Raw genomic sequence first — 72,089 nt, 5'->3', positions numbered from 1 at the left:
ACCTTTCTCATATATTGTTCGTTTATAAATTAAATCAAATTACAATCATAAAGAAACTAAAAAGTGAGCAACTCTAAACTCACCAAAAACTGAGGTGATTACATCTGCTTCAAAATAGGACACAGATCCTGCTCCGCATATGACACTCATCTTGCTGTCCATGTAAGTACAAAACCTGTGGTATAAAGTCTAATTCGGTAGGTCACATTCGATAGGAAAAGATGTCGGGATCATATGTCTACGACCATTGGAACATATCCGGCGTCATATGTGTTGTTTATTCTTTAGTTTTCTATGTTGTGTTCATCTTCGCTAGCCAAGGGTTACGATCCACTCCCGCTTTCTCTCCGTAGCCAAGGGTTACGATCCATTCCCGCTTTCTCTCCGTGAGAGAAAGCGGGAGTGGATCGTAACCCTTGGCTAGCGAAGATGTGTTGTGTTATGTGTGCGTTTTTTTTGTCATTTTCATTTTTAGCCATGGCGTTGTCAGTTTGTTTTAGATTTATGAGTATGACTGTCCCTTTGGTATCTTTCGTCCCTCTTCTGTGAAACAGATATTGCATAACTGTCAACCAACTCGTAATGGCGTCCTTAAAATTTACAAAGTGAAAATTTCAACTTGAACCCTTGAGACTTTTGGTTCAAAAGCTTCCTAATAATTATAAAACTTGAAATTTATAATTTAAAACTTAGTTCACATGGGTTATATGATCTTTTTGATAGAATTCGATTTTAACCTTAATACAGAATTGTCATACATGTAGCTAAGATGATGTCCTATATTATTGGTGTACCTTATGTTGTAAAACAGCATACGTGACTGCTGGTGGACTATCAATCTCCAAGGATATCAACAGGTCAGTAGTCAGTACTTCGGCACATGCCAGTCATTCCTTCGGTTCTGACATGATAACAAACCTTTCTAACATTGTTTGTTTATATATTAAAATATCAGTTTCAACTCCCTCGGGCAACCTTGACTTTAGATACATTTGATTTTTTATGTTCTTTGTGTTCATATAGCTCTCTAGCTATTTGGTTTTGTACATTTTTTGCTGTTCGTTTTTCGGATGATATTATGACCTACAAATGTAGTGCTGATAAGGGGTCTAATATGAAAAATGACATGTTATAATTATCATATGTCATATCTAATTTTGGTGTTCTTTTCGCGGTCCGCGTTTAGTCTGAAATAATAAAAAATCTTTATAAAAAAAATAAACAATTCAGAAAAAATAAAAGTGTGAAGCGTCAAGTTTGAATTGCATAATCAAACCAATATAAGTAAACGAAAATATAAACTAATTGAGGAAAACAAAAACTCCAGGTTCTATATAATGTAAATATTTGTTCGCTTGTTTTCTTCTCATGGTCTCAGCAATATTTATATTATGTTAGCATATGAATCACACAGATAAACTTCCAATCTCTTACATAAATGAGTGCCTGAAACACTAAATTTGGTGTCTTTTGCGCAAGGAATCAAGTACAGTATCGTCATTTTATTTTATAATGATTTAACAATTTGTGCAAAGCAAACATATTTCTTCATAATTGCTTTTCAAAAAACAAATTTTATTTATTCTATCTAAATGCATCTCTAAAGATCATTAATTTAATTACAACTGTATTTGTTTATATTTGAATAGACAATACAATATTAAATATAACTCAACGGTATAAACATATGTCGGCTATACTAACTTCGCCCGTGTGCCTTGGTGCATGTCTAGTACATTTATAATTTTGTAATAGCATGAATTTTACCATTTACACAAACTCCGAAACAGCGGTTACGTCCTCTTTACTACGCTACGATAGTTTAGCGAAGCAACGTCACCACTTTTTTTGGAGTTTGGCATTTACCATCTAAATTGTCCATTTCTAGAATTAGAAATTACTCGAAACTAGCATAATTACTCCCTCAGTTTAACTTTAGATGAACTTTGCTGTTCTATTTTGGGTCTTTGCTTCAATACATACTGCAACTTCAAAATTATAAGGGAGACAGATTTTTATAAGTTCTTCCTGTTTCCGAAACTAGTATTTCTATTGTATAATTGAATTTAGAATACGTTCAAAAAATAAAATAGTGTTTAAACTAAAACTATTGCGACGTTTTTACATATAAGACTAATGCGACAGTTTAAGGTATGCAGTAACAAAGCACGCACATTCATTATTTCCCAATGACCCCACTTCATAATCTTGGGAGGATTACATTAATGAGATGGGCATTTTTGCTGTTAAAGTTAAAGATTCGCAATAAAACATGCACATATAAGTCTTTTTTTTTAATTTGCATAGGTATTCATGTATTTATACGTATTTAGCTTGCACATGTTTGGGTTTGGGCGTTCTGATAAGTGAAAATACAGAAAAGAGCTTCGGACGCAGACATTTGTTAAAACCTTGTAGTCTATATTTAATTTTCGATATTATATGTTTTAATTAATTCTAATGTTGGGATGCTACACCACTGTCCCGGGTTAAGGGGGGATTGGACACACATGTTTATCCACGCCAAATTATATGTGACTGTCCCAAGTTAAGATCCCGTAATTCAGCAGTTGCCCTTTTGTTCATGTATATCATATAAACTTTTCACTTTTTGTTTTAAACATAATTCAGGTATAGTCAGTTTTCGCTTTTGAATAGTTTAACCACTGTCAGGGCCATTGATAGCTTGCTATGCAATATAAAAAAGAAGATGTGGTATTATTGCCAATGAGATAACTATCCACAAAAGATCAAAACGACCCAAACATTAAAACAACTATAGGTAACCGTACGGCCTTCAATATTGGTTTTTCTTCATTGCTGAAGGCCGTATTATGACCTACAATTGCTACCTTCTACGTCATATTCATAATTGTCTCTGCAAAAGAGTCGTACTGTCAATCAACCCCACATCTTCTTATTTTAGTTATGTTTTTCAAATTTCTGAATCGTATTTCTAAGACGTGAATTTGATTGAAACAATGACATAAACAACCATGGCCTAACAACAAAAAATAAAAATGCTGCTAAGAGATATTAATGATAACACAAAACCACGATAACCTCTCGTATACAAGATCATCTCGATATAGCAACTGTGAATTACAATACTGTATAAAAACAGAACAGTTGTGCGCCACATGATAGATAGCAGAAATCACATCATTAATACTTTGGGATTACAAAACTACAAATAACCATGATAGACAAAAACGCAGTGTTATAATCCTTCATATTTGATGATTTTAATCGGTTTTATTGTAGCTGTATACGTCATTAACATTCTGGAGCGTCATCAGTTTTTGAACGGAAAGAAATACTTCTGATTATAGACTGGTTTTCTACATTGTAAGATATGGGTATTGTACAGTACTCATCACTAACAGATACAGGACAGGGAACCAGTCTTCATTGTCAAAACTTCAAAAAGAGGCAGAAGAAACCAACAGACCGGTAAATATTCAAAGATCGAAAATGGGCAATATCATGACCAAAATGAAAACAAACAGTGTACAACACAAATCTTAAAAACTGAGCAAAACAAACCCCATCATGTGCAAAACACGTACATAAGACTTTCTAAGAGCCATCATTGTTTAAAGAAATCATATAAAGGAAAGCGAACAATCTGGAATATCGTATCAGCTGGGAGATACTTATTCCATGTGCTTGCGCTGTTAGAATCGTACATCTTTTAAAAAAGTGTAGGAATCTAGATTTGGGTCAAACCTTAGTGTTCAAAATTCCATATATACCGAATGTACATTGTGTTTGAACTTTTAGTTATCCGAATGAATATGCCACGGTCAGTTTAAAAAAAAGGCTACGGTTTTAAAACTGTATGCGTCATATATGAAGATAACTACTAGTAATTTAAGTTCGGTTAAGGGATTTCAGATATATATTATATAGTTCCCCCTTTTCAAGATTTCACTGTAACGACTATTTAGTTTACGTGATATACTATTTCTTTAATTCTCAAGTGTGGGAGGTTTTGGGTTTGAACCCGGGCCAGACCGATACATAGACACTTTTAATGCCGATAATTCACTAAGCACACCACATTATGATTTATTATATAAGACCAGTCGGCTCGGAGTCAGAAGAATGTGTCCTGGTAGGGTGACAGGTCTTCCATCGGACTGTTACCTTGTGAACTAAAATGTAGCACGTTAAAAATCTGGCCCTTTGTGTCGGTTTAGTACAAAGCACTGTTCGTATTCATATACCATTCAAAATGTGATTGTCTAGAATATGCATTTAAATTGCCGCTGCACGATCAGCATACATTCATCATTATCATTATTGCCTTTATCATAATTTTCGGCACTGAAGATAAAATGAGAGAAATCGTAGATATATATACGAATACTGAAATATAATAATTATCTTGTTCCTAAAGAAATGGAGAACACCCTGCAAGTGCCCTACCTTGAATATGCTGTGCAACTTGGTTATCTGAATACAACTTTCTAATTTGTCTCGCCTCTAAAATAAAATTGATCTGCCCTATCTATCTACTTCGCAAAAAACAAGCAAGTTTTTTTTTTATTTGCAAAAAGATTTAAAAGAAAAGACGACTCGATGATGTACAAACATATTAAAACGTACGTCTGAGGATTAATGGGTATAATCCATTTTAAACCTCATATCAGCTACTTGTGTGCGTTATAATAGGCGGTTAACCTTTGAAAAGTTTGGTGATGTGCCATCTATAATTGTCGGTGTTGATCTATCGAAAGTATTTTTGGAAAGAATATAAATCTGAGAAATTTGTTTAAACCATCACTGCACTAAATGATTGTAAATCTTACAAACTATAGTAATTGCAATACAAATTTTCCATTCAGAATGATTCAAAAATCACAATCTTGTCCGTCTGCCAATGAGGCGCGGCGAGCCTCGAAGACACGTCTGCTTCTTTCATTAGAGAAGTTACGAAGAGTTATGCTATCATTCGGCATACATTTATTCAATCCGCCCTGCAAACAAAATATTGTCGGTTACGCAAGCGTGCCTGTACACGCTACTTGACAAAGGAAATAAACAGAAATCAATTATATTTTAATGCATTTTTTGTAGATAAAATCATTCATTTTGTCATAAATATGTTAATCTAAAATGGTTACCAACAAATGTCCATCACTCAATTTCTCTTTGACTTTTAGTTTTTGGCGAAACACAAATATATACAACACGAATTATAAAAAGTATTTTTTCAAAACTTGGTCAGAGATTAAATATTACCGATATTTGTTTATTTATTTTCCATGAACACTTTACGAAAAAGAGGCACTGTAAGCAAAGCTCGGAAAAAGTAATTCCGTTCTTGTATCAAACCAAGGAAAGTTTATTATTTGATTAATGAATCAATTAATTCATAATAATAATGATTTTAAGTAGTGAAATTTCAATGTTGAAATATCTATACCACTAAAGGAAGAGATCGAAATCATTGAGCCGCAATTCCTCTGAAACCATACAAAGTCGGAAATATGTGCAAAATGACGTTTACATACAGTGTATGGTACATTTGCCTTTGAAACCATTTTATTTCCAAAGAAAGGCCTTTTTTTTTTTTTTTTTTAGAAAATATCAAAACTTGGAGACCGTTATCGATCCGTGTCTTATACGCTTTCCCGCTTGTTAAATTGATGTACTGCCCATGAAATCTAAAAATTGATTGATTAAAGACTGGCCAAAATGTACCGCGATTTCGTGTGCATTTTTTTAATATCTTATATAAAAGAGCATGTCAATTAAACATAAATGTATTTATGGGTGGGTGCAGACCAGACGTGAAAACATCGCTTAATTTGAAAAATCAAAGCGCTGTAAGCACTGTAGGCAGTTAACCAAAAACCAAGGCAAACATAATTTTGAAAACTGTGGCAATGTTGCTTCTATTTTTTTTTAAAGATTTAAAAGAACAAACATTTAACATTCGTATGTAATTGTAAATTTATGTTCATTTAATGAATTAATCATTAAGGCAAATAATTCATATTTTATCAAGGTTTTCAATAGCAACGCACATGACCATGAATGGTCATGCGTCTTTCATGAGTAAGCAGTGGTACAAATTTGCAATGATTGCAGTTCTTCTAGTTGATAATCATAATTGTTCGTATTAGTTGACTGTTAGTAGTTCCAGTTGACTTTAGTACGAGCTTGTAAAAGTATGAATGGACTTACTAATCCCTGGAAAGAAAACTAAGTTTGTGTTGTACAGTACAAAAGTTATGAGACACAAATCAGACAAATGTTTACTACTACAGGGATCAACGGTGAGGTCTGACTGACCTGTCCATAGTAAATGTAAATGACTCCCACCTTCACCCCCCATGTCCATAATGCCTAAGTTTGGAATAAAATGACAGGTGTTAGGGTCTAGCAAAGTGATATTCATATGTGTCGCCTATGAGATTGACCTTGTATGTCATTCAATGTTTTTTGAAATGACAAACAGGAATGAATATGGTTTAGGCGTTGGTATCTCAATCTTTTACAAGTTCTCAAAACACACACAAGAGGGTGTGGGGTGACCCTAGGGACTACCCCTATTTTTCATTTGATTTTTTATATTGTCCCATACATGAATATATATGGTTTATGGATGGGGCCCCAAGTGACTTCCCCTATATTTCATTTGATTTGTTATATTGTCCAATACATAAATATATATGGTTGAGGGGTGGGGATCTCATCGGTTTCTAAGTTATCAAACAGGAGTGGGTAGGGTGACCATAAGGACTCTCCCGATATTTCCTTTGATAATTCTCATACATGAATATATATGGTTTAATTTAAAGGTGGGAGCTCGACTGTTTCCAATTTCTCAATCAGGAGGGGTAGGGTGACTGCAGGGACTCCCCCTATATTTCATTTAATTTAAAGTTGGGGATCCAATGTTTCAAAGTTCGTAAACATGAGGGATAGGGTGACCACAGGGACTTCCCCTATATTTCATTTGATTTGTTATATAGTCTTATACATAAGTATATATGGTCAAGGGGTGATGATCTGGATTTTTTTCCAAGTTCTCAAACAGAAGGGTGTACAGTGACCATAGGGACCCCTTATCATTCATTTGATTTGTAATATAATTGTCCCATACATAAATATATATTGTTTAAGATTGTGGATCTCGACCGTTATAAATTCTTCCACGACCTCCACCTATATTTCATATGATTTGTTATATTGTCCCATAGATGAATATATATGGTTAAGGGTGGGGGATCTTGCCTCCGACCAAGATTTGGTCATTTTGGTCTCTTGTGGATACTAGTAGTTGTCTCATTGGCAATCATAACACATCTTTTTTTTTATATAAGAAACTTCCAGCTATTTTACCTGACCTATCAAAATTGAGAAGAAAAATTACCCCTTGAAATAGCAGAAATATGTTTAACTTGAAAAACAATTAACATGCATTACCAACATTTATCACTGATAAAGAAAATTCATACTGTTACCAGGAACATATATACTGTTAGATAAACTGTTCCCAGCTGTCACATTGTATTGGATTTTGACATTAAAATTGGTGTACAAAATATTTTTTGCTTTTTCTTTCTTTTGGTTTTCAATTCTAGTGTTTATATCTATTTACCATGCATAGATGTATTTTGTCACCTGTCTGGATTTTTCTAGTTGAAAGCCAAAACCCGGGATTACCCGTATCCGCTTCCGGAATCGGATCCGATATTGTATTGTCGATTCGCGGCAACCATTTTATTTTCAATGTTGTTTTTGACAGATAGTGAGATACGATTTTGCTCGGATTTACACATTATTTATCGGCGATTTTCTGTATAAAGCTAAACATCGCTGTTATGAACAGTAATGATGAAAATAAGTTTGAGATCGTTTTGTAGGAAACTTTGGTAAAAATGTTTGCAAAGTTATTTTTTTTCTTTCAAGGTCCGTCGGGCGTAGCTAGTAACCAAGTAGAAAGTCCGACTGCAAAAGTGGAAGGTCGCAGACTTCGGACCACCGCTAATTTGAACCCCTGCGTTCAAATTGAAAAGATACGAAAATTTCGTCTTCTAATTCAAAATTGCCGCCAACATCGTGATCAGTTAACTACGTATTGACGACAAACAATATTCCTACGACTTTTGCAATTTGGGAAATCTTAACTACTTGTCTTTAGAGATTTTCGGCGAGTTGATATTTCATACATTTGTTCTTTGACATCTTAGCAAACAAGCTAGGGGGATAATAAACTACTTAATGATTCCTAATGTGCTCTACTTCCAATGTGCAACTTCAAAACTTTTGGGAAAATCGACGATCATTTAAGGTTTTTCTGGTTATATTTTTTGTAATCCAGGATGAAAAAGTATGAAAAAACTGTCCAATAAGTTATAAATAATATAGTAGCCAGCTAGATGATAACAATGGCACGTATTTCAGCATTTATTGGGTAGCACACAAAACCAGGGTGCTCGCATAAGGCAGCTTAACTGCATAAAAACTACATAATTATGTACTAGACAAATCTATTGTCAGTCTTTTATTTTAAGATAATGTTATATAATTTTCATATCAAACTAATTATAGAAAGGAATTATAAAATCTTAACTTTATATCATTTGCAACAAATCTCAACGAGCTTCTGTGTAATCTAAATTTGCTTTTGAAATTTAAATCTGTGAATTAGAGAAGGATCTACATCATGAAGATTAGTGTTTACTTCTTTCAAATTAAACGAAGCTGTGAATATTAAACTGAAATACAAATTCAATCTTTCTGCAAAAAAGTTACAGCTTTGTGGTCTTAAAACTTATATTGTACATACATGTATCCACACTGCATGCATTTAGTTTAATTCGCAATTCGCATTCGAAACGTTTTACATGTACGTCCGAACGTAAACTTTCAATAACACGCATTTATTATGTGAATTTGTGAATTGAATCAATTCGAATTAAAAAAAAACCAATAGTGTGTGAACGCGATTTATAGCGAATTCTATTCGCATTCGTTTGAACGAGGTATAATAAAAAAAAAAAGAACTCTTTGATATTTTGATATTCTTGGAGGGGGAAGGGGGGATCAGGAGGATTTGTTTTTGATCGTTTATTATTTTTTGTAAACTAAGAGGACAGACTATTCATTTTCTGCACTATTGAAGCAAGACTTTTCATTTTCATTAAAACACGGGACTGATCATTCATTTTCACAACTATATATATATTCTTGATATTCGAAAACATACAATTTTTAAATGATTTGTTTATTATAAATGATACATATAATATAGTCAAGTCATTATGTACCATTTAATTAGATTAATCCCCCTCTGCAGAAATGAATCTTTTAAATTCCCAACTGCATATATACATGTATTGATATGGTATTAAAGTTTAGTTATAACTAGGCATTTTTAAATGTATTGGCAAATGCCGCCCGCCTTGGGTACACAAAGACACGTCTTGATGGTCTTATAACATGTTATTGTCGTAGGAAATGTCTTATTCGAAAGATACGTTTTCAAGAGAGTCCTATAAGTTATGATATGTCATTACTTTTATTGTAAAATTAAGACGCCTCGCGACATGACTTATGATGGTTGGCTAAATAGTACAGATTTGTTCATCTCCACTTCATCTATTAATGTTTGAATCTCTTGCGACGTAATTGTTTTACCCAGGGCTCTCGGTCATAAAACTTTACTCAGTACTCCGAGTACAAAATAAGTGCTCGAAACACAAAATCCAGTATTTTGATTGGTTGATTCTTGAGTCTGAGTACAAAATTCATGCTCGAAAGTTTTATGACCGCAAGGCCTGATCTTAGTCATGATTTTGTATATATAACAACTATACACACGGCGTGACAGGCTAAAATGTGACTTTACCTTATAGAAATCAAAGTAGTAAACAAATATTGTGACGTAGGTCAATTATATCATAATCAATTATAATCATGAAAATAACTCTTACAATTATAATTACAGCAAAAGTCAATAGTTTGTCATTACCAATAGGTTAAGTGTAATTATGAGGATTACCAACTGCTTTACATCTAATTGCTGTTGTCATTACTCGGTCGATTACAGGTCAGATATACCAGTCGATGATGGGAGTTTTTAACGACCTTGACTAGCTATACAGCCCTCGCACGGTCGGGTACCAGCCGAACGCCTACTATGGGGTTATACATAAATCTATGAAACAAAACCAACATGATTTTTTTTTATATATTTCGTTTAGTATGACGTCAATTATCACTAAATCAGATAACATTTTGTCAAGTTAAGGGCCAGCTGAAGCACGCCTCCGGTGCGGGATTTTCTCGCAGAATTGAAGACCCTTTGTTTGCCTTCGGCTGTTTTCTGATCTTTGGTCGGATTGTTGTCTCTTTGACACATTCTCCATTTCAATTTTCAATTTTATGAAGAGTTTATATAAAATACAGAAATGTATTTGTTTTCTCTCTGTATTGTGTAACATTCATATATGTTGCCTGAAATTCAACTTTTATTTTTTTAACTGTTGAAAATATGGAGGATTTTTTTTACCCAAACATTATATTGGCTTCGCTGTATTTGTCAAACCCTCTAGAAATTTTAACCCTGAATGCTCTCAAAGTTAACTTCATACTTTAGGGAGCTACCATTTGATTTTTATGGGGGGCTAGGATGAAATTTGAAAAAAATAGGCAGGACAGGAGTTTTGAGTAAAAAAAAAGGCAGGATGAGACACTTGCCAAAAAAAAAAGTCAGGATGACAATTTATGTAAAAAATAGTCAGGATAAACTAAAAAAAAAAAGCAGGACCGAATAGAGTGAAAAATAAAAAGGCAGGACAGATATTACAACTTAAAAAAAAATGCAGGACAACATTTTTCATCCTAGCCCCCCCCATAAAAATCAAATGGTAGCTCCCTTAGCTGGCCCTTTTAACTTATTTGATACGAGCTTCACTGATAAGTTCCTGGTAGTCGAAAAGCGTACAAGATTATAATCGGAATATATTTTTTATGTGGTTTTTTTTTGTAGCTTAAAGGTAGGTTCAATAATTTCTAAATGGTTAACCTAAATCTCTTACATAGCATACATGAAAAGCGGTGATGTAACAATTATAACAGCCGTCTGCTCAATGATACCACCAGAAACAATTCATTTCAATTATTTTGCCAGAAAAATTGCAATTATCATTATATTTCAAATGTGATGCATAGCCATATGAACTGATGATATAACCAATTAATTTCCCTTGATGAAATAGTTTCACAAGTAGTCGAGAAATAACATGGTTCAATATGTCACAGGTGCATGCACACTACGTTTATCTGTACTCAAGAGAGTCGAGTTCGACATCATTGACATGTTGAATACGTTTATCTGTTCTCATGTTTTAGTTCATCTGATGACATTCTGCTCATTTTGTTTGTCAGCATTTATTTCTTTAATAAAGGACAAAGTACTAAATGACTTTTCATCATATGTGAAGTTGTTACGATCTTGCTTCAATGCCATTATTACGTAATGCCGATGAGACAAGTATATGGAACGCCATGACTGTCGTCTGATGTTAAATGTTTTATATGTTCGATGCTTTACGCATTATATTCAGTAGAACTTATATTATGTTCAGTATCTTTTATATTATGTTCAGTTTTTTTATATTATGTTCAGTATTTTTTATATTATGTTCAGTAGTTTTGACAGTATGTTAAGTAGACAGTCCTGGCATTTCATACAACTAAATGTAATAAATTTGCTTTATTATTATTTTAACTTCCCTACAAGTATGAAATGATGAGAGGCGAAACTTTCCACAAAGACGAGTAGTCCACGGAGAAGCCGCATCAACCAATCACATTAAAGTAAAAGCAAAACGTTTCAGATACCATTTAAGTCAGCTTAAGGAGGTAGGGAGATAACTCTTTAAATCAGTTTTGCGTTTTTAAAAGTCAAGTATCATCAATGTATTTTAAGCATTTACCTGACACAGATTAGAAATATTCTATGTTACCTAGAAGCTTAGAATATATTTATTAAAATGGTTAACACAAACGTACTGATGATTTTAAGAGTTATTTCCCTTAACCTAGGTCTACCTCCTTAAATTAATTCAGACAGGACGTGAGAAGCGGAGCACAGCCTAAATATTGAAACTCAAAGACTAACTTACAACACCATGGCAGGGAAAAAAATAGGAAAAATGTATGTCTAAACAAAGAACGTAATAAAATTTAACCAACAACAACTCTGTTACACAAAAGTAAACAATTCATTCCGAGCAGGGTTGCGTTCAATATCGTAGCGACTACGCAGTGCTACGTAGATTTTGACTATTAAACATGTAGCTATAGACTAGTTGTTACATAGATATTGATACGTAGCTGCTACGATATTGAACTTAACCCAGTAATCATATCTTTTCACTACTTCGACTAATTTGTTGAATGATTGTTGTTAAACATCCAGTGGCAAATATTTCAAACAAATTCAATATAGAGCTCCTGATTAAGACATTACAGTAATATCATGTACAAAATGTACTATTTTAAGCTTCATAGTAAGATCATTTTCAATAATAAAGACATTCTACAAAAGTAAATGAATAAACAAGAGAGAAGACCACACGTTTGATGGTCCATAAGCATCACACATTAAACAAAAATTACATCTTAATTTCTTCATCCGACACTGAAGTTTTGTATATGAGATATAAGCGAATATCAACACACTTGTTAAGTATAAGTAGACAGTTAAATATATAAATGCAGATAAATCGAGGAGATAAATTCATTGGCTTCGTGTACCATGCCAAATAGTATAAATCTCACAACTAATATATGATGATTGCGCTTATCGTTACGACACTACGATTCAGCAGTGAATGATCACTTTTCTCGCCTTTGTAGAAGAGAGCTGTTTAGCTGCTGTAGTAGGATAATTGTAGATTGATTATGAATAATTAATTACATTTTGAATATAGGATTTTTAATTTGTGAAAAGATAAACGATGGAGCTTATTATTATTTTGTTACCCTTTTTCGGATTGTCACTAAGGTAAGTTTTATCTATCCTGTTATATTAATTAAAAACCTTTTTGCTAATTATTTGATATACATTGTCATCTTTAAATTGTTTATATTCCAGTTTTCGTGAAGTTGAGCACTGTGACGAGAAAAAAAAAACTTTGCAAGTCAGAAACATTTCAGCGTAACTCACGATCAAGTTTTTATCATTCTTTGGTAAAAAGAGCTTCTGCAATAACTGTTATTTTTTTCAAAATTAAGATTTAGCTACATGAAAAATAAAATACCGTTTTTATTACGTGATCATTTTCGACTTTTTTTTTCTAAGTCAAACTGTTCACTGACTTAGTTCTCTTCTCAACACCTAGTTCGGTGTGTTCATTTTCGACTATAACTGCTATAACATGTAACCTCGCCACACACGTGTCTGTCCCAAGTCAGGAGCATGCAACTCAGTGGTTGTCGTTTGTTTCTATATATCATACTTTTTTCCGTGTATTGTTTTGTACATAAATCAGGTCTTTTTTTTTTCATTTGAATTATTTTTAATGTCATACTGGATCCGTTTAAAGCTTCTTTAGCAAAGGTTGTATTTTAAGGCCATGCGGTGCTTTACGCAAGGTATAATAGTCTTAATCAGTTGGACTCTGGTGGAGAGTTGTCTCATTTGCAATCGCACCACGTCATCTACTTTTTTCTTTAAAGAGAGCCCACGATCCGTCTCGTAGACAGTGGTTCGTTCTGTCATGATCTATAAGAAAACTGATGGATTTATATTTAAAAATTTCATTTTCATTTTTTTTCTTATGTAATTCAAAATATGTATCTCGTTCGCACTTTCATAGATCAATGTTTAAATTGCATGTAAACAAGTGATGTTGAAGAATAATTTTAAGCCGCCGTATAGACAATATATATCCTGAATTACCAGGTCTATTAATTCAAGATACTATCAATACATACTTGTATATACGTAAATATTTGGGTACAGGACGTTTGCGCTTTTTTGCCTGTAAAACGATAGGATATTTGCGCTTCAAATACTATGGACATTTGCGCTTTTTACCTATAGTTGTCTACCTGAAATTAAGTTTGACAAATGGTCCAGAATCCTTCCATGCCCACTATAATGAACAGTTCTAATCGACTCATCCTGCTATATTATGATCTTTTGAAGAATATTGAAAACAATCAGTGTATTACGTTAAGATTTGTAACATTGATGAACAGGCACTCCAACCAAGAATTAAGAAAGATAAACTTTATTATTTATTTGAAATATGGGAGAAATACCAGTCAGAACAGATAACAAGAGCTAAATGTGTCCACTTCTTGTGCTTCAGTTAAATGTATCAAGCAAAAACTGACATGTGATGACTTGAAGTGTGTTTATGTCTTTCTAATGTTTACTTGTAGCTGTATATAAACTTTCAAACATATAATATCAATGTGCTATGAAAAGATTTTTAAACTTTTAATCATAAAGAGAACAATATGAATTAAACTCTTCAAGGTCAAACCCCCTGCTGGTCCAAAGCCCAGATAAAAAGGGAGGATAGTATTGAAAAACAAATATTGCTAAAACGCAAATATCCTATGTAAAAAGCACAAATGTCTTTTTTAAAAGTGCAAATGTCCTATAATTTGAAGCGCAAGTGTCCAAAATAAAAAGCGCAAATGTCCTATGAAAAAGCGCAAACGTCCCACGCCGAAACATTTAGTAGTAAGACAGTTAAACATTTAATGTAATTTTATTTCTACGAAAATTTATGGGCGCCATTTTCATTTCGTTGACCATTATGGAATAGCTGGCTGTTTTGCATATTTCCATAGATAGACGATTGTGCTCCATTTAAGGTTACCGCAATTCCGTTCACTTTTTCTCGATGGCGGCAGTACTAAAAACGACTAATCGTCAAATGTGTATTTGAAAAGAATAAAACAAAAAGTGTTACTAACCGGAAAGGTAATCCCGCCACATTATTTATGTATGTGCCTGGCCAAAGTCAGGAGCCTGTAATTCAGTGGTTGTCGTTTGTTTATGTGTTACATATTTGTTTTTCGTTCATTTTTTTACATAAATAAAACCGTTAGTTTTCTCGTTTGAATTGTCTTATCGGGGCCTTTTATAGCTGACTATATGCGGTGTGGGCTTTGCTCATTGTTGAAGGCCGTACGGTGACCTATAATTGGTAATGTTTATGTCGTTTTGGTCTTTTGTGGATAGTTGTCTATTTGGCAATCATACCACATCTTCTTTTTTATATGTATACCCTTCCGAAGCTCCCAAAGTCACTCCCAGTTTGGATGGGTTTGAGTTGATTGATCTGCAATTTACTGTATAGTTTTTAGTAAGTTGTTGTTTTGTCTAGTCGTTGTAATTTTTTTATTACATTTTAAATCAATATGGACTATTATCAATCCTGATGTGCTGTTCTTTGAATTGCGTTGAAATAACCCACTGGTCAAAAACTAGTTCGAGGTTGAACTAAATTCGAAACGATATTTATATACTTTAGTACTAAAATTTTGGATCGAATCTAATCCCCTGTTCATTATTTTCATCATTAATTGGCTTTACTGCAGAACTTTATTACGGGTTTGTGTGGAATAAATTACGTTAATTCTATTACAAAGATATGAGGCGTTAAATTAATAAAGTTTTATAGGATAGTATATGATTGGTAATTGCACATAACACATATCATACCTTTTTCTTTGATATCCTAGAATCGGTAGGTGTATCTATTTAATCAAACCTGTTTTTATGATATTTTGTCTCTTATAATGGTCTTTCCTGTTCTTTGATCTTGTTTTAAGGCCACATTAAGGCGGTGTAGATCAGTTTTAACGTCTTCATTGCGATGGGTACGGATTTTCTTGGCATTGCTTAGCTTTCATACTATATAGATCTGGGTGTTTTTTTATAACTTAGTCCATTTTCCTTAATATCTTCCTTTCTATATATTTATTAATAAATGTTTTATAATAAAAGAAAGTTAAGATATACATTGTATGAACACAAATGCTCTTTACTGAAAATGCAAATTACACGAAATAAATTATATATACCGGTATTATAGTGATATTGAAATTGTTCCAAACGAGTTGAAGACCATACAAATACGGTATGGCTATTTCTAATTGTTGAATGCCGATCTTAGTACGGTTGCCTATAATTGCTTAAATCCACATCATTGGAGATTTGGTAGATATTTGTCTAATTAGAAATCATATCCTTATTATTACACTGCATGTACCATATAAATTAGAAGCAACGAAGCGGCGCATCCATTTTGAAACGGGACGTACTCTGACGTCCCACAAACCCATATTTAGTGCTACATCTCATTGTTGTTTTGCATTGCATAGAACCAGTGTTTCATGCTAAAAAGTGTAGTTAGATTTAAATTTCATGGACGTGGTTGGAAACGTTTTGAAAATAGTGATAAGATTAGCTAATTGGAAATGTTTAAACATATCGTAATATTTAAAACTACAAATAATTATTCTAATATGGACATTCTCATACTTAAACAATAACTTGAAGTCATTATGAGCACTTGTTTGAAGTGTATTGTCAGTTTTGTCATTCTGAGGATATTAAAGCACTTAAGATAATATACCGAAGATGCTGTTTAATAGAGTTGGCCTTTATTTCGAACAGATATGACGCTTTATTTTCAAGTATGTTAAATACAAAAAAATCTTTAATATAAATAATTCTACGCCTTTCCATCAAGGATTATACAATAGCTTTAAAATATTTATATTAAGATAACAATGGTTTTTTATTTCCATTTTAAAAGACTGTTTTGATTCTAGGAAGATCTGTATTATTTCTCCCAGATGTTATACAAATGATCCTGTAGAGAAGTAAAAGGTCATTGTAAGGACAAGCAGCATAATACCCATAATACATCTGTGTTAAGTCTAGAAGGCTTTAATTCCTGTTCATAATTCTCCTCAGATCAAGAAGTGTGTCACTCAGTGGTTGTCTTTTGTTGTAATATCTAAATAGTTTGATTTTTGATGCAACGCGTTCTCTGATTGGCTGTTATTATTTTCTATCAGTTCATAGACATACTTTTGTGTAATTAAAAATACCGTGACGTCATCAACTTTTGTTTGCCTGATTTTGCCTGAGTGGAATCTACAAATAATTTATAAGGAATGACTGTAAGATGGTTTAACGATAAAGTGGGCTAAATAAATATATCTGCTAAGAAAATGGATACGTTTTTCATACTAGTAATTGTTTGATTTCGTGTACATGTATACATACGGAATGTTACGGAAGCCGGTTAGTGTCAGGGTGGGTTTTTATCTTTTAAGTCGTTACAACGACTTAGCTAAGTTGTTATAACGACTTAATTATCATATCTACATCGTAATATGGTGTAACGACTTAGTAAAGTCGCTATAACAACTTAGCTAAGGACTTACTAATAAAACTCCACCCTGACACTAACCGGCCTCCGTAGAATTTAGCCGTTGGTGGATAAGAATGAACAGCGAAGACTGAAAAGGTGGGCATGCATGACGCAATGATTAATGAAGCAAAAGTCAGCTCAATAGACATATCAGATTACAAAATAGATACTGTTCACAAAATTGTTAATTATCTGATACACGGAATAAAATATGAGTATTTTTGCTTAGATCACACAGACGTAGGGCATACATAGTAAGTGGGGGTCCTTAGATGGCTTGTTGGAAGATAAGTTTATAAAAACTTATAGAAATATCATGATTTATCTTTTCAAAGGTGGAAAAATAGTATATTTACATGACGTCAGAGGAAAGAAAATAGAAGATTTATTCATTATGTGAAAACTCGCTTTTCCATTTGACTTTAAAATAACTACATTTACTTGCCTTTAAAATAACTAAATTTATTGCAAACACAGTAAGATTTAACATAACTATATCATAACACTTATGTTGTATTCAAATTCATCACGAATTTGACATCTGCATCCTTAACGATTGTTCAGTTGCAGATGTTGATCGTGGATATATAGAATACATGTCATACACATCTATAGATGAAATATGTAAGCAGTATTGTTATGTAATGTCAATTATAGGAATAATTATCTAAGTATTGATATTAACAACTAATTTAATACAATGTCATACAGCAGACGACACCCAGTAATTGTAGGAGTAAGAATGATCAGATTATACTTGTCAAAGTGTTGTACTTGACACATGTTAAATCATCACAGTGTTGTATGACCCATTTTAGATTGTACAGCAACGAGCTTAATGGTTTCGAATTGTTGAATTTAAAACTCAATAAAATTAAGTTAGGTATTAAAGTGATCCAAGAAATAGATATTTGAAGCAGCAAAAAAGGAGCGAAAGATACCAGAGGAACAATCAAACTCATTGATCGAAAATAAACTGACAAAGCCATTGATAAAAAGAAAAAGACAAATAATTGTAATAGTACATCGGAAACAATCTGGAAAACTTAAAGACTATTGAACACGAAGCCCACCAAAAACTGGGGTGATCTCAGGTGCTCCCGATAAGTAAAATATTTGGCAGCGATATGAAATGTAGGTATGGAGGTATAGAATTCACATACAAACTCAAATTGCGAAAATATCGATTTTAATGTGTTTAAACTATTGGTTCGGCTTACCAACTGTTTCGATTCGACCGATGAGTCCGATGTATATTGAAGCTGGAACGCGTACAACATTATTCGTATTGGTATTTCATATGACTTGTCTCAAACATAGAGCGAATTAATTATGACGATTTATATAATTGATGATTTTTGAGGTGATCTCCATCTGTTTTTGTTCGAGCTTAACTGACGAGACCGGTGAAAAATATAAACCTGACGTGAGTGGAATGAGAGAGAAAGATAGACTGAGAGATAGATAGACCGAGAGAGACTACAAATGAAAAGAAACAATAAAAAGTTATACTATTTCCAGGGATACGAAATTCACTGTATCATGTTAGTTTTTATACCCCTCAATTATACATTTTTGTATAGTTCTTTACTGATAACTCTGCTATCCCTATACACATTGTTGATTAACTTCGTATATCGCACACTCATACTTTAACAACCTTTATAATGAGAGACATTGGTGAAGATTATCCCCACTTAATTCCAGGTGGCGCTGTGGTAGATCAGGTCCAACAATTAACATCTGTTTGTATGATAGGAAAGCCAGCATGCATTCATTGCCACATATGTGTATGCTGATAAGTCTTAATTAAAATAAATTCTTTTGTACTATTTGATCTTATTCACTATTTAGTATATAAATGACAGATGTGTAAAATTTTGAATGCATTCCCCAGTGACTTTTTATACTTTACTAAGTATAGAAAGTCCCTGATTGCCTGAACTAAAAAAACTTTAGGAGTGCATGTGTATTATCATGCAGTGGAAGAAAAAATGAGGGTGTTTTTTTTTAACATACTTACAATTAAAGATATAACTTAAATGTATTTTTTTCTTTATTAAAATTTTTAAAATATGGAATGTAAACGTGTTGTTAAGATTAAATTGAGAATGGAAATGGGGAATGTATCAAAGAGACAACAACCCGACCATAGAAAAACAACAGCATACATGTATATATTTGTGAATATTTAATAATAATCAGATTGTTAACACAAATAAATGAATATAGTATGATTTTTTTATTTGTGTTTTTCTTTTAATAAATTTCATTAATTAAACGGTAGAAATCTTTATACTTGTATATATGACAAATTAAAAACAAAACCTAGCTTTCAATTTCAAATTTGATATTTTTTTTCCATTTTGATACCCTAAATTTTTTGAAATGAGAATCAAATGACAGAAAACAGAATTTTGGAAATGACTGCACATTTTACATCAAACTCAATAGAGATATATCTGAAACAAATAGGGTTAAATACTTTTCAATACAGCTCAGCAATTGAAGAACAATAGATTTCTGAAATACCTGCGACTGGGACCAAATACAACTCATTTTTTTGTCTAAGTAAATTGTCATACCAAAATGAAAAGAGCACGAAATCACCTACAAAATGTTACATAAATAAAGACCTCATTATTTTAGAGTGTCTGTGTGACTGTTTTGTATGTTACTAATAGGGGCCTAACAGCTCATTGTAAACATGTCTCTGTAGTTTACTTTGACATGACAGTTTTCTCTTTCAAGGGTTGAGTCAGTCAGAAGGCAAAAAAGATTAAATATGGAATATTTGTGTCGAGGTCACTTCTTTTTCTTGCCTCTTTATCAGGTGTATAAACAGAAACCGATACAGTATTATCACTCAAATGCCCATATACATCCCGAAATAAACTAGTTACACTAGATCGGTTCTGTTCTTGTCTGAGGTAATTTTGGTGTTAATTAGTGTTTGGCCAACAATAATGATTATTACTTTCAAATTACTTTTTTTTTTTTAAACTTTTAAAGAATTTTTATAATTCAATGCTGAAATAAAAGAACTTCTTTTAATGAAAAATATTTCAAACCGGTAGTTCTTGACGAATATCATATAATCTAAGATTATTAAATTTTTATATTTTTTTTTAAATTACAAATTAATTTCATTGAATATCTCACTTCAGTCTTCATTTGTCAAAACTTGTAACTGATTTATGAATGCTCTGCAAAAAACAAAGATCACAGCAAACTAAACTTTTTTTGCTAGCTGTCCATTCTTTTAGTTCTATAGTATATGCATTAGCATTTTCGTTATCTAACATTTAATGCTGATATTTTCATATATGTTTTAATGCAAATTAAATATAAATAGCAAAATAAGTAAAAAAGAATAAATTAATATTGAAAAAGAAAATAAATCCCCCAAGTCATATATCATACATGTTATAGGACTATCAATTCTATGTGCTTTTCATATTTTTTTCCTTTTTGTTGCAAATGTCCATTTCTTATTTTAAAAAAATAAAATTAAAAACATATGTCCATCTTTATAAGACACCTCCAGGTACAAACACCAGTTAAAAGATATTAAGTGATAAAAAAAACTTCTTATTATAATTTGTATACAAATATACACTGTAATTCTCAATAGGATATAGATAAGAGATGCTGTGTGTTGGACCTGATCTACTGCACTGCCACCTGTGTTATCATTAAAGGGGAATAATTGACCAATGTTCCTCATTGGTTTATTCTTTTCGCACATCTAAAAAACACTTGATGCATAATGTTCTGTTAATTGCATGGAACAATCCAATCGAAAGCAATGCTGACAGTTGTTATACTGCTAGTACTTAATAGTTATAGTTAAATAAACATTTGTTTGATTTGGTTTAAGTAGGGAATCACACGAGATTAGGGGATCACACGAGATTTTTATATAGACTTACACTATTTGCATTACTTAATATTATCTTTGAAGTGCACGTGCTTAATATATTTTTTATTAAGAGTACCCTTATTATAATCATATCAAAAGTTTTCTTTTCGGATTCTCTCTATCTTCATTTATAAACAACAATTACCATAAGACATTATGTGCTTGTATTTACAATTTCTATTTTACTGTAGCGCTAATGATGCTCTTGTTATCTATTTTGTATATAACTTTCGTTAATAAGTCAGCTAATATTCGCCCACTTCGCAAATATCTTTAATACCTAACAAACACCACTGTATTAAAAACTGTCGGTATCTTTCTTTTTGTTTTAAATGATATAATTATTAGTTCAACCTCTAAGCACTATTTTACTACGACATATTTCAACATTGAAAGCTTTATTCATAATGTTTAGGCTGTTCTGAAAATAGATATTTGTATACATCATCTGTCGAGTTAAACATTTTTCAACTGATTTTTATGCTTTGTTCTTATGTTATATTGTTACACCACTGTCTCCGGTTGGGGAGGGTTTTGGTCCCTCTAAAATGTTTAATCCAGCCACATTCTGTACGTACGTGTATGTGCCTGTCCCAAGTCAGGAGTCGGTAATTCTGTCGTTTGTTGATGTGTTACAGTTTTGTATTTCGTTCATATTTTTGTACATTAATTAGGCCGTTAGTTTTCTCGTTTGAATTGTTATGATCATTAAATTTGTGAATTCGTGGACTTTTAAAGCTGACCATGTGGTATGTCCATTGTCGAATGCCATATGGTAACCTATATAATAGCTGTTCCCAATTTGAATTTTCTGTGTTAATTTAGTCTCTTTTTTAAGTGGTCTCATTTGCAATCATACCACATCTGTTTTTCTATTAACAGCAATAAAAGCGCTACTGTGTATTTTTTAGTGTGCAAATACTGATATCCAATAGCCTTTGTTTTTCTAACATGTCATTTCCAAAACCACAATTTAACATTTGGAAATATGTAAAGAATTTTAAAGAACTTTAATAGCAGATTATACATGTACAATGTAAACTTTATGTACAATTATAGCAATTTATAATAATATGTATGATGACCTGCTGAAAGAACTTAATCAATTCTACTTACAATTTAGCTATCAAAACTGTTTTGACATTTACATGTACATGTTCAAATACAAATATTTGTTGACATTTCGAACTGATTTAAAATTTACATGATACACATAATTCTGTTCATTTTCCTTTGGTTAAACTTAAAATATTTACCGTACGAGAAATGTTTCCGACTTTCTAGAATTATGTATAAATATATCTTCTTTATTGATGTATTATTAACAGTCGTTTGGGAATCAAAACTTCTATAATATTATTGCTTATACATTTGTACGATTTTATTGTTATAACTTCTACATAATAATGTTTTCACGTAGGATGAATTCATACCGATTGAAGAACCATTAACAACGCGTCGGTCTAAAACAATGCAGGGGTCGTATGCATATCACATTACCACGTCCTTCTCATTCTAATATGCATGTCTATTTTCAATTAGACGTACACGCCAAATATTTTTCATCATCGCTAAAATAACTAATATATGGAAATTATTCGTTGAAACAGGTTTTATTTAATCAATAGATAGTTTATACTTCCCACATTATTTACCGCGCATGGAATAATATTGGATTTGAAATATTTTCGTCACAGCATGTACAGTTGTCTTTTATTTCATCTTTCTACTAAGATAAATGATGATTTTGTGCTCATCTCGAAAATAAACATTTTTATTTTTTTAAATAAAAATACGCTGGGACAAACTAATAGCCTACGTGGATTAAAACGGCAAACTGTTAAAACATAGTGTTTGGAATGGTAAATGTAAACCAGTTTTGTATTATACAACTTTAACATAATATGCATATTTAATATTATGATAGTGCTCGCATGGTATTTTTGTTTAAAACATTTGTATACAATGGTATAAATGTCATCACATGAACTAATATTTTGATACTGTTTTCCCTTTAAATACAAAAAATGTACCACTGTAGCATTTAAAAAGAAGATGAGATAGGATTACCAATGAGACAACTCTCCATAAGAGACCAAAATGACACAAAAAATTAACAACTACAGGTCACCGTACGGCCTTCATCAATGGGCAAAACACGTACCACATAAGGTCAGTTATAAAAGGCCCCGAAATGACAAATGTAAAACAATACAAGCCTTATCTATGTACAAAAAATGAACGAAAAACAAAAATTTAACACATCAACAAACGACAACCACTGATCTACAGGCTCCTTAATACCGTGTTTTACAGTATGCTGTATTAAAGTCAGTTAATAAGAAAATAATAATATGTTGTTATCATGTTGTTAATCTAACCATGTGATAACTTATAAAAATCATTTTTGACAGATATTACCAGTTATAAACTTTGAAGGTATATAGATCGCGGGAGGTTATCTTTTCATGTTCAAACACTTGCTAATCAGCTAATAACGTACTTTTTTTTGGCGAACTTACATCTACTATGAAGAAAACGACACATGTGAAAATCGATTACCGTTCGAGTATCTTTCATCTAGTCACAAATAATATATAAAAGAACATGGATGAAAGAGACTGAAATAAATAAGTATATCTTTGAAATCGAAATGTAATATCTTTAGTTAATTCAAAATTTTAAATTAGAATTTTGAAATACAATGTCCGAAATTTCAATCAGACGTCAGTGTCTAAGCTATTGCATGCATGTAATTACACCAAATCACTACTGTATGTTTTAGTTGTACATTATGTTGTTGTTTCCTGTTTCATGTGTTTCTGAGCTTTCTTTAAAGTTACTAATCTTAAACTTTGATAATGAATCATGAATATTATATTTTACTTGTTTGTTCATTGAATATGCTATTAGACACATTTGTAGATACCTCTATAATAAGCTGCTAAATGAGACAAATACTGACATCTTTATTTTCAAATTGTAGTCTATAAATTGTATAAAGGAGCTAATAATATTGTTGATGTTAAATGTACATGTGTGTAGTGCTTTAGAAAATATTCGTCAGTTAGGTTAGATTACATAAACTATCTGATGTTTAAAAGCCGAAAATTTTGCTTGTAATTGGGTATGGGTTTTGCTCATTGTTGAAATTTATATGGTGACTTATAGTTTCTTACCTTTCATGTAGTAAGTTTTTTTGAATGGTGAAGGGTGAACTTGTCTCGTTGGCAATCATATATAACATGTTCTAATCTTTATAACATACAAGCCAGGGGCGGATCCAGCTATTTTAAAGGGGGGGGGGGGCCCAACCCAGAGTAAAAGGGGGTGTTCCAAATATATGCTCCCATTCAAATGCATTGATCGTCCAAAAAAAAATGAGTGTTCCAACCCCCGGATCCCCCTGGATCCGCCAATGCAAGCTTCACTATCTATAAATAATACCGGCAAGCAATACACGAGATATTCGTCACTGGACGTTATGTTACAATAATTTAACGATATAATGTTTGGAATAAGATATAATTGGACAACGAGTTTTCTGACGACAACTCGCTCCTTCTCTCGGCGACACTGACTAATCTGAAACAAAAGGGAAGGTATTTCATATATGACAAGGTTATTTTACAGAAACAAGGTTTTGGTTGCATTTAAAATTGACCTACTAACATGTAATACCAATTATCGACAAAGGTTGAAACAGTATCAGTGCAATGCATTAAACCAAAGAATTGACGACATCTGAAGAATCTTCTTTGTCATATAGTTTTGACTGATTTTCTAAAGGTTAACTATCAAAACAAGGATACATGTACTAGTTTGTGTCTATAGGACATTGTGTCGCGATCATATTGTCACATGTCTGAGTTGGGTTAACTAACAAATTTGGGTTAAAATCCACATCAGATCCGGCAAACAATTTGGTCAAATTAAATAAGCATATGATTTCAGTCTATTTTCATAACTGTCTTTATCCGTGTCCTCTTTTCTTCTTTTATGACTTCACGTACCGACTTCAAATAAAAAGGACAACGCGACAAGTGTTACTGGTGGAGCAGGTACATCGTACCCTTCATAAGTATATTAGTTAACTTCCGGTTCCGGTTTTGGTAGGGTTTCTATTGGCAAATAAGCTTTCTTCCTCATCCTTTTAATAAAAATAACGTATACGAGATCCACTGTTTTGCTTTGTTTTGGCAGATGGTTTGTTCATAATATCGTTCATACACTAATTATGAGAATAAGCTGATTTTGCAAATCACCGCCCTGAATCATTTTGCAATTTTCTACCAACGATTAGCAGTTATGACATAACTGTTACTCAGCCATTAACCCATGGGATAATTACATATACATGCGCTGTACAAATAGTTCCCATCTAATGTGACATTAGGTCGTCAAGCGTGTTAAAAAAATGTCTTGAAAAGTGTTAAAATCATTCTGTGTTTGTTAAGATAAACTTTGTTTACATGGAAATATATAAACAAATATATGTTTTGTTTGACTGCACCTGTTGACAACAGCAATAACAGACGGTCTAAGATAGTATGTCAACTTAATGATCAATTTGCGACGTATGGCAAGAACATTAGGCACTAAGTGAATTTTGACGTTTTAAAGATTATGCAAAAAAAAGCTACATGGGAAACAAAAGTATGCAATGCGAATCAATTATAGACTACAATATAAGACAACGCAATGATCAAAGAAGTACTGCGAAAAAAAAACCAAACTACTTAAAGATCCAGAGAAAGAATTATAATGGAAAAGTTAAGGTGGTACCTAACAGTACAGGGAGATACATGTAACTCTGTAAAGTCAGCTAAACGTTTTAATTACGTAGTGTTGTAAAAGAAATATAAAGCTTCTCAATGATCAACATTGGTGTTTGTCAAATTGCTATACAACCTGAGTGTAATTTTTCTGACAAAACGGTTGGTTAAAAAAAAAAATATATTTTTGTTATTAAAGTGTCAAAGTAAATACGTTGACAAAACTTTATGCAAATTAAACGAGCCAAATTAATTTTAGTGAAAGTGTTGGGTATCCGGCACCTTAAATCCGCCTCATGCTTGTTGTGACTTCATCAAGACAGGAGCCGTAAGCCCTTGTCTTATACGTATCGTGTTTATAGTCTGTCGTAATCGTTGAGTAGTATAAACTCAAATCTGACCTTCAGTTTTCTGTTGTGTTGAGGTCTTTAACATTAATTTACCCCGGTACGTTTACTCTACGACATTGACCAATTTTGAATGTCGTGCAGTGATCGACAGTTATATACATCTTTGTCCTGTAGTCTTTGGCATATAGCTGTCGGTGACCTTTAGTTGATCGATATCAGAGGTACCAGGCTTATAATTTAATACGCCAGACGCGCGTTTCGTCTACATACGACTCGTCAGTCACGCTCAGATCAAAAGAGTCAAAAAGCCAAACATGTATAAAGTTGAAGAGCGTTGAGGACCAAAAGTTCCAAAAAGTCAGAAGATGTGTTATTATTGCCAGTGAGACCATTCTTCACAAGAGACCAAATGACGTAGAACAGGTTTTTTTTATTGGACTTAAAATATTTGTATTGTCCCTTTGAGCTGTCTCATTTTCATAGGTTTATAATAAGACCTTATTGCCGACATCTTTCGGTAAGGTTGATCTTAAATTATCTTGGCTGCTCTGTAGTTTATTTTTGTATGTTTTACTAAACATTAATATTGTTGGTATTCAAAAGATCTCCAAAGATTTGGACGCAAACGCACACTTACACGACGACAGATATTCACAGAAATCATGGTATGAACGGAAATCATAAAATCATTAATTTTTAATGAGAATAATGAAATATGGAAATTAAACGATAGCTTTGGCCGTGCAGGGACGGACTTGTCTTATTACTATAATATAGATGAGAACATTAACGCCTTTTAGTTACGTAATGTTTCATCTTATATCCACAGATCAGGTGTTTGATTTTCTTAAAAAAATATTTATAGCTTCTTGCAACATCAGGTTTGATTAACGTAAGTCGTTTTATTTGAAGTAATAAAGTCTAAATTAATTTATAATATAGATCTGCAGATAAAGGGGAACGCCACAAATGGATTTTCAATGCAGCGAGAAACTCATGCAACCGGAGGTGGTCCTCGGCTGCCCACTAAATAAATGTATGAACTTGTTCAGTGAAAATTTACGTCACACTGAACTCCAAAACATATAAATAAACTTATAAATTAAAAAAAAACAAAAATACAAGTCTAACAAAGACCAGAGGCTCCTGACTCTGGACAGGCGCAAACATACAGTGGGGTTAAACCTGTTCTCAACCCTGCTCTATTTACAATCTAATTTAGAATGTCATGTTTGTTTAATGCTTTTTTAGTTCCGTTACTAATGTACTACCAATTCATATCAATCCTTTTTAAAAAGCTTGTTATTTTGAAACTGAGTTCGCGGATTTAATTTTTCGTGATTTTTTTTATAAGACTCATTTAATTCTCGCTGACGCAATTCAGAGAAAACATGACTATTCCATACAATATATATATTTATTTAAAATCATATATTTCATAGGATTTTAGTTAATTTCTCACTTTCAACAGAAGGCGAAAGATCGTACTGCACTGAATGATATCTTTAATATCATGCATTGATTAAAAACTACATTTCAGCATATTGCAGACTACGCCTTCAGTCTTTCCACAGCTGTTTTAACTAATCGATCTTTTACGTTCATCAAATTATCTGTCTTTGAAGCAGACGTTAAATGCTGTAACAATTTATAAAGCGTTTGTGATATTCTTCTCTTGATTTTCTTACGTTTGAACGTGCAATAAAATAACGTCTTAAAATAATTAGTGTTAATGTATTGCCCACTGTTTCGTATAAAATAATTATACTGTTAATGTATTGCCCACTGTTTCGTATGACTTAAATAACACAAATCGTACTTAAATAGAATACCTGCACAATTCGAGCCACCTGACAGTGTTAATGGTCGTGTAATGATGAGGTAGTTTGCGTTCTTGTCACTATGAATCATAGAATCATGTTAATTTGTGTATACAGAAATAATTCAATTGTTAAAGCAATAATTACAATTGAAACGAAAGTGTATTTGCATTTGGGTCTGCAGTTTTAAAATTTAATAATTACACTAGCGTATATCAATGTCTTGTAATTAGTAATATAACGGTATTAGCCAAAAGTCTCTAATCAATTAAAAAGAAACTCAAAAGCAACAGATTTTGTTTTAATTTCATGAAAAAAAATTGGGCAAAAATTGACCTAAAAAAGTGACTTTCAAACGGCGATTTACTTACCGGTTTTCTACAGAGTATCGAGCATGCATGCATTGGCTATATAGTATGGGTTTTGCACATACTATGGTTATGAAACTCTAGTTGCTTACATGCAAGTCATACTGAACTTTGCTGGATAGTTGTCTTCTAAATCATTTCACACACCTTATTATCATGATGGGTTTTTCAACTTCGTTGTTGGTTTGTTCCGGTTTTAGCGCCACTGATAAGTCGCAAATCAATAGAAGGGGGCGAAAGATACCAGATGAACAGTCAAACTCATGAATATAAAATAAACTTACAACGCCATTGCTAAAAATGAAAAAGAGAAACAGACAAATGAAAGTACACTAGAAACAACATAGAAAACTTAAGACTGAGCAGCACGAACCCAACCAAAACTTGGGATGATCGCGGGTGCTCCGGAAGGGTATGCAGTTCCTGCTCCACGCGTGTGGCATCCATCGTGTTGCTCATGTTATTACACACCCGGAAAATAGTCCAACTCGGTATAGGTCAAATTCATGAAAAGGGAAGGGGATTTTAGTATGGACGTAAAAAACATATCCGAAATCATCTGTGAAGCGGTTATTCCATAACAGACAACCAACTCGTGATAGCCTCCGTAAAATTTACTAAGGAAGGATTTCAACTTCACAATTTTGAACTCTTGGTTTAATAGCTTCCTTGTGAGCAGCAACACTCTATCAAGGAAATCATGATAGGAAATACAAGCGCGGGAATATCATACCAATTGGGCGATATATACTCCGTAGGCAGACTTTACTGTATTTGTTGTATCCGTTATCTTTAGTTCGATAGGATAGATGCGGTCAACATAGTCATCAAATTTTGAATTATTTAGTGAGAGAACATAATCTATACATGTACATCGGAAAGAAAAGTTAAATAATATTGCTAACTCCTATTTTTCATTCTAAGAAGTTCCTGTATGAAGTCAGCCTCATGATAATAAAGAAACAAGTCGAAAATTAGAGGGGCACACTTGGTTAACATTGGAATGACGACAGTCTGCTATAAAACACGTACTCCAAACGTAACAAATATGTTGTCAATCAAGAAATCGAGCATCTTGATAATGTCTGTTTCAGAGAATTTTTGTTTGAATAAATGTGATCCTTTATAAATTATGATTTATCCCTCTCAAAAACAAGATACTTGTTTCTACTTTGGCCATTGTTTTTAAAAAAAAAGCAATACCAAGTCTTTCAATTTGTCGTTTAATTTGTAATGGGAAATACTTGTGCCGCGCTGCTTGTTTATTGTAATACATGTAATAATGGATAATTAGCCTGGGATTTTATTCTTTTGCAGGTCACCGGTCCACTGTTATGGAGATATAGACTATAAAGAAGAAACAAAACACGTTTTCACAACTGCATTCCATAAATATAACGAACGTGTACGACCTTATAACAACGGTCTGAACCCAGTGGAAATAAAAGCCAATTTAGAATTCATCGATATTGTTTCCATAGATACCAAAAATGGTCAGTTAGAGAGTATCGTAGATCTAAGAGTGGTAAGTGGATGTTTTTCATTATATTTTTTTACTGTAATGTAAATTACCCAATCGGCAATTCTCGGCAGATTCCGTTGACCTAATTGTTAGATGCTACACTCGCTTTAGGAGCAATCCTGTCATCTTGCCTCGTTGTCGTCCGATAGGTCATCTCTTGTGTACTTGGTTATGCAATGTCTTGAAAACAGCATTTCAGAATTCAACCAAACGTATCCTTCTTTTAACTTCATGACATGGCGATGTGTCATGTCTTTTTTTTATTTCGATCTGATTGGTTATTAGATTTTCCGTGCCACACCATGGACTTCACCGTTCAGAATAACGGTTATCCATAGCAAATGTATTACAGCCAATGGTGTAGTAAAAAGAAAATGGCCAAAAACTGAAAATTTGAAATTTGATCAATGCAATAATATAAATACCAAAACATCGGCTTATATATGGTTGATGCCCGGAACAAATGACTGAATGATTAATGATGTTTAACGCCATTTTCATCAATCTAACTAATGACGGTCAACTTTATTATCGAATACATCAATTTCAAATTCTATGGGTTTTTTTTCTAAAATTTAAAGTACATCATTAAGATAGTAAATTGGAATATCATATGTGAAGCAATGTTAATGCTGAAGACATTCTTCACAAAAGTGTTGAAAAGTTTTGATCGAGGATTTGACGTCAAAAATACATGTAAAATGGCTTAAAGAGAAAAGTAAATATTCTCACAATTCGCACATCGCAACTTATGTCAAAATATTGCCTATCTCGATGATTAATATCTGTATACAGCAAAGTATTAAAAATGTCAATTTGCAGATAAACTATCACACCCATGCCATGCAAGACTTAGAGAGTTCTTTGCGGCTTCTGTTATATAAGTCAACTTTCGCTTCATGAAATTTATTGATAAATGTATTTTCTATTATTTAACCAATCTCAAACGCAACATGTAATCGCGTATTAATGATAATGGCTATGTAAAACACATGTTGTATTTTTTATAAATCGCGTGAACAATAACTTGTGGTAATGCATTTTTAAAGAGGTATACTAAACAATTTACAAAATTCTTCGTTTATTTAGTACTACCACGTGCATTATACAACGTGTAAAAAATATAATTCAATGTTTATTATTATTGAATTGACGATCATCACTTGTAGTTGCATGTTTCGTTATTCAATTTTATGGTTTATGAGGCCGAATTGTTTAAATTATCTGCAATTATTATTTTCAACAAATTGGTACCTACATGAGTCACATGTCGGGTACCGCGTGTGGAGTAATTTCTGATTTCCCTGATAGACACACTTAGATCACTCCTTGATTATGGTCCGGTTCGGGTAGCTCTGTCCTTAGTGTTCCATGTCGTGCCATGCCATTGTTAATTTGGCTTCTACTTTATAGTTTGTGCTGTATTTTTTTCGGCTATGCTTTTGTCAGTTCGTCTGCGAAAAGTGGTGCAAAAGATACCAGAAGGACAGTCAAACTTATAGATCGAAAATAAAATGACAACGCCATACCTAACAAAAAAAAAACGAAAAAGAACAAGACAGATGACACAACATTGAAAACTAAAGAATAGTCAACACGAACACCACCAAAATCTTATGTGTTTAAAAAAAATGTTGGTATCTTTTGTCACATTTTTACCACTATTTACTGGGATGGATTGTAGGATCCCTAGAATGGTACGCATATCTTGGAGACAGTGTGGCAGTATAAATTTACCCATACCCATGGCAGTTCTAAAAAACACCATTATGATAATAAAACTATCTTTTTATACCTTACAAAATAAACAAAAACAGTATAGTAAATACTAAAAGATAATAATAATAGTAACTTGTTGCTTTTTTATTTGTGTTGTGGGAGGTTATTGAATTATTGTACCTGTCATGTGTATATTACAAACATTATAGACAGGCCAAGGTTGTGTAGATCAAAATAGCATTGTTGTCTTTGGCATGATAACCTTTGTGAAAGATTATACTGTGACGTTTAAATAATTCTGGTTGAACTTTTCTGATAAAGTAGTGTAAAATGTATCTGTTTTGCAAATTATTTGCAAAATCCTCACTACCACTGTGAGGCGAAGACATTGATGGGATCACCTTATTTACTCTTTTTTACCACATACATTGTCAAAATTATTGTAGGCACACTATATTGCTGGGGAACATATTTCTCTTGCAACAGTCAAAGGAAAATTGAAACTGTGGATTCGTTATAATTATTCATTTGATACCAATTTTCGTGGATTTCGAGGGTAGAGATTAACCACGAATTTAAATTTTCAATTGATTTTCTATTAGGTTGTATACAAACTTTGACAAAATCACAAAATCAAATATCCACGAAAAGGCAAGTTTTTTTGCAATCCACGAAAATACCTGCGATGAATAAATCGATATTTATTGATTACGTTGTCTTTCTCATATAAAGAAATATACTAAACAGCAGAATTACGCTTGTTATGAGAAACAATAGGTGTGACATTATTAGAACTTTCCTAAAGAAAAATGTTATTTTTGTGTCTCTCATGTGAATATATTTTTCACACTCCCTACAATAATCTATATAATTTAAAAGATTAGATTTTTTAAAATAGCTACTTTAACCTATAATGGTTTAATTTTTAAATTGTTATTTGGATGGAGAGTTGTCTCATTGGCACTCACACCACATCTTCCTATATCTAGTAAGAATTATTTAATGTGCGGGTTTTATATTTGACTCTCAAACTTACATCGCAGTCCATTCTACTTTTGTTTTGTTGATCGTCATTTTCCTCGATTTATATAATTAATTATATCTTTATTGCAAAAAACATGAAACCCTGACGGGTTAAAATGCAAACATAGTACATTGTATACACAAGTGACAAGACACATAACTATACATGATAAATGTTTTTAAAAAGTGAAGTTGATATTAATATTATATATCTATATATAGATGTATATAATAATTGACCAATGTGGACCTTATTTTCGCAATTCCATAGATTGCTTTATATAGTCTACAACACTAGACAAAATATCTTTATTGGGATCTAGAATAGTTTTAAGTTTAGAGTTTGAGTCAAGCTGGTTAAAATTAGGATAATGGGTTTTAATTGCATTTATAAGGGAATGTCTTACATTACTGTTAATTTGGCAATGAAGGAAAAAGTGTTCCTTATCATCTAAAATTTTACAAACTTTGCACAGTCTGTGTTCTCTTTGAATTTTTTTATAACGTCCTAATTCAATTTCCAAATTATGATCACTTACACGTTATTTTGTTAAAAGCTGACGACTATTAAAATTGTTTAGATTGTGCAGGTAGTCCTCAAATTTCATTTTTAAGTTTACTATAAAGATAAAGTTTTGAACTGTTATCAATATTTGAAAGTTTTTGAAGATAGTGCGATGTTATTATATACGGAAGCGTATTAGGGACATGGAAAAAATAAAATTGGCAGTGAACTTTTTTTTCAAAGTCGAAATTTTGACATTTCAAATCACTAAAATTTTGACTACAACTTGAAATTTTGACTTTTCAAATCCTGAAATTTTGACAACAACTTGAAATTTTGACTTTTCAAATCCCGAAATTTTGACTACAACTTGAAATTTTGACTTTCCAAAATCTTGAAATTTTGACTTTCTAGAATCTTGAAATTTTGACATTCTAGAATCTTGAAATTTCGACCTTTTAAAAACTCGAAATTTCAACTTATTATAAACTCAAAATTTCAACTTATTTAAAACTCGAAATTTCGACCTATTTTTAAACTCGAAATTTCGACTTATTTAAAACTCGAAATTTCAACTTATTTCAAACTCAAAATTTCAACTTATTTAAAACTCGAAATTTCGACTTATTTTAAACTCAAAATTTCGACTTTTTTTCTTAAATCGTAATTTCGACTTTGATCTCAAAATTTCCACTGTTGAAATCTCGAAAAAATTTAGTATTCAAACACAGTTATTACAATTTTAGAAGGAGTAGACATGGACGCAAATTATTTAAGCGTCATCCACACATTTTGGCAATTTATATCCAGAAACTGGTTTTGTACTTAAATTAAGATATGGATTAGCATTTAATATTGAAGAAATCATTCGTAAAGAACATGCATGTTGACAGAGTCCCCCTCATATTCCATGTTTTAGTTTCCACGACACTGTCATAGGATCATGAGGTCTGAGAACATTTAGCATCACAGTTTCAAAGGCCTGTTTGGTATACCAATAGCAAGTCACTGACTTTGCCTTGTTTAAACAATGGTAAATCAAGTAGCCAAAAATGCCATGCATATTCAGAACGAACAATGAGCTGCTCAGTTTTTTTTTCTAGTTTTGGAAGTTTGTATTCTTATAACACAACTATTAACCCTTGTCTTTATATATTAGACTGTTGAGTAAAAGAATGTCGTAATATAGGTGTGTCGGAATAGCGGGGTTGTCTTGGTACACATATCTGAAGTCCAGACTTAAAATATGTATTTGAACCTGAAACATATTTTGTTTATTCTTTGGCAAGAACAAGATTTTCTATCTAAAATAATCTCTTTAAAATGGTTTAGTTTATTAAAATATGCTTATGAAGTTTATGATGTAAATGGCTGTCCGCCTCGCTGATATAAATGACTGTGAATGTGGTAATCGCAAACGTATAAATACTGAGGAAAAGTCGAAATTTTAAGTTTTAAAAAAGTAGAAATTTTGGGTTTAAAAGAAGTCGAAATTTCGAGTTTAGAAAAAGTCGAAATTTCAAGTTGAGTTTAGAAAAAGTCGAAATTTCGAGTTAAGAAAAAGTCGAAATTTCGAGTTACAAAGAAGTCGAAATTTTGATTTTAAAAGAAGTCGAAATTTCGAGTTAAAAAAAAGTCGAAATTTCAAGATTTTAGAAGGTCAAAATTTCAAGATAAGAAAAGTTAAAATTTCTAGTTAAAGTCGAAATTTTGAGATTTGAAATGTCAAAATTTCGACTTTGAAATAAAATTTCACTGCCAAATTTATTTTTTAAATGTCCCTAATACGCTTCCGTAATTATACTTTTTCTTCACTATACATTTAAAAGTTTTTTGAGTGAATTTTTTATAAGTTTAAAAGGTTTATCAAAATCAACATATTGTTCTTCATCTTCTTTAAAAATATGCTTGGCAAAAGTGTACCAAGTATATATTCCATCTTCAGACATAGACTTATTTACTGCAAAAGCTTCTTTAACAAGAGGGTTTATTTCATGGCAGTTTATTCTACAAAAATATAATAAAACTTGAGTTTTAATAAAAGAGTCAAGTGGAAATCGTCCTAGCTCAGACTTTGCAGCTATATTACATGAGGTTTTTTTAATTCCAAGAACAGTTTTACAATTTATAGAACACCAATGTGAGCTAGATTCGGCTCTGATCACTCGGCATTGAGTGGCGGTGTTTGAAGAGTCTTCTTGAAAATGTCACGAAAATTCCAACCATCCATCTTCTTTTAATTTGACTATGAGTCTACTGTGCAATGAATTAGTATATGCATATGTTCTATTTGAAGGTTGTTGTTGTGTTCTCGGCGTATGTCTCACATGCTCAGTTGTAGAGTTGTATTCTGTATTATTTTTGTGCTCCTTCTCGTTGTCAGTATTCGGACAAGTGCCTTAAACATAAATTTGTCCTCGACACCCCCTCTAACTCGACATACATGTATAATTATGCCTTACCATCACTATACCTGTGTATTGGCTAATGTGTATCGTTCATATTTTACCGAATACAATTCGCCATAAATTGCTTCATAAAAAAATGGTTACATTAAATGTGCCACCAATATGAACACAAGACAATATCTGTTCCATGCAACTGTGATTAATTTAAGTATGGTGTACATGAATTTATATAGTAACAAATGTTTTAAAATATAACAGGAGTGCCATAGAAGATTCACGAACAGTCTGACCCGTGACACACAAAAAAACCCAAACAAACAAACAAAAAAAGACAGCAACCATCGACAACAACTGAATTAAGGGCTCTTGACTATGTTTATGTGCATGTTGAGTTGAACTTTTAAAAGCTGTTTACTTTTTAAGGCGTTAAGGACTTATCTAGCAAGTCCTTAACACCTAGCAAACGGCTTATTAAAATTCAACTCGAAAAGCACCTGCAATGTGCGGGATTCGCACTCACAACATCCATAAAACATGTCATACTAATAATAATTGTGTATTTATAACAATTATACACACATTGGTTTGTTTGATAACTTTGCTGACTATATGCGGTATGGGCTTTGCTAATTGTTGAAGGCCGTACGGTGACCTATAATTGTTAATGTTTGTGTCATTTTGGTCTTTTGTGGATAGTTGTCTCATTGGCAATCATACCACATCTTTTTTTTTTTTTTATATTTGTGTAACATTTACTACGACTAAACATATGTCAAGTCTAATTTGTAACATTTGATGAGGGAATGAATGACAACACTCTTGTCTTCATACAGACATGTATAACATGCGTAATAGTTGATGGCACAAATTTGACACTGCAATGGTATTGCCTTTTGACAGGGAACGAACCGACAACTATGGGATATGATTATAGGCACGTATTACGGGGCGCCGAATGGGACTCTTGTGGTTTTGTACTCAAAATTCAATTTTGTACGGACAAAAGTGACTTTTGTTCAACAAAAATGAGTTCAGTTTAACAAAATTTGTATCATACTACAAATTTGAAATTTTGTCATACAAAATTATCTATCAGCTGACAAAAGTCACTTTTGTCATGACAAAATTCATTTTTGTTACACAGACTTGACTTTTGTTACCTAATTTGAAAATTGAGCGACAAAAGTCAATTTTGTATTTAAATCAGTTTAGTTTGGTTTCTGTGAACTAATTTGCATACAAAATCGACTTTTGTTACACAAAATTGACTTTTGTTACACAAAAATTACTTTTGTTACACAAAATTGACTTTTGTTACACAAAATTGACTTTTGTTACACAAAATTGACTTTTGTTACACAAAATTGACTTTTGTGAGACAAAATTGACAAAATTGACTTTTGTCTCAACAAAATTGACAAAATTGAATTTTGTCTCAACAAAATTGACAAAATTGAATTTTGTCTCAACAAAATTGACAAAATTGAATTTTGTCTCAACAAAATTAACAAAATTGAATTTTGTCTCAACAAAATTGAATTTTGTCTCAACAAAATTGATTTTTGTCTCACGAAAGTCAATTTTGTCTCACGAAAGTCAATTTTGTCTCATAAAAGTCAATTTTGTTGTTACAAAATTGAATTTTGTCATCACAAAAATGAATTTTGTCGTCACAAAATTGACTTTTGTCTCAACAAAATTGACAAAATTGACTTTTGTCTCAACAAAATTGACAAAATTGACTTTTGTCTCAACAAAATTAACAAAATTGACTTTTGTCTCAACAAAATTTACAAAATTGACTTTTGTCTCAACAAAATTAACAAAATTGACTTTTGTCTCAACAAAAATGACAAAATTGAATTTTGTCTAAACAAAAATGACAAAATTGAATTTTGTCTCAACAAAAATGACAAAATTGAATTTTGTCTCACAAAAGTCAATTTTGTCTCACAAAAGTCAATTTTGTCTCACAAAATTGAATCTTACCGTACACAATTGACTTTTGTGATTTAATTTCCATATCAGGTAACAAAAGTCAATTTTGTATGCAAATATGTTTATATTTGCATACCTTTAAGACAAAATTGACTTTTGTCATGACAAATATGAATTTTGTCTACAAAAATGAATTTTGTCTACACAAATGAATTTTGTCATCACAAAATTGAAGTTCTCACAAAACAAGTCTGTAGCACATAGTTTTGTAAGACAAAAATGATTTTGTTATGACAGAATTGAATTTTGTACAAAACCACAAGAGTCCCATTCGGCGCCCCGTAAGTATGTCAACATAGTCAGAAACCCTTAATTCAGTGGTTGTCAATTGTTGCTGTCTGTCACGTAACTATATGTTTGTGTGTCACATGTCAGACATTCGATTTTTTCTTGTTTCGGTAATTTACCATTCTTTCATGTCAGGGTCTTATTGCATATATATATCCGACAGCAATGTATAAGTATTGTAAATTGTTGTTGGTCGTACAGTGATGTGAAGTGACTAACAACCATACTGGTAATTTGATGGGTATTTAGTAATTGCTTGCCTTACAATCATACCACTTCTCCTTATTTTTCTTCATCCACTATATTTAAGAAAAAGTGCTACTTAAAAAAAAAACCACAACATTTTATGCTTCAATACCATACACGAGAACACATTCATAAATCTTATACTGGAATATGTTTTGAATTTGTACAGGTGTAATATTTAAGAGACTTGGACATAATTAAATAATCTATTTTGCACTTATATTTCTGTTTCGAACGCGGGTGGGAGTACTAGGTTATGTTGGCTGTCACTTCAAATTTAAATCTGCCGATACATCTGAATACCGTGCAATTAAATCGGTAACTAAATCACGTACCTGGCAGGTACAAGATGTTACAAGAAATAAGTTGTTCCGTTTATCAGATAACGTGTTAGAAAAAGACGTCTTACTAAACAAACTACAACCTTAAAAATTAAAAGAAAATATCATTTTTTATAGCAAACAAAAGTTCCCAATGATGTAAGACAGTTTACTCATCACATATTGTTGTGGTAAACGAGTTTTGCCGAGAAAAATGAGGAATACATAAAGGACATACAGCATTGGGTTCAAGAAAGGCTCTCTAAAAGAAGCATCGAAAAACGTTAAATTCCAGTTATTCAAAACAAACATTGTAACATTTACAAAAGCTTAAGACCATTTGACATGAAGAAAAATAAATGCTGGATTACATGTAATTGACAGCTAGACATGAATTAAAAAAAAATAAAAGGTCACCATATCGTCATCATAATTTTGTAAATTGAATTAAAACCAAATTATCCTCATAAAGATTGAACAGTTTAGTACGTTCAATTGGTAGAAAAACACACATGAAAAAATGTAAACATTCTGAAATGTTTTTTCCCCTTATTTTTTCAATATTAAGCCTTTATCCTTTTATTTAACGTGTATACATATTCAACCCCTCGACACTTTGCATTATTTTATTATCTTTCTAACAGGTTACACTTCACTATATATCTGTTATGGAGAAAATAGATATAGGAAGATGTGGTGTGAGTGCCAATGAGACAACTCTCCATCCAAATAACAATTTAAAAAAAGGGTAAACCTTTTTAGCTCAATGTACGGCCTTCAACACGGAGCCTTGGCTCTCACCGAACAATCAGCTATAAAGGGCCCCAAAATTACTAGTGTAAAATCATTCAAATGGGAAAACCAACGGTCAAGTCTATATAATAAAACACGAGATACGAGAAACACGTATGAATTACATATACAAATGACAACTACTGAACGGAAAATCAATTAGGAAAGTCCATAATCACATGGCAAAATCAAATAACAAAATGCATCAAAAACGAGTGGACAAGAACTGTCATATTCCTGACTTGGTACAGGTATTTTCAAATGTAGAAAATGGTGGATTAAACCTGGTTCTATAGCGCTAACCATCCCACTTTAATAACAGTCTCATCAAATTCCGTTATAAAGAACAGACACTAGAAAGTATACTAAAGTGTTCTCAAATCTTTGTTAGCGAAGCGTGGGTACACAATCTCGGTATCAAACAGACTGCACAGCATACACAAATTACATGTACATGCGAAATAAGCAAAAATAAACTATGCCCGTAAAAAATCCCTGCAGATTCGAAAACAATACACATTATGTAAGCTATAATATCTCTTTTTCTTTGTGGACACTTAAATGGTTTTCCTCATAAATCGGCAAATTTTTGCTATACCATTATAAATATAAGGAATTGCATATTTTAATTAAGTTTACAATTTCTTGATATTAATATGTTCCTTAATTCTGACACGATACATGTGCATAAGCGGAAACGTTAACTCAGTGGCATATACATATGTAAAACTAAGAAATAGCGTAGTTATACAGGGTTGAGTTCAATATCGTAGCAGCTACGTAGTGCTACGATTGAACATGTAGCTATAGACTAGTTGTTGAAAGCAGCTACGTCGCCGCTACGTAGCTGCTACGATATTAAACCCAACCCAGATATCATTATTCACATCGTCGCTATGAATTACATGAAGCTGTTAACAGTATTGGTACATGTACAGAGTGCATGAAACTAGTCTAATAGAAATAAATCATATCTGCACAGCATGAAATGTTTAGATAATGTTAAAAAAGTTTGACTGCGCTAATGGAACAATAAAGTGTTGAAATAAAGAAGATAGATCGACAAAAACTACAGACAGACAAATGCATAGTTGGGAAGAACTTACAACATGTCGAATTCTCTCTGCTCAATGACATATTAAAACTACACTTACTGTAAAATGGCGAATTTTTGCAGGGTTTAAATTTTGCGATTTTAATATCCAAACCAGTTTTAGAAATTTGATATTTGTGCATTTTTTTTCATTCCTATTAATAAGAGTCAACAATGTTTTTTTTGCATTTTCAAATGTGATCATGAATTAGCTAATCATTTCAAACACGTGTTTTACTGGACATGTGAGGAGTATAGCTAGTGTCCGTTTGATTTTACATGCGCTTTTGTTTAGCCTTGGCGGGCTCTCCCTTTTTTTTTTTTTTTTAAATTGTATTGCATAAACTATGGCCACTATGGCCACTATATGAACAATATTATATCATCACACATCAAGTAATTGCTGTTTAAATATCTGACAAACAAGCAGCATTTTAAATACAAAATGTATGACATCTTAATGTGAATTCCTTGTGGTATATATATTTTTATTTACCTTTGCATAAGATTGAAATACTGAACGAGCCCCTATTAAATAGTTTATCAAAATCTAGATTATTGCAGAAACAATCTACATCTTGGTGTATGTTACAATGTAGGTACATCGAATCGGGCTAACGCCCTCGTGAACAAATGTGTTTTTTATTGTCTTAAATTGAAGTTATTCCTCGACTTAATAATACAGTGTACTAGAACACACCCACGACATCACGGGTCCGTGACTGAATAAAATACATACGCCTTATTGTAGCATGAGTGTTGGCAAATTAAGTGTTGTTGATGGCATAGTTTTCCCTGCTTTCAAAATCTTAAAGAACTTTTAAACCCGTCATGGTTTTCTTAAGTACTTAAGTACTACAACCGGGAACTAGATGTGACATACGATATTTGAATCGGTATCAGCCTCGATCCGAAATTTGTTATTTATTGTAATAATTAATCATTTTGTAAATCGAAGGGCATGGAATGGTGAAGTTTTGAATAGGCACCACTCCGTCTGTTCTATATGAGTTATTATATAAATCTGAATTCTTTGAATCGGCGTTAGTTTTAACGACATGGCAACGATTAATTGGACCTCGTTTTTTATTAGTAAATATATGATATATATGTTAACGTTAGAAAGGTATTTCAAATATCATTTTGCATAGGCGAATGTACCAATAGTACCCTCACACACACACAAAGTAAAACGATGTCATATAAATCTTTGAAAGGTCGATTTCTCATTAGTGATAAAAAAATATTTCATTGCGTTTAATTAAGCATGCACGACCTTCATATATTCGAACTTACAGCCGACCTTTTCTTCGTCTGCCCTGGCCGGTTTTGATTAACTTTCGTTCGGTGTATCATGCATGCGTGCTATGTACGGGGCGCCGAATGGGACTCTTGTGGTTTTGTACAAAATTCAATTCTGTCATAACAAAATCATTTTTGTCTTACAAAACTATGTGCTACAGACTTGTTTTGTGAGAACTTCAATTTTGTGATGACAAAATTCATTTGTGTAGACAAAATTCATTTTTGTAGACAAAATTCATATTTGTCATGACAAAAGTCAATTTTGTCTTAAAGGTATGCAAATATAAACATATTTGCATACAAAATTGACTTTTGTTACCTGATATGGAAATTAAATCACAAAAGTCAATTGTGTACGGTAAGATTCAATTTTGTGAGACAAAATTGACTTTTGTGAAACAAAATTAATTTTTGTGAGACAAAATTGACTTTTGTGAGACAAAATTGACTTTTGTGAGACAAAATTGACTTTTGTGAGACAAAATTGACTTTTGTGAGACAAAATTGACTTTTGTGAGACAAAATTGACTTTTGTGAGACAAAATTCAATTTTACAAAATTCAATTTTGTCATTTTTGTTGAGACAAAATTCAATTTTGTCATTTTTGTTGAGACAAAATTCAATTTTGTCATTTTTGTTGAGACAAAATTCAATTTTGTCATTTTTGTTGAGACAAAATTCAATTTTGTCATTTTTGTTGAGACAAAAGTCAATTTTGTTAATTTTGTTGAGACAAAAGTCAATTTTGTTGAGACAAAAGTCAATTTTGTCAATTTTGTTGAGACAAAAGTCAATTTTGTCAATTTTGTTGAGACAAAAGTCAATTTTGTCAATTTTGTTGAGACAAAAGTCAATTTTGTGACGACAAAATTCATTTTTGTGATGACAAAATTCAATTTTGTAACAACAAAATTGACTTTTATGAGACAAAATTGACTTTCGTGAGACAAAATTGACTTTCGTGAGACAAAAATCAATTTTGTCAATTTTGTTGAGACAAAATTCAATTTTGTCAATTTTGTTGAGACAAAATTCAATTTTGTTAATTTTGTTCAGACAAAACTCAATTTTGTCAATTTTGTTGAGACAAAATTCAGTTTTGTCAATTTTGTTGAGACAAAATTCAATTTTGTTAATTTTGTTGAGACAAAATTCAATTTTGTCAATTTTGTTGAGACAAAAGTCAATTTTGTCAATTTTGTTGAGACAAAAGTCAATTTTGTGTAACAAAAGTCAATTTTGTGTAACAAAAGTAATTTTTGTGTAACAAAAGACAATTTTGTGTAACAAAAGTCAATTTTGTGTAACAAAAGTCAATTTTGTGTAACAAAAGTCAATTTTGTGTAACAAAAGTCGATTTTGTATGCAAATTAGTTCACAGAAACCAAACGAAACTAATTTAAATACAAAATTGACTTTTGTCGCTCAATTTTCAAATTAGGTAACAAAAGTCAAGTCTGTGTAACAAAAATGAATTTTGTCATGACAAAAGTGACTTTTGTCCGCTGATAGATAATTTTGTATGACAAAATTTCAAATTTGTAGTATGATACAAATTTTGTTAAACTGAACTCATTTTTGTTGAACAAAAGTCACTTTTGTCCGTACAAAATTGAATTTTGAGTACAAAACCACAAGAGTCCCATTCGGCGCCCCGTACTATGACTATCTTTCTCTCTCGTTTAATATTTTGCGAACAAATGTTTTACTATGAATTGTTTAACCGTTGACTGAAACATATTTTCAAAGAATATATTGTTGCCTCAACTTCCACAAGTCTACCTACAAATAGATCAGCTGATAAGACATCAAACAGATTACCCAAACAAACAGACAGTGTATAGTTTTTATAAATGTTGAAAGAACACAAGATATATACAAGCATTTTGAACATTAGATGGTAGTGGGTGTTTAGTGTAAATATACAGTTGCATTCTTTGAATCGGCGTTAGTTTTAACGACATGGCAACGATTAATTGGACCTCGTTTTTTTATTAGTAAATATATGACATATGTTAACGTTAGAAAGATGTTTCGAATATCATTTTGCATAGGAGAATGGACCAATAGTCCCCCCTCCACACACACAAAGTAAAACGACGTCATTTAAATCTTTGAAAGGTCGAATGCTCATTAGGGAAAACAAATATTTCATTGCGTTTAATTAAGCATGGCTGCATGGCCTTCATATATTCGAACTTACAGCCGACCTTTTCTTCGTCTGCCCTGGTCGGTTTTGATTAAATTTCGTTCGGCAAGCTATGACTATCTTTCTCTCTCGTTTAATATTTTGCGAACAAATGTTTTACTATGAATTGTTTAACCGTTGACTGAAACATATTTTCAAAGAATATATATACTGTTGCCTCAACTTCCACAAGTCTACCTACAAATAGATCAACTGACAAGACATCAAACAGATTACCCAAACAAACAGACAGTGTGTAGTTTTTATAAATGTTGAAAGAACACAAGATATATACAAGCATTGTGAACATTAGATGGTAGTGGGTGTTTAGTGTAAAGACATAAAACAGCTGTTAAGTGCTTTAATTGACCGAAATTTGCCAAAAATATCATTGCTTCTCAAAGACGAACTAAATAGATATGATTGTGATGAGAAAAATCAAGTACATATATTACATATTTACGTCCCATTATTTAGAACGGGGTTTGCGATGGATTTATATAAGACAACATGCTCAGTTCAACGTTGTGAGTGTTGCACACTAAACATTGGCATACTATCAACCTATATTTATTTTTATTTTGTCTGTTGTCTACTATTTGGTCGGTTTGTTGTCCCCATTCCCATTCTCACTTTTATTATTTTGAAAATATGCCTTTAATTTAAACTGCAATATGACAACATTAATCTAAAATTTACATCAAAATTCAAAATAAAAGTCCCCTCATGTCCGGTGTGAGCAAACTGTCAAAAAGGGTTTATTTCATGACAAGGAATAGCGGTAAGTAACATGCGGACCATTGTAGATAACAGGCGAAACGAAAAGAACACACTTTCTAAACTTTTTTTTAATTTTTTGATTATGACAAATATCAAACCGCTAGTCGTTGCATGAAATCTTCGTTCTTTTTTGACAGATGATTTAAACAAATAATATTATAATAAGTTAATAATGTGAAAGAACAGAATATGTTGACTTGCATTCCAAGTACCTCAGTAAAGTTCTCAAATAATGTGTTCTTATTAATATACGCACTTGTTTTTTTATATAGAATTGACACACTTGATATTTGAGTTTTAGCATTCTCTTTTTATACGTTAACTAAAACAATTAGTTTTATCGCGAAAAGAGTAAATAATAGTAAACAAGATCGATCATTATGTCTATAAGTTCCTTTACTTATCTGAACATCAAAACTATCATGTCTTCAAAGTTTTTAACACTCCACACAATAATAAAGTCAACTGTTTAAATCATTCTATCTGTTATCAATGAAATTTACTTGGTCAAGCGAAAATCCCAAGGAAACATTTTCTTAGAGGCAAGGTGTCCGGTGTGAGCAAACTGTCAAAAAGGGTTTATTTCATGACAAGGAATAGCGGTAAGTAACATGCGGACCATTGTAGATAACAGGCGAAACGAAAAGAACACACTTTCTAAACTTTTTTTTAATTTTTTGATTATGACAAATATCAAACCGCTAGTCGTTGCATGAAATCTTCGTTCTTTTTTGACAGATGATTTAAACAAATAATATTATAATAAGTTAATAATGTGAAAGAACAGAATATGTTGACTTGCATTCCAAGTACCTCAGTAAAGTTCTCAAATAATGTGTTCTTATTAATATACGCACTTGTTTTTTTATATAGAATTGACACACTTGATATTTGAGTTTTAGCATTCTCTTTTTATACGTTAACTAAAACAATTAGTTTTATCGCGAAAAGAGTAAATAATAGTAAACAAGATCGATCATTATGTCTATAAGTTCCTTTACTTATCTGAACATCAAAACTATCATGTCTTCAAAGTTTTTAACACTCCACACAATAATAAAGTCAACTGTTTAAATCATTCTATCTGTTATCAATGAAATTTACTTGGTCAAGCGAAAATCCCAAGGAAACATTTTCTTAGAGGCAAGGTGTTCAAAGTCTTTGATAAAATTCTGCGTAATTTAGCATTCATGCCCAATTACTGCCCGTAAATTGTCAGATTGATGCTAAATACATCAGTCAACACCTTAGTTTAATGACTCGTGTAAACTATTTGGCAAACTTTTAGTAGATTTTTCTATCCAAAAAACTACATCTATTTAGCTTTGACAGTTGTTGCATTTGTGATGGTAAACTGTTCCTGGTTCTGTTGTTATACTTGTCAATCTGATGACAATTACTGCCTGTCTGCTCTGAGATTATGGATTGCCTTGAGTGCAGTCACGGTCTACGTTTGCTATATGCATACATTTGAATTTCTTCGTCAAATCGCTAATTGAAAGTTGAAATAGCTAAGAATTAAGAAGAATTAATACAATAAATAGATTCTTTCAAATGTGAAAAAATCTACATTCTGTAAAAGAAGTAGGGATATAAATCCGTATACGTTGTTTCAATGTAGATACAGTGAACACAATATGTAGTTTAACATATTTGGTAATGAAAGACCTGTTTACTCTTCCTCAGCACCTGTGACGACCCCAGTTTTTACTGGACTTCGTTGCTAAGACTATAAGCTTTTGTGTAGTGTTTTGAAGCAACTTGTCGTTATTCCGTCGTATCTTTTAATTACAATGATTGTTATCAAACTTGATTTTGTATATGTTCCTTCGAGTTTTAATGAACTTTCCAAGTGTTGTATCAGTTCTTGCGGTAACAATCATGAAACTATTCTTCAAATATTTTTTATAATCTATTATATATTAACGATAATGCCAGAAATTTTCAATTTTCGCGCTTTTTTTACGCTAGAAAAAGAGGGGAAATATACCATAGGCACATTCAAACTCAAAATACGAAATAAAACTTTACAATAGAAATAAAAGAATGTGGTAAATTTGTAAGAGTGCCAAAGATACAACTTTCCACCCAATTCACAATGTGTAAACAGTAAACAGTTATAGGTCAAGTTCCTTGGTTGAAACAGACAAATGCAAACAGACAAACAACAGTACACAAAACACAACATAGAAGAATAATCAACTGAAAAATTAGTAACACAAACCACACCAAAAACTGGGGGCGATCGAGGTTGCTTTTGAGAGATAAACAGATTCTGCTTCACACGTTGCACCCGTTTAAATGCTCTAATAGTACCAGCAAACGTAGTTATATGTTTTTTAGAAGCAGTGATGTAGTAGTTATAGCAAGTTATGATAGCAACAATAAATTATTGTCGTAATGGTATAAAAAGAAGTTCTAAAAACAAATGTATAACATTAGATTGTCGGTCAATTAAACACACTATAAAAATCGACGTAGTTGTTAGAGTTATATATGTTTTGGCTGCTGTCAGGCTTTGCAAAAAACGAAAATGTCAATAACACTTGTCTTCTTCTATCTGTGCACCGTAATTGGAGGGAACTGTATCTATATCTGAGAGGAATGTCTAGTTTTATAACAGAGAGTTATGAAGTCCTATAGATCTATAGCATTTATTTGTTTATATTTCTATTCTACATCTGAAACTATTTAAAGCTGCCATTATCTTTAACACTTTATAATTATGTTAATAACCTTTTAAATTAAGACGATGCATTTTTAAATAGAATGCTTTAATCAAAGTCCTTTAATTGTTTTCCTTTGCATTACTGTTTTAACATATCAGTATGCAGCACAATTAACAGTATTTGTGAATCGCAATTATTTTGTAATTAACACCAAAAAAGCCTGTTATAAAAATATGTTTATTTGTCTTATCTCTATCTCTCAATTAAGGACTCTGCATGATTACGTGTCATGCAATTCGAGCTCGCGCCTTGACTTCCCGGGTTTTTGCAACTTATTCAATTAACTTGAATATAACTGACGTACACTTACGACACATGCTACCAAAAGAATCAATATAGTCTTGGGCCGTTAGTTTTCTCGTCTGAAATATTTTATACAATGTTTTGTCATTTCGGTGTTTACTAAAGCTGACTATGCGGCATCGGTTATGCTCATTGTTGATGGTCGTAAGTTGACCTATAATTGTTAATTTCTGTTTCATTTGGTCTCTTGTGGAGACTGGTCTCATTGACAATTATACCACAGCTTATATTAGTACTGTAAGAATGTGTGTGATGAATAAGCAGTAGTTTATTTTATAACATGCATTTCCATATCATCTACAATTATACAGTGCTGACATTGCTATTTTTCAGACTTGGCATGACAGGCGGTTGCAGTGGTCAACAGACAAAATCCCGTATATTACTGTCAATGACAGCTCAATTTGGACACCAGATATAGCCTTCTTAAATGCGTAAGTCACATGAATTAAATTAGTTTTGTTTTGTTTGTTAGTTTATTTTAAAAGTATTTTTCATTCTATATCCCATGCGGAAAAAAAGTGGGGAGGGAGGGGATGGGCAAGAATTGATTCGGAGTTGATTTTGTCAATTACTCGACCATTTTTAGTATTTTATTTGAATTAAAAAAAACCTTACATTGTATATATTTGGCAAAATTCAAATGGTTTTGTTTCCAATCATTTCACAATCGTTTTTGTTAATCCTAAAAAATATTTTCTAACATAATAAATATCAATGAAAAGAGTGAAAAATGATATTGAAGTTTTGTATTAAAATACTCTTTTTAACGTCTTGCCGAACTTCTGTACACAATTTACTATAATATATAACATTGTAATTACAAGACTATATGATTTTCAATGATTACAATTCCTTTGAAATCTAACTTGTTGTCTTCATGTCACATTAACTATTAGGTACACTTTTTTTGTTAGCATTGATGTGTTATCTTTTATTAAAGAAGACAAGAGACACTAAAGTTAATTTGTATTTTACTTTTCAATTTAACCGCCCGTCTTTATCTTTCTGAATCAATCACATATGTTCATAATTTTATTTCAGAAATATGATTTGTTGCTTCAAACTTGGTTTTAAAATCGAGGTGTCATAACCACTCGGGCTCGGCCATTGTTAACCGTCTTCGTTAGCACTCGATACATTACACAATAAGACAGTTTTCATATCTTGTTTATTGTTCACCATATGATATTATATTTTCATTTGTTTATTTTTTCAGATTGGAATCTCCAAGAGTAATCATCCGACCACGTTTCGTCGTGATCGAAAGAACTGGAAATGTTTTCCAAAATCATAGACTAAGAATAGTAACAGCATGTAAAAATAAAAACAACACATGCGCAGTACAAATAGGGTCAAACTTCTTCACAGATTCTGAACTGCTAATAACCGATTCACAATGTAGTATCCACGAAGAACTGCTGTCGTCTGTCATAAATATTGAACTTAAAAATATGACAGCAAATATGAGTATCATTGAACATACTAATAATTTATTTCACGTAGATCAAATGTATTTTCCAAAGTTTACAGAATCAACTTTTTCCATAGTTACATGTGAAATTACTTTGGATAGGGACGATATGTTTCAAATGGAAAATTCCCGCCAAAAACAAGAGAAGCTAGAAGAAGAAGAAGACAAAACTAATAGTGCAGAACAAACCATTCAGCGTTTAGGCCTACTTATAATAGGAATTTGTTTACTTTTTGTATCATGATCGAATAGGCTCAAACATCCAATAAGAAGTTGATCCATTTTTTTAAAAATATTGTCACATATAGTGTTTTGTCTGCAAAATACCTTGCATGAATTTTGTTTCTGATCTCTAACCAATTTGTATTGATTTGGTTTTCCAGAATTTTTTTTTCATTCGAGCGTGACTGATTGGTTTTGCGTATTGGATTATTCACGCTGGTATCATTGATAAAATTGTATCGCTCCTCGCGGTGATAGCTGTGTCGCTCCTCGAAGTGAAGATTTTGGTGATAGTTTTAAGAATCAAATATCATTTTGGTGCCTTAAATACAGTCATGAAGTATTATCGTATTTGCCTTCAATATAGACACGTGGTAAGTTAGATAAGGGGTGCCTTGCATAGGGTCACGTGGTAATTTCATACAAACACTTGCTCAAATAAGGTTATGTTTTATCGACTACGATTTTCATTCTTCGATTGTGAAAAGTTCATCGTCACAATCTTGATTTTCATATAATTAGCCACCAATACAACAATGTTTTTACGAATCCTAGGGGATTTTTAAATAAACCGTCAGTTTTCTCGTTTGAACTGTTTTACAAATGTCATTTTAGGTTATCTGTTTATGCGGTATGAGTTTTTCTCATTGTTGTAGGTCGTATACCGACCTATAGTTGTTAAATTTTATGTCATTTTGTTTCTGGAAGAGAGTTGTCTATTTGCCATTTTTACCACATCTCTATTTTATATATTAGATTACATTCGGTAATCATGAATTCCAAGAAAAAAAAAAAAAAAACAAAAAAAAAACGTTTCACAAAAATACAAGAATAAAATATCAGAACGACATTTATCTTTAAATACATGTACATGTTACTTTTAAGCGTAGTGCAGTAGGAATATTGTATTATGTAGAAAGGAAATTAAAAAAAGAGAAGACACAAAGCTAGACGAATATCGTACACCAATACATGAATGTAGCATGATGTGTTGTTTCTCAATGGCTTTAGGATTTTATAGGTTTTGTTGAATTTGTTTCGCTTTGATGACTTACAATGTATAACCAACATCACGCTTTATTCACACATACAATTATATCAGAATGTTGTATATAATATTACCATTATACATGTAGATAACCTTAACAAATCATAATATAATGTACTTTTGTAATGTTGAGAGATGAGTGAATGATACGAAATATTTAAAATAATGTATATTGTCTGAATGGTTTTGATGATATAAAGTATAGAACGTTTAGTGTGTTTGTCGTTTGTTTCCCTACAGTATATTGTATACGTATGATATAGTTTTATGTAAAAATGCAACTTTAGCCATATAGTGTGTATTTGTTTGATTATAAGGGAAAACTCTTTCCTTAGCGTGAACTTCAGCTTAATAGAAGTATAGAATGAAACGCTGATTATTAGAGAATGATTATGGTTGTAATGGTAATCGTTCAATATATTACTTTTATTCTATATGATATATGCCAAGATAGACAACTGCGATTGTCTTACGTATAAAACTCATCTTATCTGATAGCCAAAATGTAGAGTTTAATTGATAATGATATTGTTATGTCATTTGTGTGGCTTTTAATTCCTCATGTTGTGATCTCATTTATATTGTTCAAGTACCCACGAGTATCTCACCTGTGAAGGTTTTATTTTTCGGCATTTTAAGGTAGTACTAGCTTCTTCTTCTTCTTCTTCTTCTTCTTCTTCTTCTTCGGGAGTCCACCCTTATTACTACTAGCATACTACCGAACATTGTAAAGAAGAATCAAATATTGAACTGTCGGTCTGTCACACTGGTGACTGTAAAATGTCAAAATATGTCTTTTCATCCTAATAATTGGTAAATACTGTGTAAATGATACAAGTACTAAATGCTATTGTTTAACTCGTTAATTGTCATCTGCAAATTAATTTCTTTATGTGCTGATAGAGAATATAATATTAACTATGTGTACAAACGCACCAATATTATCGAGTACACTATATTAAAACTCAAAAGAAAGAAAAAATACTTAAAAAGCCAATGAAAAGAAATAAAAACCTATAGAAGACAGACAATATCACCCCCTCCCAAAATAATAATATTAAAAAAAATTCAACAACCAAAAAACAACAACCAAAAAACAAGTAACTATCATAAATCTTGGTGGTAAACTCCAATGCATCGTAATGGTAAGCAGTTCTGATCCATTTATGGCGTGTTCAAAATCATATCAAAATATAGAATGTAATGATAGTATTACCCTGGCATACATTCCACTGATTGTCAATGCAAGGAATTTTGTGTAAGATTTGTTTACAGTCATACAATTACCCACGTTAAAGATCACCCGATCAAATTGCAGGGTCGGGTTGCGAGTACAATCTAGCTAGTCATGTAGTTTCTTGTATATGATTGCTAAAAAAAATTAGATAAAAAAATTAAACTACTCTTAAACTGCGACAAATCAGAAACAGACCATAACAACTATGCCGTTTAAATGAATTCACACTAGTCATTTTGGGGTCCCTCTGTAGATTACTATTCGGTGTGAGCCAAGGCTCGGTTTGACCTTTAATAGTTTACTTTTATAAATTGTGACTTGGATTGACTTTTCTCTTATTGGCACTCATACCACAGCTTCTACTATTATCGTATTGATAGTTGGTAATTAAATGTAAGGATGAAACAAAACCAATTAAATAAATATTGCATGGCAATTGATCTATCAGCCGTCCGATTTTTGATTTTATTTAATATAATTCCTTTACGCACACGCTTAAACACAAATACTCACATAACGTATAATAAAATACCAAAGAGGGGCGAAATATAACAGAGGGACAGTAAAACTCATAGATCGAACATAAACTGACAACGCCATGGCTAAAAAAGAAAAATAAAGGAAAAAATAAATTAAGTTGTTTTCTTTTGGATTTGAGCGTCACTGATGAGTCATTTGTCGTAAATACAAAATTTGATACTGGTATCTATGATGAGTTTATTTGAAAGTACACAAGACACAACATAGAAAACTAAATGCAAAGCAACAAAACAAAAGCTGTGGGTGTTCGATCTCAATTTTACGACAACGGTATTAAGAAAATAAGTAAGAATAACGTTATTAAAAATATTAGATTTTTGCAGATTTTCAAAATGTGTTTTTGAGTGAAAAAGACTTTAAATATTTGTAATGCATATGTACATATATCTGCTCACTTTCCCGGTGCCAGTATGAGATTGAGATGTATGATAAGGGATTTTTATAAAGTGTTCTGTTGTGTCTTATGTCTTAAAATGTAATAATAGCTATTCTATATATACTGTATGAACATGTACCTATTTCCTTAGTATTATGAATTCCTGTCATATCTTGCATTTGCTAAGACATATAACATCCCATGTTTATCTAACTATAGAGAGCGTGTACTTAGACTATGTATTTTAAAATGTAAGAGGATATAAATGAAAATTGATACAGAAGCTGTAATGACATATCAAAGACGGGCGAAATCTACCAGAGGGACAGTTAAACTCATAGATCGAAAATAAACTGAAAACGTCATGGCTAAAAAAGAAAAACGAAAAACAGACAAATAAATTAAGTTTTTTTTTGGATTTGAACGTCACTGATGAGTATTTTGTCGTAAATACAAAAGTTAATCCAGGTACCTTTGATTATTTTATTTAAAAGTACACAAGACACAACACATAAAACTCTCTTTCTAGGTGCCAGTGTGAGATTGAGATGTATGATTAGGGATTTTTATAATATGTACTGTTGTGTCTTATGTCTTAAAATGTAATAATAGCTATACTATATATACTGTATGTACATGTACCTATTTCCTTACTATTATATACTCCCGTTTTATCTTGCATTTACTAAGACAAATTACATCCCATGTTTATCTAACTAAAGATAGCTTGTACTTAATTAGACTATGTATTTTAAAATGTAAGATGATTTAAATGAATAAATTTACAGAAGCTGTCCCAGTTTTTATTGGTAAAGAATAACCTCAATCACATAGGATAAAGAAAAGAAGATAATAATACAAAAAAAAAACGATCAAAAATTCAATAAACACACAGTTTACATATTCCACTTATCATGCTTATCGCAATTTCGTTTTAACAAACAAACGATTAGTTTTTTTTCGATTTTTTTACCAGAGTAATATCGGTGTAACCACAAAAGAACCAGAGTTCCTACATTATCTTGAAAATACAACAGCTTAGACCCCATATACACCACCAACAATTTGAATCGATTTTAAAAAGACCCGTTTGCGATTACATTGCTTACGCAAGATCGATCAAGATAATGACATAATTCATTTTTGTATCACAGACTTGAGTTTTGTTATCTAATTTGAAAATTTGGCGACAAAAGTCAATTTTGTATGCAGATTAGCTTAGTTTTGATTCTGTGAACTAATTTGCATACAAAGTTGACTTTTGTCATGACAAAAATGAATTTTGTCTACAAAACTGAATTTTGTCATCACAAAAATGAATTTTGTCTACAAAAAAAGAATTTTGTCATCACAAAAATGAAGTTCTCATAAAACAAGTCTGTATCACATAGTTTTGTAAGACAAAAATGATTTTGCTATGACAGAATTGAATTTTGTACAAAACCACAAGAGTCCCATTCGGCGCCCCCTAGGTAGGGTCATTCGGGATGTGTGCCAGAAAAATTGGGATTGCAGGTAACCAAGGACAATGATGAATATTGGATATGATCAAAAGTTTTGCCTTTCAATAGGTCACATACAAAACCATAAAAGAGCTGTTGCTTCAGTTTTTAATGTGTAGAGATAATTGCACTTTCTCTACGCGATGCATCGGCTTTACTGGTCGAACGTGGCGCGTATTTATCCTGCATTGACTTATGGAGCACAACATTGACAAGGACTTTACTGCCAGTCGAGATAAGACATATCATGACAATATTGTTATTCTCTTGCTTCCCGTGTTACCAAGATGCAATTCATAAGCACAGGGTTATACCTAACCAAAGACAAATAAATCATCAATTGATAACTAAGTATGTTGCCATATATCGTCCTATATAAGTATAGACTATACCAATTGTTTTGATTAAAATGACTACTTCATGGCTTATAATGAGAATAGTCAAACAGCCACGTAATAGTACAAATGACACAACATAATAAACTAAAAACAAAACCACATGAATCCCACCAAAAAGGAGGGGTAATCTCGGGTGTTCTGGAAGGGTAATCAGATCCTGCTCCACATGTGTCACCCATCATGTGAACATACGCAAAGTCGGCCACTATATCTAGTATGATGTGTTTGCCATTTGATTAGGGGCTTTCCTTTTTAAATCTTTCTTGTTGTTTAGTATTTTTAGTATTTTACTTTATAATATGAATAAAAGGATGTGTGTTGTATACGGTAATGCAAAACTATCCTAACGACAAAAGAAAACAATTCCCAAAAAATACCGTTTAAATAGGGTAAAAAAAAAGAAAAAAAGAACGACACGTCAAGTACATTATCTGATCAATCCGACATTGGAATATTAAAAATAGTATTTACTCTTATACGAGAAAGCCACACAAAGGAGGTTCATTGTTAAGAAGATGATCTTATACTTCGTGGAAGTGAATTAACCCATCACATATACTAGGATTGAGTGTTTGTATTTGCACCAAACGCACGTTTAAAATCTAAAAAGGCAAAACTAAGGGAGAAATTAATGAGCAATTAGGACCTTTAATTCTTAAAGTTTTGCAAAATACTAATAAGGTAATCTAGTCCTGAGGTAGAAACGCCTTAGAAATTAAAAAGTTCAAAGTTGGTAAACAGATATCCTATAATTATGTCATTTAAATGATAATCCATGTCAACATAGAAGTTTGGACTACTGGGCTGTGCATACGGAAAATGAATACTCCACCAGCTGAGGTTTCGACTCAGTGGTTGTGAATAAGCTCATTATAGATACCAGGATTGACATTTGTTAGTTACACCTTCGCCTCGAAGAGACCCACCAGTGACGCTCGAATGAAAAAAAGTGATGTCAACAGTTAATTTATAGTTATGACAATTTCAATGATAATTCATGTCATCAAGGGAAGTGCTGATTACTTGGCTGGTGATACGTAGCTGAGCAGTCTCATCCACCAAAAAATGAGTGTGAATAAACCTTCTTACTTGGTGATATATGATAATAAGATAAATTCATGGTTGACTTTATCATTACTAAATATAAATAGTAAGTAAGCAACCACAAGTTTCCAAATTTAGAATTGTTTATGTTGTATACATATTTCAATTTCGTTGTTAGATATATATGTTCCTTTTGATTGATGTGTTTGAGTTTTTAATTTTGCCATTTGATTAGGGAATTTCCTTTTTACATTTTCCTTGGAGTTCGATATATTTGTTCCAGAATATTGTGGCATTCTTATCTGAATAATAGTTACCAAAGGTACCAGGATTATAATTTAGTACGCCAGACACGCGCGTTTCGTCTAAATAAGATTCATCAGTGACGCTCAAATCACAATATTTATGAAGCCAAACACGAATTAGTACAAAGTTGAAGAGCATTGAGGATCCAAAATTCCAAAAAGTAGTGGATAAGTCATACCAGTTTATTAGTGATAAATTCTTACTGTACTGGCAGCGGATTGAAATTCATATCTGCGACATTTGCGTAACACAAGGCTAAACTATTTATCAGTTGAGACTCTTATAGATTCTTTGTGACATTTATTTTTGAGTTTTTGATAAGGCTTAACTGATATTTCGTTATAGGTTTTAATAATGTAAACAAAACTTTAAACACATATAGATAACATTGCCTCGTAACATAGCTATGTATAAAATAGATATTTTGAAAATCTTCTCCGTTTCAAGTAAGGTATTTCCGCTAGTGAAGTTTCACAAAATGATAATGATCTAGACTTTTAATCAATAACATTGGTTGTCAATTATAACGACCAGGGTACTAGGATAAAATGGTAAGCATCTTATATGATATACTGTATTCTACTAAATGAATGCTATATGATACGGAGAGTGATTTTTACATTTAATGACATTTTTAACTGTTTCTTACAAAATATTACATTTGATCATTTAACAGGGAAATTGCAAGGTTTATTTTTTTAATTAAAAATCAAAAAATGGTTGTTAAAGTGAAGACACTGTTATAACGAAGGGTAACTATTCTTATTATGTTCATACATTAATTTTACAATGGATATACTGACTTATTACAAAATCATTGCTTTCATACAAAAATATGTATCAGTTTTCACTAAGATTCAATTATTAAACACAATGTTACATATGCACTCAATCATGCAATCAATTTAATGATTTATTTAAAAGTTACGCCTTTTCTGCTTTTATTTATTCATACCAGGGTTTCCGTTTTATTTATTTGTTTGTTCATTCATTAAGTTTTTAAATTTGAAAACAGTTATACATGTCATCCATATTTAATTACTCTCTTCATTAAAAAAATTAAATCCATTATATATTTCATTTACTGGAAATTGGAAATTTGAAAATATTTATCGTTTACTTAGAATTTTGATTTACAATGTTACATGTGAGAGTTGATAATTATTCCAGGACTTCATGTTTCTGTTGAAAATACGGAGCATATGCATGATGTAAACCAGGAGAAATTTGCTAACGCTGTCCATCTTTTCATTTTTTGATAATAATACAAATTTTACGAAATGTGTCAGAGGAGCGGTTAATATCTGCTGATAGAAAGCATTCATTGTGAAGTCAGCGAAATATATTCGCTGAGCAGTTATACTACCAGTTTCATTAAGGATGAAACTCTTTTTAATGACCATAGTTCAATGAAACCTTCCAACAAAAATATTGCTTATATGGCCTTTGCCTTTTGAACGCAGTATGTGTAGTCATACTTCCTCGTCATACACAGTTGTGCATTCGTGTATTTTTAACGTAGTTCATAATGTGTGTATTTTACTTTTTACAATCATCCAACGTGGTTGCTATTGATAAAATAAAAGACAAGAGTGCATGCATGCATATTGGTAATATCTTGGTACGAACATTGTGCCAAAACACAGAGTGTCGTTTTCAATACTTCTTAAGCAAAGTTACAGTTACCATAAATCAAACATTTATGTCTTTTACGTTAAACTCGTAGTGAAACCCTGTTTAATTTGTAGTGATAGAAGTAGTAGGTGGATTACAGGCAATTTTGTCTACCTTAAAATGTGCCTTAAGTCAAGAGTGGATTTGCAATATGTAAAATTGTCATCGGCAGTCTTCAGACAATATCAACATGCAAGTACCCTGCAATTCATCGCTTACTAGAGCATAACTTTATTTCATTGGTAGAGATTGAAAATCAAACTTGATAAGTGATAAAGGTGTAAGTTAAGAACGGTATGTTTTGATGTTCCATATAGTACGTAATCTAATCGTGTGTGCTACAACTACTTAAGTTTAGGTTTACGAAGACTTACCGTCTAGATAGTAGGTATCAGGTTTTTAGCTAAGAAGACCTTTCTGGACCTGTGTTGACCTTTGTACCCAGACTCGTTTGTCTGTGTACGTGGTGCCATATATTGACGTTTAAGATCGTGAAGAATTGACGCTATATCAAATTATAACTGCAGAATAATCTTTTCTACTTCAAAGATGTTACGGATGTACCGCGATTTACAGATTAATGTTTACAAATGCGCGTTTTGTGCCTCAATGCATACTGAGATATTATATATTCGGTAACGAAGCGTCAGAGTGTGGACAATATTTGCATCCCTTAGCCACAATCTAAACCCTATAACTGTCCATGGGAATTAAACAGTTTTACATTATAGAGACGATATTTAGCAGACAGATATGGTCAATTTTATTGATCTCAATATATTTTTCAAGTGGATAATGCTTTGTCCTGTTCAACTGGGATATTCATGTAGTTCCTAACATGGAGGAGCAGCATTACTGTAGGTATTACCCAGATCCAAACAGCGGATTGAAACAAATATCGAACGGTAGTTGATATCGTCATCTATTGCTAGTACCCCTAATCGTTATACGAGTATACAAATATACGGGTGTAGTACGATATCTTTGCAACAACAATCCAGCCGAAATTTTCGGAAATTTTAACGCTTAAACAACATATTTTAAAAGGTTCATACCGTATTTTGGCCCCGACATAAGTTAAAGACATTTTATTGAGAAAACGTACAGCCTAATTTATAACAAATTGCATTATAAAACAAATATGACTACCTGAAAGGACGACTGACATTCATCACTAGGGGCTGACAAATAAAGAAACTAATTATCATATAAGGACAGTGTTGTAACATCACAGCACCAGAAGAATACATAAGCCGAAAGGCAACAACACTTATAATGAATCTTTGAAAATCAGATTTTTATCCTTGATTTTGTTGTTGTATTTTTGTCAATGTACATATTACTTATGCTGTTTTGTGTATTTATAAAATTTAAAAAAAAAGTAGAATCGTCATTCAACTCTTAAAATGAGTCATTTTATGGAATCGAAACTTCAGACATTGTGCATATTTTTACAGCTGACTGGTGATAATGATTAAATGATCGGCCTATTCGTTATGTTATTGAGATAAAAGAGGGACGAAAGATACCAAAGGGACAGTCAAACTCATAAATCTAAAACAAACTGACAACGCCATGGCTAAAAACGTTACATAAACTCGTCATATAAGGAAAATGGCTTCTATAAGGAGTCATCTGATATATAAAAAAAAATTAAAAGGGCGAACACTGAATCTTGGAGTAATATGACACTGTCAGATGAGTTCTGTCGATTCTGGTTTTCGAAGTTAGACTAAAAACTTATTTTTTCCAATGTCTAACAATGTAAACGATGTAACTTTATCGACATCAAAATGAAAAGCATTTATAAAAAAATAATTATATAGGAGACGAACGACACAGACAGATATCTTTCGATAGTTCACATGACCCATAGCTACTTTAGATGAATATATGTTTACAAATATTTTACAAGTGATTGTTAGTCAATTTATCAGTTTTTTAATTAACCTTTTATATCAGAACTAATTAAAAGATGCGCAATAAGTGAGACTGACCAATGAGTTACACATTATAATGTATTGTAATTTTCCAATGTTTTATTTTTATAGAATGTTCATGTATTAGTTTTATTAATGGGTATAGGGAAACATTCAACAGGCCCTTTCCTAAACCAATCTATCATAGTAAGCGTATTTAATTTTATAGTACATGCAATCGATTGGAGACAAAAAGATATCATAATATTGTCCTGAGGAATACATGAGTTGTTGGTTTTATATTGTCTGTGAGTATTGTCATAAGTTATGAAAAGGACATGCATAAAAAAGCCAGTAATTTCAATGAATGTATGAACATATATAATCGAGTAAGGCTTCAACAATTTATCTTTCAATGTGCTGATACCATGCACTTTTTGACGACACTATAAGGACATTTCTTACATTGTAAAAACACACGCGTTTACTTGCTCGAACATAGCATGAATATTTTCGGAAAAAGTTATGACAACTTGATATGTTTGCATTTTGATATTATACACCAAGACACATGTCATTTTATTATAAAGACACAAGAGCACCAGACTGACATAAATGTATCTTAGCTGGCAATAAAGATCCTTTACTAGTATTCATCTTAATTTTTTTAACCTCACAAAGATCAGCAACTGTTGTACCCCTTGGAATATTTGTTCGATATTTGTTTGAGTCGAAGTAAAGGTATCTCAAATTTTTATATGGTTTGACTGAGTTTTAAGGATCGAGAGTCACTGTATCTATTATCAGATGACATCAAACATTTGACTATACCATGACTAAAATCTAATTGGGAGTGAGCAGTAATCTCCTACTAAGAAGTGTAAAGAAAAAAAACATGGATAGTACCAGCGGGATTCGAACTCTCAATCTCTGGAGAAACAAGCAGCGCATTTACCAAGTGAGCAAATCAAGCCAAAGAAATTTTTTTCTAACTTACCTAGTTAGCCTGCCCAGCATTTGCTATATATGTTGCTCCATTTTGGTTTATAGACTAGCTCTTCATATTTTTTATATGCTTTGGATGCTAAACTATTTTGTCCTCGAGCATATCAAAGAGACATTGATTGACAAAATGCGCATCTAGTAAATAAAATATGGTACCCATTATTTCATTTAACATATTTTTGCAGCGCGGTCACTGTAAAAATCCTTCGATGATGTCCGCGTGATTTGATCACTCAATACCATGATCTAAAGCTGTGCTCTATTCAATTGAGCCTAAAAAGATCTTCTCTAACATAACTAGTGAGGCAACCTTAATTCTCCAAGTTTACATACATGTTATAGTTTGTTTTTCATCCGTTGCAAGTAATAATTTTATCAGATCACATTAAAAACTCAACTCTCAAATCTATCTTTACTGTCTTTTGTTTTGGAGATGTATCCGTATTTTGTTAAAAAAAACACTATTTTGTATCCATTCTAAATGTTAAACCTGTTTCAACTGATTCAAAATAGTTTGTTGTTATGTTATTCATTGTTATACTGTTATACCACTGTCTTGGAAAAGTAGATGTTGGAGCAAACACAAACATGTTTAAACCTCCATATCATTCATAAAATTGTCCTAAGTCAGGAGCATGTATTCCATTCGTTGTCTTCAATCATGTTAGTAAATGTCTGTCTTCTTTATTTTTCTTCAATCGTTTTGTTATAAATTAGACCGTTAGAGTTCTCAATTAAATTGTTTCAAATCTTTAAATGTCGGTGCCTTTCACTGCCAATAGTACAGTGTGGATATTTTTTTATTGTTGAAGGCCGAACAGTTGCCTAAAATTGCTTATATTCATTTAGTTTGAACTTTGGTGTTAGGGATCATTGTTTCATTTGCAAGCATAGCATACCACCTTATACAATCAAAAACTTTGACATCTTGCAATAATATTAAAACAAGTGACTCTTCACACAAGTTTTCTCAATTGCAAATTAACAGAGTGAGAAATAGAGAGGCTAAGTCCTTCTTTGGTTCGTAAAAAAAACGAATGGCTGATGTATATACAATTGCCTAAGCGAGGGATAATTCTTACTATGAAAAGGTACTTTGATTTAACACATTCTCTTTCCGAAACTGAAATTATCAAGATACTGGACTTCTAAATTGACATTATATTTCTTACGTTTTGGTTACGTGTTTTATAAAAAAAAAACAATCGTCATTATCATTAAAACAAAATGTGCTTCTTTTCTTGCCGACTTATACCTGCTATTCACATGAGGTTGATTCCATATATATTTCATTTAAACATGAAAAAAGTAAATAGCATTATCATTACACTTCAATAGCGCTATATGGATAAAGTCCTCTCACTTACTAATTCCAAGTTTGGTGACAATTTTGAACGCATATATCCCATCTGACATGAAATACTGGATATGACAGTCTGTTTAATGTCTTCACGTACATTTGGAAATTGACAAAGATGGTCAGTTAAGAACAAAATATATATGAAAATAAGATGATGTCCTCTTCCGAATTACGACCTTTCCATTTCTCTTGATATCTGTGTAATATAACAGCATACCTGTAGCGCCTGTATTTTGAGATTATATCTTCCGTTCGTTCCGATTACCATCGGTATAGTTGAGTTTGTGTCGCTCAGTTTAAGGTAATTTTCTTTTGCCCATTGCGTTGTCAGTTAATTTTGACTTATGACTTGAGATCCCTTTGGTATATTTTATTCAAAAAATTTACGCCGTTAAAAAATGGAAATGGAAATACATTAGCAAATCACTCAAAAAAAGTCTGCTGTTCCTGAACTCGGACTTATATGACTCCATTTAGAGACATATACAGTGGAGATCACTTCTAACCTCTCATTAGAACTGTCAGAATATCTGTCATAGAACTGTTCTAACCTGTCCTGGAACAGTTCTACCTAGAACAGTTCTACCCTAGAACTGTTCTAAGTAGAACTGTCAGAATAAGTTCTAGGTAGAACTGACTAAATCAGTTCTAAGTAGAACTGTCAGGATCAGTTCTATGGTAGAACTGTCTAAATCAGTTCTAGGTAGAACTGTCCAAATCAGTTCTAACCGTAGAACTGTCAGCAGAACTGACTATATCAGTCAGGACTGTAGAACAGTTCTAAATGACGTCACTGCAGTAAGGGCACTTTAGAATTTAGAAGAAATTAATCACTTCCAATTACTTTGCTATATAATAGCAGATTTTCTATATTTTTTTACTGATCAAACGTTACATGTACAAATATCGAAGTGAATAGGAGGTTATCCAACTCATTGGATAAATATTTTTATAAGATTGCAAAGGAAACATCATTGTTTACGTTTTTTCGTTCCCCGTTTTTAACAGTCTCTTCATAAATATAACTCTGCATTTAATTCATGGAATTTTAATCGTAATTTACCTTGTTTGCCTTGGATTTACATTCATTTAAGATTGTGTTTTGACAAATGATCAAACGAAAATTTTACAGTTGATTAATTATGGGATATTAATGAAAAAAGTGTTGTATTATAACGAAAAAAAATGTAAACATAATTTTGCACCATCTCGTCAATTTAGCCAGACTTATCCATACCGATTATAAATGATATCTGCTAGTCTGGAACTCAGAAAAATATACTCATCTGAACATGAATGAAGCATTTGCCACTGGACGTTTGGCTACAAACAAAATCATACATTTTTCTTTGCCTTCTTCAAATTATATTAACAGTATACTATTCCAAGAATTGAACTTTCCATACATGTACTTTTTACTTTTAAATAAAGTATATGAATCAGTCATGTGAGTGTATGATGATGCCGTAACATAGTTTTGTTTAAAAAAACAACATTGCAAACTAACTGACTTAAAAAGTCACTTTAGTGACGGTTCATTCTTATGATCTCTTACATTTGTCTTATGATTACAGAGAGGAAATGAGAAAATAACGGCACGCTAAATGTTTAGATATGTTATAAAACACCTTATCGCTATTTGTCTGCCATTACTAGATGACGCACAGGTTCCCATAAAATAAACATTTGACGTCATAAAACAAAATATCTGACGCCACAAAAGGGATTGTTGTATGATTTAAAAGTTCAAGAGGCCCGGTCAGCCAGGATTAGCAATATAGGTGTATTGTGTTCCAAAGTTGATGTCATTTTTATCATACGATCCGTCCTGACATAGAAATATTATTGGTTTATAATGAGGCCATATATATTTACATGATAAGTGTAAATAAGTTCAGTTTTGGTTGATGTGGTCAAATAATTTTTTTAAAACGATTCAGTCTGATACATGTATATCTAAACTACTGAAATTTGTTTACAATTCAATATTTCGAATTAAAAGAGGACTTGCAGAAAATTGCTGGTACTCTAAATTGATGTGAATTGTTTTTTTAAGCCAATGTGTTACAATATTGCTGTCATTTGAATTATACAATCCATGCATCGTGACATGTAACTACATGTATAAGTGATTTACTACAGATTCAAAAATTTCATTAAAAAGAGGACATGCTGGCTCTATAAACTGATGCGAGCATAATTTTGTTTTCCAATGTGGCTTTCCGTTATATTGAACAATCCATCCTGATATACCATATTCCCCAATATTCATGCAATAACCCTATAATATAGATCATTTGTATTATAATGATTTTACACTCCATCCCTACATAAAAATATTATAGATTTGCTATGCGACTATAATAGTTGTATAAAAAAGAGCACATATGGTCAGTTTTGGTTGATTTGGTCAAATAAAGTCAGTTTTGGTTGATGCTGTTAAATATGGTCAGTTTTGATTGATGCAGATAAATAATTTTGTTACATGAGTCAGTCTGAGGTATGAAAACTACTGATATTTGTTTCTGATGCGATATTTTGAATAAAAATAGGAAATGCTGACACCCTCAATAAATGCGAAAATTTTTGTGGTCATTGATTTCAAATATTGCAGTTATTTATATACCACAGTCCCTCTCGAACTAAAATTAACTGAATTGCTGTGCAGCTATATAGATTTACATAATAAAAAGCAAATATGGTAAGTTTTGGTTGATGCAGTCAAAAGATTTTATTACACGACTCAGTCTGAAGTATAAAAACTACTGATATTTGTTTATGATTCAATATTTTGAGTAAAAGGAGGACATGCTCATTTGAGAATCAAGGGGAGGGGGTCCAGGTGTTGGAATCCCACTTTTCTTTTTAACATCAATGCATTTGAATGGGATCATAATGTTGGTCCCCCCCCCAACCTGGATCTGCCCCTGCATGCTGGAACTATAAATTGATGTGAACAATTAATTCTTTTTTTCCAAAATTACCTAAAATTTAAACTGAAGTACTGTGCAGCTACATAGATTTGCAGAAAGAAAACGCAAATAATGGCAGTTTAGATTGATGCGGTCAAACGATTTTTGTTAAACAGGTCGTCCGAGGCATGAAAACTACTCGTAAACAGATATTATATTGGTTATGGAGGTCCGATTATTTTGTTATGTGATAACGAGCCATCCTGACTCCCGAATAAAAAATATAAAACAATTCAAATAATAATCCCCCCCTAATACTATTGGCCTAATTTATGTACAAAAATTGAGAGAAAAACAAAAAATTATGTAACACATCAACAAAAGAAAATCACTGAATTACATGTGCTCCTGACTTGGAACAGGCACATACATGCAGAATATGGCGGGGTTAACAGATTAAACATGTTCTCCTCAGAAGCAGATTTAAGGGGGTCAGCGGACCCCTCCCCTTTTTGGAAAACATTTGGTTGCGTATAAAGGGAATCACTGGAGCGGCCCCCCTCTTAGGTCAGTCAGTGGGACCCCACTTATGAACATTTCTGGATCCGCCACTCTAGCCGTAGAATTTATAAATCAATTTTAGCCGTAGATTTTATAAATAAATTTTAGCCGTAGAATTTATAAATCAATTCTGTAGTAGAATTTATAAAAATCAATTCTAGCCGTAGAATTAGAAATCAATTCCGACCGTAGAACTGTTCTAGAAGTAGAACTGACCAAATGTTTGGTCAGTTCTAGCTAGAACTGTCTAAAACTGTTCTAGGGTAGAACTGTCAGGATCAGTTCTAGCTAGAACTGTCAGGATCAGTTCTAGCTAGAACTGTCCAAATCAGTTCTAGGTAGAACTGACCAAATCAGTTCTAGCTAGAACTGTTCTAGCTAGAAATGACTATAAGGTGTCAGGCTGACAGATCTACGTACTGTTCTAGAACAGTTCTCCTGACAGATTTAATGAGGGGTTAGAAGTGATCTCCACTGTAGACAACTAGCTGTAAGAAATGCATTAAAGTACATTTAGTCTAGAATGTGTAACAAAAATATAAACTATCTAAAAATCATATTGACACGTTCTGATAACGATATATTTCAATAGAACAATCTAAAGAGGTTTTGTATAGGTATCTTGATACTGATAATTGGTGTAGTAGTATTTGCAAAAAAATTAACTCGTTCATGTATAAATTAAAACGCCTAGCTATGTATAAGGTAGATATTACGACGCTCGTTTTTGTTTTAAATAAGGGTTTTCATCTATTGAAGTTTTCATAAAGAATAAACTAGGCTTTTTATCAATAAGATTGATTGTGAAATTAACAAAAATATCGTACATTAACTGACATGGCAGAGTAAGCAGTTAATCTGATAAACCATATTTAACTTTACGATCAAATGATTTGGAAAACTGAGAGGAATATGTACGTTTTAAAAGTTGTTAACAAAAGACTACATTTTAATCTTTTTAACTAGCACTATTCTCATGTCATATATGAAATTCAAAATGGATGTTAGAATAAAAACACTGTAATTTTGTAAAATTTACTTTTAACAGTCAATCGATAATGGCATACTTAATTTTCAGTGATTTCATGCGAAAATATGTAACAGTATTTACTTTCAGTCACAATTATTAAACACAATATGTCATTATAAACTCAATCATTTACTCTAGAAAGTGTTTTACTTGTACACTTGTAATATATATCAGGGCATACGATACAAATTATCCTACGATGAATCTTTAAAGATAAAAAGGGGTGTCCATGAAATAGTTTTAACATGAGTATTCTCCTCAGAAACTAACAAAACCTTTAAATAGACTTATCAAAAGGGGATATAGTTACGATACTGTTGTCAGGTCATTAAAGATTGCATATTTTGGCTTTAACATTGATTCACTGATAGGGTCTTTGCGTCGGAACTAAACGCATTTATTTCTAAAAAACAGTTGTTAGCATGACACGGGTTATGTTCTTCTCATATATTTTATGATAGTATGAGACTAAATCTCTAACGGGAGGGATTGTACCTGATATTCATATGATGAAGACATAATCTTTCAATCAGTTTAATTGAGGTCTGGAGCTGGCATGTCAGTTAACTGCTAGCTATATATAGTAGTCTGTTGTTATTTATGTATTATTGTCATTTTATTTATTTTCTTTTGTTACATCTTTTGACATCGGACTCGGACTTCTATTGAACTGAATTTTAATGTGCGTATTGTTATTCTTTTACTTTTCTACATTGGCTAGGGGTATAGGGGGAGGGTTGAGATCTCATAAACATGTTAAACCCCGCCACAATTTTGCGCCTGTCCCAAATCAGGAGCCTCTGGCCTTTGTTAGTCTTGTATGATTTTAAATTTAAGTTTCTTGTGTATAATTCGGAGTTTAGTATGACGTCCATTATCACTGTACTATTATGCATATTTTTAAGGGCCAGCTGAAGGACACCTACGGGTACGGGTATTCTCGCAACATTGAAGACCCATTGGTTGCCTTCGGCTGTTGTTTGCTCTATGGTCGGGTGGTTGTCGCTTTGACATATTCACCATTTCCTTTCTCAATTTTATTTGACACGTGTAACATGTGTAACAGTTGAATGGAAAAAAATCGGTCGAAAATGTATTTCCCCCGATATATCACAGTTTGCAATCGTGAACCTAAAATTTTACGTTAGTAACGTCATTAACTCCCATGGAACTGTATCAAATGTTCTTAAAGATAACAAGTTATTGTATGCATTTATTATCCGCGTTGATTCAAAACGAAAAGTCCCTTAGCAAATAGCGGAATCACAAACATAAACACATCAAATAAATGTACAACAACTGTCATATTCCTGATTTGATACAGACATTTTCATAAGTAAAATTTGTTGTGTGAACAAAATAAACAGACACGATAGGACAACAATGTAAAAAATAAGGGTATAGTCGTTCACATTGTGTTATAATCTTCATCACTAACAAGACAAACTAATAATAAAAACAAACATTGGTACAAAAGCACACTGGCAAAATCTTTAGGTACAGAGCCAATTTATATGTAACGTTGTAACATAATAACGCATATAAACAAAAAATATTAGCAAAGTTAAATAAAACAGTACAAAAAATATCATAGAACAATAATGTAAGTACGGGATGTTTAAGTACAAAGCCACGTCATATGTAAAAACAAAACACAGGAAGGCATATAGAGGAGACATATTTCCAAAACGAAAGACATGAATACAAAAAATATCAAAGAACCATACCACAATGAGGGCAAATGGATACCAAGAAAAACAGACTTAGCTGTAAAAGTAATATTCATTAAGAAAAAAAACATAAGAAAACTATAAATATGTCAATTACATGCTTCAAAATTAAAAAAAAAGTAAAGTTAAATACAACTGAGTTGCTCAACGTTAATATGGTGGAAATGTAGAATTTTACCAAAAAACAGCATTGAAAACATTGTTTCTAAACAATAAGATAACAGTTGTGTTTAGATGAAATATCGTATTGACATGATTGAGGATCAAAAATATTTAAAAAAAGCTTGAAATTTTGAATTTCAAAATGAATGAGAGATGTTATTGCATTGCATCTAATACTTATTTATATTAGAGGGTTATCAAAAAAATTGTTTTCTATATATTTTTTGGGGGTTCTACTCATTTTATCCGGTTTATTTTTCCATAGTTAATTACAACGTTGGAAGTTTTCTTTATAAAAAATATAAAAAAGTAGAATAATAAATTAGCTCAGCTAATTTTAAAGATAAAAATTAATAATAATTATAATGCCAGACATCTGTTAATCCTTTTGTTTTTAAGAACACCCTTATTACAAGTTATACAACTGCCAATGGAGAACAATTTATAACCTGGGGCAAAATAATGTAAATTACATTCTTAATTAGAAAAATAGTAACTGAAATGAAAACAAAGACTGTATCTTATTGATAAGAAGACTGTTATCATCTGATTAGTAAAACAAGAAGTTTTTATTCTCTAATCAAATTATAAACAAGATATATTTTATAGTGTCAAAGACGGATAAATGTATCTTTTTCTGTAAATAATTAAAAAAATAGCAATTGGTTAATTGTAAGGATAAGAAACACATGTTTATTTTTCTAGGCTTCAATTCCATCTCTTATTAATCATTATGCTTTAAGGAATTTCAATACAAATAATCTCACTACTTTACGACTTTAATGTACTTAAGAACTTTTATTAAAAATTATGCTTTAAGGATGTACACCTCTAAGGAGCCAACAATTTCTAGAAATAAACTTTTTTTTCTTAATTTCATTTTTGAGTTTATAAGACTTTAACAAAATAATTAATGAAGAAAAAATGATATGGTGGTGCACTTTTTTTTTTGCTACTGCCTTTTGAAAATGCAAAATTTTGATGATTTTCACATTTTGCATGAATTTTGACCTATTTTGAGGCTATTATCGTTAAACAAATCATATGTAGGTGTTAATATAAGAAAGTTTTATCTTATTTTGACGCTTTTTTGTGTAAAATTTACCATGTTGTCAATTTTGAAAAATTGTGTTTGTTCTCACATTTAACATGTTTAAGAAAAAAATGCATAATATTTTTGTTGTTGTTAAAATGATTAAAAAAATACGTATTTGAGAAATATGAAAAGACCAAATGATATGTGATAAAAATGATTTTTGTAAAATCAATTTTTGTACCTCTCACCCATTTTCCCAAAATTTTGGCTAAAAATACTGACTTGATTGGTCGTCAAATTTGAATACTGGATTACTCCAAAACTATTCATTGTAAATACACAATTTTTCCACAGAGTTATGTTTGATTATAGTTTTTTTAAAATTCATCGATAATTTCCACTTGTATCACTAGTTTTGGACATAATTTCAAAACTAGATTTCAACGAGACTGAACGAGACTGAAACGTCAGAAAAAACATCCTTGAAGAATTAAATTTCAAATAAGCTTTGTACTTTAATGTAGTACATGCAGTAAAGCACTTACATTAAGACACATGTCTTATTTTAAATCTATTTTCTTGTTTCAATTCTATTATTTTATTTTAATACAAAAGTTCTTGAAATATTGACAACCACATCAATTTATTTATTTCAAAAGCTAGATATAACATTTGGTTGGGGATCTGATTGATCGTAATTAAGTTTGAGATAATAGACATAAATGAGGCAGTTGATAAACTCTCAAGTCATATAAATACGTTCTGAAATGTGGCAATATCAATACATTCTATTTTATCTTTATTACAAAATGATGAAAACATACATATTTTCATTTAAAATAGCTTATATTTTATCAAACTATTTTACAAAAGTAATTAAAATGTAATCGAAAAGTATTCGATAATCAAATCATAGTTTTTACTGTAATTGATTAAATAATGATTACATGTAATCGAAAATGCCTTTGATTACAGATTAAGGTCAATTACTGGAAAGAATGTAATCCATTACAAGCGATTACGATTGCAGATTACGATTACCCCATCCCTGATAGAAACACTTGTTTTTGGGGTAAAATCGTCGAGTTTTCATTCAGACCTTTATTGTGTTTGTTTAAGTCTTGCTATATATTGATTTTTTATTTATAGTTTCAACCTAACACATTAAATGGTGTTAAGATACCAAAACAATGACTGAACGGGATAGAAACAACTCACTGGTGGTAGCCATCGACATCGGCACAACTTACTCTGGATATGCCTTTTCTAAAAGGTATACTTTTAAAACAGATCCATTAAATATACGCGTGAATCTCTCTTGGTATTCCGGCAGTGGACGACGTCTTTTGACCTCAAAAACACCAACCTGCATATTGTTGAACTCCGATAAGGAGTTTGTCTCCTTTGGTTATGAAGCTGAAAATCAGTATGCCGATCTGGTGATGAACAAGCAGCAACAGGACTACTATTATTTCCCTCGATTTATGACGAGCTTGCACAATGATAAGGTAATGTTTTTGATTTACCTTTAATTGATCTTTAAAAGTTAAGTAAATGTATAATTTATAGATTATCCATTTTGTTGAAATGAAATATTAGAAATGAAGATCAAAGCAAATGGCCAATTTTTGTACAATCAGAAATGTCTTGTTCAACTTTTAAACTTGTCATTGAAACTATTGATATAGCTTTATGATTTTTCGTCAGTTTATATTTAAAATGCAGACGTTTATATTCCTTGTGGATATCATTTGCTTTAATATATGCAATAATGCATATTGTAGGTTGCATTTCTGTAAAAATAGACAATACAATTTCACAGGAACCTCATTTGCAGTTTGAACTGTGACATTTATACGACGAATTTGGTGAAAAGCTATACCCTAGAAGAACATTTGATATGCACTGCTATTTTATTCAATGGTCAATACATAGGTCTCTGCGGGACATTTTCAACATTTATATGCCCTGAAATTTTTAGAGTTGAAACTTATTCTTAAATTTTTTACTACCCACTTTTTTTTGCCTACCTCAGAATCAATTTGTTACCGTAAAAGTACGTTTTTATACTGGTTAAAAAATTGAAAACAGCACGTTTAATAGTTCTTTTTAGGTAACAGTCACAAGTTATGTTTCTTTAAGATCATATCTGGGAACCAGGATGTAAACAATCAAATTATCTATGAATATTAAATATATCCACCAAAGAGACATGATTTGCGGAACAGCTGTATTTATCAAGTGCAACCTGCATGGTCATTCTTATCAAATATCATCCCGATGTTGTGATTATTCTCATTATTTCAGATCGCATATAATTGTTAGCATCTAGCATCTACTTTATTTGAACTGCAGTAGAAAGTTGTTTCATTGACAATAATACATGTACCAAATTTCCGTATATTTAAATTGTCTGACGTGTATAGTGTCAAAAAGCATTCTTTTCTGTAAATATTTATACAGTTTACCGATCCCATTTTAAATGGTATATTTTTTTGGGTGCATTTTGGTGTGACAACAACATTTGAGTTGATAATCAGATGAAATAAAAGTCGCAAATATTCAGACCAGTTTAATTTCAATTCAGTTGTTATTGCATGAAGCAAAACAACATAAAATCTACTTGTGTCAATTCGGCCTGCGAAAATTTAAGTATATAAGTT

The 72,089-nt window shown here is 31.8% G+C and overlaps 1 protein-coding gene across 1 annotated transcript; it reads left to right on the top strand.

The window, feature by feature from the left end:
• The first annotated feature begins 12,797 nt into the window (after positions 1-12,797).
• On the top strand, positions 12,798-51,212 carry LOC134691085 (acetylcholine receptor subunit beta-like 1). Its single transcript, XM_063551298.1, has 4 exons — positions 12,798-13,033; positions 29,988-30,195; positions 48,224-48,324; positions 49,110-51,212. Exons 1-4 carry the CDS (start codon positions 12,987-12,989, stop codon positions 49,606-49,608), a joined length of 855 nt encoding a protein of 284 aa, XP_063407368.1. The 5' UTR covers positions 12,798-12,986; the 3' UTR covers positions 49,609-51,212.
• The last annotated feature ends 20,877 nt before the right edge of the window (positions 51,213-72,089 follow it).

This window comes from Mytilus trossulus, chromosome 11, assembly GCF_036588685.1.
Source record: "Mytilus trossulus isolate FHL-02 chromosome 11, PNRI_Mtr1.1.1.hap1, whole genome shotgun sequence".
In the NCBI taxonomy this organism is placed as follows: domain Eukaryota; kingdom Metazoa; phylum Mollusca; class Bivalvia; order Mytilida; family Mytilidae; genus Mytilus; species Mytilus trossulus.
The sequence above is the reverse complement of the archived record's forward strand: the minus strand, read 5'-3'. Positions and strand labels throughout refer to the sequence as shown.

Excerpts from the sequence above, each read along its gene's own strand:
- LOC134691085 (XM_063551298.1), top strand. The coding sequence starts at position 12,987 with ATGGAGCTTATTATTATTTTGTTACCCTTTTTCGGATTGTCACTAAG. Across the intron at positions 13,034-29,987 it reads TTTTTCGGATTGTCACTAAG|GTCACCGGTCCACTGTTATG; the intron begins GTAAGTTTTATC and ends ATTCTTTTGCAG. Across the intron at positions 48,325-49,109 it reads GATATAGCCTTCTTAAATGC|ATTGGAATCTCCAAGAGTAA; the intron begins GTAAGTCACATG and ends TTATTTTTTCAG.